General features: G+C 40.5%; 1 protein-coding gene across 1 annotated transcript; it reads left to right on the top strand.

Moving 5' to 3' along the window:
• Positions 1-17,183: 17,183 nt before the first annotated feature.
• Positions 17,184-56,945, top strand: ACSL3 (acyl-CoA synthetase long chain family member 3). Its single transcript, XM_056850142.1, has 14 exons — positions 17,184-17,561; positions 27,639-27,816; positions 37,692-37,801; positions 38,893-39,031; positions 40,118-40,274; positions 41,642-41,765; positions 42,049-42,120; positions 43,175-43,314; positions 43,884-44,056; positions 44,984-45,058; positions 52,750-52,941; positions 53,517-53,631; positions 55,653-55,810; positions 56,347-56,945. Exons 1-14 carry the CDS (start codon positions 17,202-17,204, stop codon positions 56,508-56,510), a joined length of 2,157 nt encoding a protein of 718 aa, XP_056706120.1. The 5' UTR covers positions 17,184-17,201; the 3' UTR covers positions 56,511-56,945.
• The last annotated feature ends 15,144 nt before the right edge of the window (positions 56,946-72,089 follow it).

Raw genomic sequence — 72,089 nt, 5'->3', positions numbered from 1 at the left:
TCTTATTGACCCGCGTATAAGCCGAGGGTCAATAAGAAATTCCCTTTACCGGCAATGCTGCGCTCTAAAATGGCGGCCGCCATTTTAGAGCGCAGGGCCCCTGCCCCAGGTCGCCCTCCCGCTGGCCTCCCGGGCCCTCCCGACCCACCCCGACCCACCCCAACCCACCCCGACCCCAGTCCCATCCAAGGGGGGGAGGGGGAAGAGCCCCTGAACCCCCTACTTACCGGGAGACGCGGCGAATCGGCGGTGGCAGCGGCGGTGCGGCCTTCCTGGGCGGGCAGGAGGCCCCTCCAGGGCCCTGCCGGCAGGAGGAAGGCGCCCGGCCGCCTGAGAGCCGGTGGCGCGGCCGGCAGGGACCTCCTGCTGGCCCAGGAAGGTCCCTGCCGGCTAAAAGAACGCGCCCGGGCGCGTGGGCGGCGATGGCAGTAAGTTCCCCCCCTCCCTCCCTCCTTCCTCCCTCCTCCCCCCTCCCCTACCGTATTGACCCGCGTATAAGCCGAGTTCGGCTTTTTCAGCCCTTTTTTTGGGCTGAAAAACTCGGCTTATACGCGAGTATATACGGTACTTTAAAAGTAGAAATTTACTATTTTAAAATTCAATTTTATTTGAGATTACTTTTCTAAGGATAGGTAGCTTTTTGAATACATTCTTACCCATTCCTAGAAACTCTGTAGAACGCTGTGTACATTGATGGTGCGACATATAAATAACGATAGCTATGAATTTTATGCTAGAATTCCCCAAACTTTTTGAATTTAGTGTAATGGCACATACACGCTCATTATTTCTGTCTCTCCATCCCTGTATAATCTGTAGCTTGGAGCTAGCTGCAGTAAAAGGGTCAGGGATCCATAGAAATGAGATGACATGTGGACTGCAACACCTAACAGCTGCTCATAAGGTCTCGGAGAGGCTCCCCCCTATTTATAGACTTGTAATTATAGATGCAGGAAAGTGCATAGGTGGCTGTTCATATGGCTGTAGACACTCCACAGACAGCTTTTGCTCCAGGAGACACTCACATCAGTCCTGTTCAGATTCAAGATCCATTCTATAAGTAATACAACCACAAATTATGCTAACTGTAAATGAATCTTGTTTCTAAAAAAAATATTAATGTTGGCATTAAATGGGATTGCAGCCCACTAGCCATTTCCTGAAACACAGGGTGCTCTGCAAGGCAACATGGCTTTTTTGTTTTATTTACATTAAGGATTTTAGGGTATAGGCATTTATGGTCTGGATTTAAAATTGGCACCATTACCATGCATAAGATAGGATCTACCTTATCTCAGCTTGTTAACTAGGAAAATAGTTATATCTCACCTTTGGCCACTTCAGAGGCATGCCCTCTGGAGGCAACACTATACACTGGACTTAAACGAGATATACAAGATGATTTCATCTCAACATCAAAGGCACACCTTCTAGGGATCCTTCAGTGACATGATTTTGGCATCAGTCCTCTATTAGTTAAGTAACTTCTAGTGTGCCAAAGTGGAGAAGGGACATGGCTGGAGGTGATCCTTACAGATAGCAAGTACTCCAAGATATGCAGGATTTTATTTATTTTTACAAAAAAAGAAGTCATCCTCCCCCACCCCCCAACTGGCATAAACAGTATCCTCATGGTGCCGGAAGGAAGCAGGGTGCAGACACAAGCTCTCATTCACTGGCATGAGAACTGAGACCGAAGGAGAGCAATCAGCAAAACCTCATTTGTGTGGTCACAAAGCCCAAGTTCCCCACCATGTAAGATTGTTTAAACTGTAAGGGATAAATCAGATGGAGTCTCTGTCTTACATTGGAAGCACACTGGATTTAGTATCTGATCTTGCTAGTGGTGTGTAGCTAGAAAGTTAATTCCGTATGTGGATCTTAGTTGGATTGGACAAAAGTGGGTAAGCAGGAGGATAAAAGGTAGGCATCTTGTTTCACATCTTTGCAGATGGTGTGCAGTAAAAGTTTTCACAATTTACACTTGCAGCTAGTATTACACATAGTAATGTGGACACAGAGACAATGTATATTGGCAGCAAAATGAGTGAGTTGGCCTCCTCTGTGACAGACCATGCTGGCTTTACCACAGCACAGTTACCTCATGTGGACATGATACATTCATCTGAACAGGAAACTGCTTTTCAGATCGTCATCAGAGGAATGAAGCCACAATATAGACATTGGCCTTTAGACAAATGAATACTAATCTACCTCCTCCCAATTGAAAATATTTTTACAATATGTAAATTTTAAAGCAGAACCTTTTCCTCTATGACAGAATCTGAAGAATCTTTCACTATCCAGTTATGTATAGTTAATACTGTGGGATCTTTTTAGATTGCTTAGTAAGAGGATGACAAAATTCAGAATTACTGCTTAATGTTCTCCTCTTCCGTCACTTTGACAGAATCATTATGTATATTCCCCTGGTATTCATTACTAATCCAAAAATTCCAAAGTGTATCCTTATCTTCCTTATAGTCATCTATAATCAATCATTGATTGACAAAAGGTGTAATTACTTAATAATTCATTCAAACATGGTACTTTTTGTCTAGAGCCATTATTTGCTGTGTTCTCCAAGTAAAAAGTATTAACCATGTTAGGGGATATAACTCTCTGAGGGTCAGCAGGGAGGGGATTCCAAGATGAAATGTTAGATAATCTATACCATCAGAATTTCCCCCATTCTGCCCTCCATATCTAATTTTTCTTCAGGATTTAAAAATGATGGCAAAGTTAAAATGTCAAAGTATCAGTCTTCATCAGAGTATACAATACTGAGACTGCAGCTTGCAATCCTGATGCCATTTCTTTAATTTGTTTTAATTCCTTGAAGTAAATGGGCATAGGTAGGAGGTCAGCATGCTTGGTCATGAGCGGGGCTAACACACTAACTTGTGCTCCCCCTCTACAGACACTAACCCTGTGCTTATGTATGTTGTATGTATATTTGGCTACTGCTAGGTTAATGTTATACAGACTAGGTTAAAGAATCCCTTAAATGAGAGAGTTGGTTGTCTTGGGGAAAAGATGAAGATACTCTTTTCTGATTCATTACCTACTTAATATTTTAAGGTAATTGTGGACTATTTCAGACGTTTTTAATGAACTCTTTGTGACTTGGAATTGCCAGGAAAAATAAAAAAGAATACATTACTGAAATGATTGTGTAATCCAAAAATTAGGTAAGACTGTCCCATGATTACCAATTTAGCCAATTCCTTGTCTCATTAGAGCAGCCTATGTCTAGGCTATCCCCCTTCAAATTGCTAGCAGGAATGTTCCACAGCACCCTCTTCCCCCAAAAAAGCAAACATACATTAGGCAAAAAGGCTGTATTAAAATCATTCTCTGCCTTGCTGGTTTTTGTTGTTTAGGAATTGTTTTTTGTTGGAGAGCATTATGTTAGCCCGGTAGAAGTAGTACAACCTTTACTTCCTCATGAGAGTCAGGGTTTTAATCTTTAGTTCTAAAAAGATGATGCTGATTTTCTGTCCCCAATCTCACACAATGTCTGGATATCAAGCTGTGTCTTCTCTTCACCCAAATAACCTTAGAATTGCTACCCAATAAAATGGCACTCATTTTGTAGACAAAGGATATCTGCTGCACCCAGAGTACAGAATGTAATCTTTTGTCTTTGAGGATGCTTGAAAGACTTCTTAACACAGTTTTCATTGCCTTTTACAACATTGTACATGTGATACAAAACCTAAGTAACTATTTGAAAATTATCAATGTGCCTAAAAATGCATTCTGGAAGTATGGGTTAGCTGTGGTTTCCTGATAATTATTCTATTTTCAAGGCACCCAGATGCCCTTCAAATAGTACATAAGATAGTGGTGGCCTATTTATAATCATGTAGGATCAACATCTTTGTTGTGAAGTATGAAGACTTTATCTTTAAGGAGTATGCTAAGGTACTGCAAGGCCAGACCTGAAAACTAACATAAGAACATAGGAAAGGCCATGCTGGATCAAACCAAGGTCCATCAAGTCCAGCAGTCTGTTCACACAGTGGCCAACCAGGTGCCTCTAGGAAGCCCACAGACAAGACAACTTCAACAGCATTGTCCTGTCTGTGTTCCAAAGCACCTAATATAATAGGCACGCTCCTGTGATCCTGAACTAAAAGTGAAGGCACTGACGGTTATGCTACTGTGGTGTCCCACCCTGGTTTGGCTGAGGGGTCCTGCAGGCTCTTTTCCTTCTTCCTCCCACTTATTTCTACGCTTATGCTTGTGGATTCCCTCTTCCACTTCCTCGTTCAGGGTAACCATAGCTTGCCATGACTGAAGCAGGCAAACAAAGGCTACCACAAAGCAGGAAGCGGAGAAAGGAATTTATGCGCAAGGGGAGGAAGGGGTGTATAAGGTTACATCACTTTCCTAGCAGCCACATAATTCATTAGAATTTCATTGCTTTTTAACAATCCAAATCCGTGTTAGAAGTGCATAGCAAGATAAGAAGCAGGTGATCCTACGTAAGTGTAATCCTGTGCAGTTATTCTATTTTTATTTATTTTTTGCTTAGGATTGCACTGTAAAATACTGAGAAAATGATCACTCAGTGATTGAAGGTTCAAACTCACTGCTCAGTACACACACACACACCCTTTGGATGTTACATACCAGGAGCACATGGCATGCATTGGATATATTGGCTTTATCTTGACTTTCCCTTGCTACTTTTCTGGCATGTAGCAGATCCTGTAGTCTGGGCGATTGATGATGCTTCTTCCCTGCCTCATATGTTATTTATCGTTCACCTTTGTCAAGGCAGATTACATTGTGTAAATCAAATACAATCAAACAGAATGGGACATCTAATTTACAGTGCAATAGGATTTGGACTATAGTGCATGGGTATACAACGTATCAAGCGCCACATGTATTTTTATTCACTAGTGTTGTGGGGTTTCTGTCCCTGCCACAGGAGAGTCCTGCAGGAGCTCTTGTGGTCCCTCATCGTACCAAATGAGCACTCAGTGAATCCTGAAACTATACTTTCAAAACTATAAAGAAAGGAGGTAGTTCACACCTCATTTAGGATGCTTATTTCATGTGACCATGATAGCACAGAAACCCTTCCCTGCCAGTCCAGTTAAAAAGCAACTGAGCATTTGCCTTCCCATTCTGTAAAGCAGGGCTCTTCAACCCTGTTGAACTTGTGGACACTTTCTGGAGTTTTGAAAATGGCTATTGGGCACTTTAAGGTTGACAATATTGAAATTATTGTCTAAGGCTTTCACGGTCAGAGTTCATTGGTTCTTGTGGGTTATCCGGGCTGTGTAACCGTGGTCTTGGTATTTTCTTTCCTGACGTTTCGCCAGCAGCTGTGGCCGGCATCTTCAGAGGAGTAACACTGAAGGACAGTGTCACTCAGTGTCAAGTGTGTAGGAAGAGTAATATATAGTCAGAAGGGGGTTGGGTTTGAGCTGAGTCATTGTCCTGCAAAGTATTAAAGGTAATGTGCTAATCATTGTCCTGTAAGTATCAAGATAATGTGCTAATGAGGGTGTGGTATGTTAATAATGTGGAACAATGGTTCCACATTATTCCACAATGGTTCCACAATTTCCGAATATTGAAATTGTTGAAGACTTTCTATTCCTTGGCTCCATCATCAACCAAAAGGGAGACTGCAGCCAAGAAATCAGAAGGAGATTGAGATTGCGAAGGGTACCAATGAAGGAGCTAGAAAAGATTCTTAAGTGTAAGGATGTGTCACTGGCAACCAAGATCAAGTTAATTCATGCCATAGTATTCCCTATTACTATGTATGGGTATGAAAGCTAATAGGAAGAAAGTAGCTTCCTTTTAAATGTGTAGTTGGAGGAGAGCGTTACAGATACAGTGGACTGCCAAAAAACCCAAAAAAACAAATCAGTGGGTTATAGATCAAATCAAGCCTGAACTGAATCTAGAAGCTAAATGACTAAACTGAGGCTATCGTACTTTGGTCACATTATGAGAAGACAAAGTCAATCATGCTAGGAAAAGTTGAAGGCAGCAGGAAAAGAAGACCCAAAATAGATGAATTGACTCTATAAAGGAAGCCACGGCCCATAATTTGCAAGACCTGAGCAAGGCTGTTAAAGATAGGACATTGATTCATAGGGTCGCCATGAGTCGCAAGCTACTTGACAGCACTTAATACACACACAGTGGGCACTGTCAAAAATGGCTGCCATAGGGGCAGTTACAACATGTTTGAAGGTTCCCAGCAAAGCATCCTGTTGTGATGGGGGTAGCTGTTTCTGAATGGGCACTCCCAGCAGCCCCAAAAGGGAAGCCTCTTGAGGACTTCTGAAACACCCCCTGCTCCAGTGAGGTGGAGAAAAGCCAAGATTGGCTCATTGCTCAGAGGAACAGATGCTTTGGGGAAGCAGGAGGTGGGTGCCTTCAGGTTGTTTAAATCCCACAATGTATTTTTTTAAAGATTTTAATTTTTTCTGCAAACCTGGGGCCCTTTTCAGGTTTGTTGAAATATCTGTCTTGCCCATTCACAGCTCCAGTCATCAGATTTAATTATCCAAAGATTTGGCTGATTTCAGTATTAGAATATAAGATAGGATGTTCTAATGGTCCTAGCATAAAATGGCTTTATAAAATAAATATAGGGAGATCTATTTGTGGGTGTTTAATGTTACAGCTATAAATGTAGCTTCTACCTGCAGAGATGGCATGAAACAACAGGGAATTAATATTGCTAGCTTCATCTTTCTTACTTGGACAGTGCTTACTTTCTAAAACAAGCCATGTTGAGACTTAACCCCACCGGTTGCACTCATGTACTTTGGAAGGTTTCATCCCAATCCTACATATATTAGTGATACAGTCTGACACAGCTCAAGAGAGGGCATTCTGCATGTGAAGTAAAGATGCCATTGAGCACATCTTTCAAGGCTGAGTCCCAGCAAAATTGTGCTGGATCAACATTATGTCCTACTTCTGGTGACCGCCGTTGCTGACAGTGCAAACATGGGGATGCCAGGCTACCTCCTGGTGCTCCAGGAGCTTTAAAAATGGGGCAAGGGATGGTGTGACATCACCAGATGTGTTATGGCATCAGCACATCAGCCAACGCTTTGGTATCTGCTAACACATTAACATCACATCTTGGTTTTCATTTAGATGTGATGTCGATGCATAGCACAGAGTAATTTCTTCAACCCCACTGTTCTCTTGCTGGACTAGATGCAAGTGTGGGAGATTGCTTGCCTGAAATGGGCAGATGGTATGCCTGTTCCTGAAGCAGGAGGCTTGCCACCATTTTTCTTGGCACTGTGTCTTTAACAACTGCATAGATGGCAGCAGGTAGAGCTCTTTCCAATATGAGTTACAGCAGTTATTCTCAGACTTGAAGGGAGACCCACTTCTATAGTCACTGTGTTTTCAAGACTGTGTCAACCCTAGGCTGGGAAAGAATTACCAGCTCAAGGTCACCCAATAAATTCATGGCAGTGGTTATTTGAACCTGGGTCTCCCTGCTCCTAGTTCAGCACTATGCCAAATTGGGGCTAGATCCAGTAAGCACTCATATTTAATCTCTGCTGTGATTGCGATGGGAATGTGGAGTGGAATTGTGTAGTATATAGCCTGATCTTGTCAGATCTTGAAACCTAAGCCGGGTCAGTACTTGGAGGGGGAGACTACCAAGGAAGACTTTGCAGAAGAAGTCAATGACAAACCACCTCTGCTTAATCTCTTGCCTTGAAACCCCAATGGGGTCACCATAAATCGGCTGCAACTTGGTGGCACTTTACACACACACACACACACACACACATCCTGATAAAAAGCTTCAAAGTTTAACTGCCTCTGCCAAGTCTAAAACTTAAACTTTAGTTATGATGAAAAGGACCAGCAGGTAGGATAGTCTTTGTGGCGAGGATTTTATTAGCACAATTGTTTTGCAAGGCCATGCGGTTAACATGAAACTTCTCAGATTTTGATTGTATGAATTAGTATACATTTCCTGTTAATCACCGTAATTTTGTTATTTCATTACTGAGACTTTGGACTGAAATAAACATTCAGTTCTGATGACTGCATATCTGTATGGTAGACGTTGCAAAGTACAGGTTGCCGACAACTGTAGCTGGGTAGCTAGAATCCTTCTTGTTGGACGGTTCACAACATTCGCCTGAGGGAACTCCCAATTAAGAGCCTCGATTCTAAATACAGACTCAGGCCATTTATGCATGGGAAGTTTTGCCTTGGATCTGTCACTCTCTAGTTGCACGTTTTCCCCATCTGAATTCTTAAGACTCAACAGTAAGCCTCCATGCAGAGTTTTGAGAATTCGGATGGGGAAAACGTGCATCTAGAGAGCGGCGAAACCTCCCATGCATAAATGGCCTCACAGTCTGGAGAGTTGGATGCTGGCTGGAGAAAACTCCCAAGGTGTGCTGAGAAATCAATGCAGCAGATGTTTGTGGCTTTCTTGAATGAGAAATTCATTATACCCCAAGCCTAGTTGAGACAGTCATGCTAGAAAAAGTTGAGGGCAGCAGGAAAAGAGGAAGACCCAACAAGAGGTGGATTGACTCAATAAAGGAAGCCACAGCCTTCAATTTGCAAGATCTGAGCAAGGCTGTCAAAGTTAGGACATTTTGGAGGACTTTCATTCATAGGGTCGCCATGAGTCGGAAGCGACTTGATGGCACTTAACACAAACACTAGTTGAGAACGAAATTGTCACAGAGCTGAGGGACTCGCCAGGGTCCCCCAGCTGCTTTCCCTGAACACGCGCACACCCACCTTTCCGGAGCAAGAGGCCGGCCCAACCTCCACTGCCAAGCATCGCTTATCGTTGCAATCGAAACCCTATGGAAGGCACTAGAGGCCGGCTGCCGCCACCACCTCCTTTCCGTGCAGCCGTTACTGCAGGCGCCGCTTGAGCTCCCCCGCCTCGACCCAGCCGGGGGGCTGCGCGGCCGGGGCGGGCCGCTGGAGGGCGCCCCGCCGCCTTCGGGGCTCGTGGCAAAAGAGCGCTCGGCTTCGGCTGGGTCGCAGGTGGAGGCGGAGAGAAGCGACCGGCGCGTCACAAAGCGGCTTTTCCGTTTCCACGGAAACGCCGCCTCCTTCGGAGGCTGCTTTTAACCCCCGATCGCGAAGTGCTGAATGGCCGTGGGTGCCGCCCGGGACACCTGGCGGGAGGGCGGGTGGGGGGACAGGACGAAGCCTGGCCGCCCACCCAGGCGGACCGCAGGTAAGCTTTTCTACAAAGCAGGGGGGGCCGGTTTTGAAAAGGCGCCGGCGGCTGCCTCTGTCACCCGGGTAACGGGGCTTCCAGGAACACAGAGTGGAATTGCAGGCTTGCTTTCGTTCAAGTTAACTCGCCCCGTTTCTGAGGCAATGTGTATACTGCAGAATGGGAGCAAATGGACTTTCTCACCAGTTAGAAACGTACGCTAGAGGGTGCATTTTCTCCATTTGAATCGTGTGTGTGTGTGTGTGTTATGCTTATTTCTACTAGTTCCCTCTCCCCCATCCCCCCCCCGCAATGTTTGCAAAGATGCAGTCGTCATATGCAATAGTATTTCAAGCCCTGGGTTAATAAATGAAGATACAAGTTTTAAAAGGCACAAGCAACACATGCCCAGTTTAATACCTCGACTTTCTATCTAATTGGGTTCCAGAGGTTCCGTATTCTGGCACAGTCCCCTTGCACATTTGACAGTGTCCCAGTTTCCCCCCATCCATTTCAGAATGGGGGTGGGGGGAGTCTTTTGTTTAGGTGGAGGTATCATCAGTTCCTTCAATATCTGCTGTTGCTAATAATCTTTGTCTAAAAGTGGGTAAAGGATGCAGCAACCACAGAGTGTATATGGATGTTACAGACCAGGGTGTGTTCAGTCCACCTGGAACAAATGATCTGGTGCACATTCACTGAGAAGCAAATGTGTGTTTCTGATTAGCTCTGGTAACTGATGTCTGTTTTGGCAAAAATATCTGACACCCCCCCCCCTTTTGTTTGCAGTAGTATCCTGAAGTGCATCTGAGTAGTGCTTAATTGTAAAAGTGCAACAGGTAATAAAATTAAGGTTTATGTGACAGGTAAACAGTTGTATGATGCATTAACAGCAGCAAAGAACTGAATAAGTAAACTAGATTTGTTAAAATAAATTTCTGTCCTGCTCTAGCCAAAACGTGATAAATCTCTTTAGCCTTGTGCTTGCACTAACCCTATGAGTTTGGGATGAAGGTGACCATTAAACAGTAGCCGTAATTGTAAAAACAGTTGCCGATCAAGAGAATATTTCGTTCCCATGACCATACATTACTTGTAAACTGCAATCTAAAGTCTTTACTAATCAGTAGTAATTGCACTAAAGAGTATTACTAAAACATAGTTATAGTGCATTTCTTCACTTCAACAAGTAAAACGCATATAAAATGTAGTCCAGTATTCAGACATACGGCCTAAAAATAGGATTGTCAAATGCTTGAAGAAAAAAAAAGTTATTCCATGGGGACGATCAGAGAAGCTTAATGGGATGTGGTTTACCAGGTATCATTATTTACCTCCATGCCATGAAAACCTTAAGCTGTCCATTTCTATTAAAGGGACAGGACATTTGTTGCCAGGCCAGTTGGACACCTACCTGTAAGACTGAAAGAAATGGAGCCTAGTGAATCTAGAGACCTGATCATATGTGTTCAAAGTAAGCGGTCGTAGAATTGCCAGCTGCAATCCTATGCTCACCTACTTGGGAGTAAGACCATTGGACCTCAGATTTTCAGAAAAAAATATTCATAGGATTGGGCTGTAAGACACAGTTGACTGTATGCTTAATACTGCGAGTCTGCATTCCTAAATATTCTACCAGCAAGGAAACTCTAGTGATCTCAGTGTAATTTGCTTTGAGGAGATGTTTAGAGTCAGGCTTCAAATCATGTTAATTTCAGGGGGATTTGTTTGCCATAATCATAAGAAGAAACAAATTACTTTGCTGGATCAGACAGTCTAGTCCAGCATGTTGCTTCCATCACCAGCTAACATGCTGCCCCCAGGAAGTTTATGAGCAGAGATAAATGTAAATCCTATAGCAAGTACAAATACTGAGTTCTTTAACCTGTTAGGTGTGGTCCACCAGTGTCCCATGCCATGCTGTGTTTGAAATGAAGGAGAGAATGGAGACTGGGCAGTCTCTACTGAAGCCACTGTAACTGGTCAGAGCAGTTTAGGGTCAGAAACTATAGTGATGCTTTCTTGGCCTATTAGTCTGTCCCTCCCCAGTTTAAAAAGGGAATTGCAAGTAAGCTGTTTTATTTGAAACTGATGAATATCTTCCAATTTTATCTCAAAGTAAAATAATCTCCAAAGATTCAGAACTGTCTATGTTTTTAATGTTAATTTTCAAAGTAAATAAGCCTCCTCCTTAGGACAATCCTAGTTACTTTGTTTGAGCCAAGAAAGTAAAGCTTGCTTGCTCAAAATGAGAAATCGCAACACTGAGGTTCTCGTTCTGATTACATGTATTCTTTTGCAGTTGTTCTGATACTTGTCTAACTATCTTGTAGATATGTAGGCTTGGGCAATATGTTTGGAGATGTTGGATTTAAAGAGTATCTGAGATTCTTGGCTACTGCTTGGTTTCAGCAAGGTTTCCTTCCAACCATATAGGCTGCTGTGACTTTGAGTTTCTCTCTGTGATTGTTGATGGTGTAGTGGTGTAGGAAAATTACGTGGAAGTCCTGCCAGTGCCCAGCCTGTGGGCAGTTGCGTGTACCCACCACCAGAAAGCAGGATTCAGCTTCTAGCAAGTTAGCTAAACAGCTGTTTGTTATAGCATTCTAAACATAGAATCAGGTCAGCAAGCACAAGTGATTGCTACAATGGTCAGCAGCAGTTGTATGAAGTGGTTGAATGTAGAATTGGTATGTGGTACAGCTTACTTAGTCAGGGAGAAGTTCATGCTTATCTAGTTGTGAGTGTCCCCAAATGTTTGTTGAGCAATAGTATTGGGATACACACCCAAAGAAGTAAAGTAGACTGTCAGATACAATATTTTTGAACTGGCCTGATAAAGACTGTTTCTCTTCTGTATACAAGTGTCAGGTTACTGGATTTGTTTAGGTGAAAGGGAACTCTTAGTTACTGTTTTATAATTATTTAATTCTAAGTTTTTTGTCTTTCAGATTTTGACACTGTACTGTACCCGTGACAAATCCAGCTGTGACTGAAAGATCAGAAAACTGCGGTCTCATCAGTACCAACCACAACAATGAAAAGTCATTTAAGGTTTCTTTGACTTGACACTTTGTGCGTTATTGTTTGTCACAAGATTATCGGATCAGTCGGTAAACACATTTTTGTTGGATTCCCCCTCCCTTTCTCAAATAACAAGTGGACTTCTGAAAGTAATGGGTAAAATCACAGATTATATTGGATAATAGGGATCAGCTTTAGCAATAGTCAGGCAGTTTCTCAGAACTCTTGACTAAATTTCAATTGACTTGATCTGTAAAAGATGACTAAGAACATGAAAAAAATTTTCCTGTCCTCCCCCCTTCTTTTTTCTCAAACCTTGTTTCTACCAGAAACTTCAATGCATTTTCTCTTGCAGTAAATTTTACTGACTTCTATTGAACTAAAGTCTCTTTAGTGCTGGAGATTTCATTACTGTGTTATCAAAGAATATACTGTACTGTACACGGTGATTGGGCAACATGAAATGCCAAGCATACAGTTTTTAATTTCCTTGCTTAGAACAGCAATTCTGTGATATAGCACCAGCCTCCTTAATTATAGGAGGGAAAAAAAGCATACTAAGAGTAGTCATGCAATGGGCAGTGTCTGTGCTGCCCTTAGGGTGATGGTTTCTCTTACCCCCCCCCCCCCGCATGTTCAGACCGCCTGTGACCACTCTTCATGAGCGCCAGTAAGCCTAGTTAGTTTGAGGCGTAAAAAGGTAATCCCAACGATGTTGTTATTTGAACCAGAGCTGAAACAAAGCATAAGCATTTAAATATTACATGTTAAACAAAGCTGAAATTATATAGTAAGAGTGTACTTACAGCAACAGGCAGTAGTATAGTCCACAGTCCCCATGCCTTTATCAAAGCATCTTTCTGAATTATTTCATTAAAGTACATCCCTTTTGTGTGTGTGTAAAGTGCCATCAAGACACAGCTGATTTATGGCAATCTGGTAGGGTTTGCAAGGCAAGAGAGGTGGTTTGCCATTGCCTTCTTTTGCATTGCGACTCTGGTTTTTCTTGGTGGTCTCCCATCCAAGTACTAACCCGGGTTGACCCTGCTTAGCTTCTGAGATCAGGCTTGGGCAAAGCCCTCCTGAATAATTCAGTTTTGCATAATTTGCAGAAAGTCAAGAGAGTGGGAGCCTTCCTAAACTCATCAGGCTTTCCATTTGATAAGAAGGGGGCTACAACAGAGAATGCACTTTTACAGGCACTTGATGATTTTGCCCATTTAGAGGGTGTCACCTGCAGAAGGCCTTGCTCAGATGAGTGAAGCTGTTGTGATGGAGTGTAGGGAGAGAGGCAGTCCTGCAGATATGAGGGGCCAAAGCAAGGGCTTTGTACGGGATAGCCAGTACTTGGCAATGCTCTCAGATCTTGATCTGACCCCTTACCACTATACCATATACCCTTGTGTTTGCCAAATACTGTTGTAGATATTGTATTGTACTGAAATTAACGTGGTGCATCATCTAGGTGTACAGTGTATTCTTGATTATTCATTATATTTATGTTCTGTTTCTTAGACATCTTGCAAAATGTCTCACTTTATTGAAAAGACATAACTCCTTGTCCTCAGGCTTTCAGACTAAATTATATGACATACTATGGAAAATGAGTAGAGGTATGGAAAGGGTAGAAGAGTGGAGATTGGATTGGTAGTGTCAAAATTACGTGGGAAGTTATATCCCATTGGGAGCAAACTGATTTTCCCGTGGTAGGTTGTTCCTGGTAGGGTAGAAGTATAGCCTCTCATGAGCCCTTGGACAGGCTGTTGCCAGAGTTATTTATAAAACTTTTATCCTACCAAATTGCTTCTGGCTGTTTACAATAAAATTTGTTTTTAATATTTTAAAATGACACCTTTTCCTTCCACTGTTTGGGTATTTGCACATTTCGTTACTCTTCTAAAACATGCTGTTTCTTTTTGTTTTTATTACAGCCACTAGAGAAGGTGGCAATGCAAGTTCTGCCAGTGAACAAAACAGACATTAAATAGCTGCATTATATAGCAATATGGCTCGGTAACCAAGGTGAACAAGTAAGATCCTTAAATACTATTCTTTTTGCGGAGTTTGAGTAATTTCTTAGTGTTTTTTTTTTTTTAAAACACCACTTCTTGTCTTAAACCAGGACTATGTAGAAGTATGAAAGTGGAAGCAATTCATACTTTCCTTAGCACACTTTGGAAATATTTCCACCCATAAAATTAATAATTTACAATGAAAAGTATGTATATGATCTTAATATTGGGCACTGCACAGATTTTATTTGTATTTGCCTTTCATTAAACTGTGACCTGAATTGTTAAAACATAAGGGGAAAATTCTGTACATCTACAGTGCATGGCAAGGCTTACATGCACTTCTGTGTCCAGCTGGTGGGTCTGGTGCGGAAGCGAGGTTTGCAGTAGGATATCCCCTTCCATTTCCTGCTGCTCTGGTGCAGAAGGAAGAAGTGGGGGGCTAAAGAATCTTTTAAACTTTTAATCCAAGAAATAGTTATTTGAGTTCTGTATGTTGAACATGTCACTTCTATGAAAAGCCACTGTTATTGGTTATTTTGTGTAGTAGCATAATGTATTGATTCTTGAGAATTGAGATATGATCACTTATGATATTCTTCTGAATCTTAGGCTGGAAAAGTCCAATTTGGGGAGGACAGATGGGTAGAAGAAGAAAAGTTGGTTTTTATATGCCGAGTTTCTCTACCACTTAAGGGAGAAGAATCAAACCAGTTTACAATCACCTTCCCTTCCCCTCCCCACAATAGACACCCTGTGAGGTAGGTTGGGCTTAGAGAGCTCTAAGAGAGCTGTGACTAGCCCAAGGTCACCCAGCTGGCTTCATGTGTATGAGTGGGCAAACCAACCTGGTTCACCAAATTAGTGTCTGCCGCTCATGTGGAGGAGTGGGGAATCAAACCCGGTTCTCCAGATTAGAGTCCACCGCTCCAAATCACCGCTCTTAACCACTACACCATTCTGGGTAACAGGTAGCTGTGCAAACAGAAGTGATTATACCTCAGGACCACCATATCTTTGGCCAAATCACTGATTATACATACTGAGGGCCTCTTTTTATAAATAGTTTTTCAGGTCTGTGCCAAAAGCACAATTCCCTTTACCATAGTGTTTACCAGAGCTGCTGACTCTAATGTGTACAACTGTGTTTGATTCCCTGCTCCTCCACATGAGCGGCGGACTGATCTGGAGAACCAGATTAGATTTCCCACTCCTGCACATGCAGGCTCCTGGGTAACCTTGGGCTTAGTCACAGTTCTCAGAACTGTCTGTTGTGGGGAGAAGGAAGGGAAGGTGATTGTAAGCCACTTAGAGACTCCTTTCGATAGAGAAAAGCAGGGCATAAAAACCAACTCTTCTTTCTCTTCTATTTAAAAATGGTGTAACGTTGTAGTTGTTCAGATGTACAAAACCCATCCCTACCAATGCTCTTAAATGTTGATATTTTGCAGCTTGATTTTGGCAACATTTCGAGGTTGGGATTTAAACCTCGGTGAGTGTCCTGGGCTACCCTTCTGAAATCTCTCTGCATCTTTCTCATACTGCTCCAAAGTCTGGCCTGGATCCACTGGGTCTATCTGTGGATGGTTTCTGTCCATGGTACATGGCTTCCACCCCCCCCCCCACTGCAGCCCAAAATCCCCCCCTCCCAAATGCTGGGGTCCCAGTTGAACCCAGTTGAACTGTGGAAACACTCTGGTGGATCCAAGCCTCTGAAATGACGTCTCTGAGTGTGAGATATTTGGATAGAATCTATGTTTTACAGCTGGGAAACTATTTCAGTGCATGGTTTAAGAAAATAGACTGGAAATGTTATTAAAATAACACATAGGTTTTATATATATCTGCTGCAGCACAGCTTCCACTTAGGAATACAAAGAAGGCCTTTTGTAATTGTCTCAGTATATAAATTACAAACTCAGTCCTCCAAATCAAGTTTTGGGAGTATGCCGCGAGTTCACTGTGGTTCAGTGGGAGAGCATCTGCTTGATATGCAGGAGGTCCCAAGTTCAATCCCTGGCATCTCCAGTTAAAGGAATCAGACAAGTAAGTGATGTGAAAGACCTCTACCTGAGACCCTGGAGAACTGCTGCCTGTCTGAGAAGACAGTACTGACTTTGATAGACCAAGGATCTGATTCAGTACAAGACAGCTTCATGTGTTCATGTGTTCGTATCCTCCCGATACATAAGGGTCTCTTACTCTATCCCTTGTTTTGTTTTTACTAGCACTGAAATCATTCCTAACTATAATTCTCTATAGTGTCTGAATTGGCAAACTGGTTAACATTAATTCAAGCATCAGTTAGAGGAGAGAGACCACCCTGGGGAAAAAAATGAAGGATCAGGTGAGCCCAAGACATGTTCTTCAATTCTGAAAGTGAATCTTAAGCAGGGTTGCCCCCTTCTAAGTCAGTTCACTTCAGTGGAATTACAAGGGTGTAACTCTGTTTAGGATTGCACTGCCAGTCATAGTTTGGAGGACTGGGTTTGTGATGCCTGGGCTGTCTGGTAATGGTTCATCTACCCAGTGCTTACAGTCGTAACTCACAGGTGGTCTTCAACCCTGATCTCAAGGGGATCAAGAGAAGATCTGACCTAGTCCTGTACTTAATATCTCTTTAAGAGGTGGGTCAAGGCCCCAGATTTGAAAAAAATATTGCCTTTCTTGCCCCCTTCGCTGCAGCCCAAAACTCCCCCTCCCAAATGCTGAAATATTTAACAGTAGTCCTCCATTACTGTTTGGCTTCCTATTTATATTTGGTATTTATATTTTCCTTAAAATAAATGTGATTTCAGGTTAAAAAAAACTTTTAAGTATTTTTGTGACCAGGAGTGATCAAACAAGTGCTTTCAGAATATAACAATATATTTTCTTTGTCCCCCTTCTGTTTCAGGACTTTGTTGATCTTGATGTGATATATTTGTCAAGCTGTTCTGCATAGTTTACATTCTTCAAAAATGGACACAATGAAGCTAAAGCATGATGTCAGCCCTTTTCTTCTTCATGCTTTAAAGTTTGTAATCCTGATATATACGATCGTAACCTATATCCCCTGGTATATATTTTCTGGATCAAGATATGCCATCGCCAAATCAAGGCAAATTAAAGCTAAACCAGTGCATAGCAAGCCAGGTAGTGCATACAGATCTGTTAACAGTTTGCATTGTTTAGCTTCTGTGTTATATCCTGGATGTGATACTCTTGACAAAGTTTTCAAGTATGCCACAAGCAAATATAAGGATAAGAATCTGTTGGGAATCCGGGAAATCTTAAAGGAAGAAGATGAAATCCAGCCATCTGGGAAAATTTTTAAAAAGGTACATTTCTCCTCTGTTTATTTTTATTTTACTCTAAAGGGAGGAAAAGCTTAAAGTTTTACATTGTTGGCATTCTCAGTAGTGAGTAAAAAGATCTTAAACAGCATGTACAGTGTAGGTGTAATGAATTTGTACTGTGCTGGAAGAACACAGGCATGTTGGTTTTCCAAGCTGTTTTGTCAATATAAAGCTGTGTTCTTGGGAAAGATCAGTCTGAGGGAAGCCTGCCAGTTGAACTGGAAGTCTCAGAAGGCTTGGCTGTCCATTGCAAATTCTTGCAAGTATGAAAGGATGGAATTTCTCTCAAGCGCTGTTCACAGTTGAATAATTTAGTAGGTTACACTGTATATAAATTAGGTTCATTAATGAAAGGAAATATATATTTTTAGGGTGTTTTCGTATTTACATACTTGGGTCAAGAACAAATGATTTGCAATGCTTGCTCCCTTGCTTGGAAGTGGTAGCTGTCTAAGACTTCCTATTTGGTGTTCCAGTTCCCTGTTGCCCATTTTTACAGGGGTAGATATAATAATGGCTGACCGACTCTTCCCCTTCTCACCTACAAGAGTCTCTCAGGCACTGTAGAGTGCCTTCCCAGTGGCTGTACTGTAAGCAGCCGGGCTCTTACAAAGGGTATCCCTGTCTTTTTCTTGGGATTACAAGAGGTCTGTCAGGCTGGAAGGACAGAAATCACAGAGTACTGGTGGCAGCTGTATCCTGGAGGATTGCTTTGTCCATATATCACATTGCAATTTGTATGAAAAAGAAAAGCATTGTGGGAATGGTTTTTCAGTTGTACTTCAGTTTTGCTTCCAGTTTTTTTTTTAAATTCCACTTTTAGAAGATCTGTGACTGTGAAGAAGGGCTAAACTGGGTTCCACCTTGCTTTCATAGGTGGGAATTCACAAATCCTCTTGCCAGGTTACCTGGGGCAGCTGTCTCTCTTTTGCCAAGGTCCTTGTCCAGTACAAAGACCCCCTCCCCCTAGTTTTTCATGCCTTCAGTTACCTTTAGAGAAGATCTCTCTGATGGGCATGAAAGACAAACCTCCCCTCTCTGAATTCTTCTGGTCTTTCTCTCACAACATTTTAGAGAAGGAAAGAGGTGGCAAGCGTTGCTTGTCCTGCTTCTTTTCTTCTACAAAATATGATATGAAACAGGGTACTCTATTCCTAATTTCTCCCTAGCGGTCTCCACGTACCTTATAGCATCTGTAGATTCTCCCTATGTTTGCAGAAGGGAGGATGGGATGGACAGAGCCATGGAAATGCCTAGGAAAAAAGTTAAAGTGTCAGCAACAGAAGCTTCTCCCCTCCCATTTATTTTAAAGTGCTTTGAAATAACAGTCTCCCTACTGAAAACTTTGTTTTGAGCGAAACAAGGGTGAATTTTCTTTTCTGACAGCCTCCATACCTTTATATGTGGCAGGACTTGTGTTTATAAATCTCACCACAAGCAGAATTTCAATAAACAAAGATGCTGTAACGAAACAGACTGTTTCATTTTGGCCCTTTCTTGATTTTTAAGGGCACAGGAGTAACTAGTAGTTATAATACCTGTACAAGAATAATGACCTCTGCCTATAAAGTAGAAGACAAAGCTCAACATGGTTGAGAATTGAGAGGTGGGGAGGAGAAAACCCCTGTGTGTCTAAAAGTGACAGAAATTCAACATGCACATTCCTTCCCCTGCATGGAGGGACAGAAGCAGGGGGAGGTTTTGCCTGTTGAATTTCTGCTTGTCAGGCAGTCTTAAAGGCACAGAAGCTGAAGCTTAGCACTATGCCTGTAATGTTGTTGATGCATTTTCCAAAACACTCTCATGAACTGTTTGCTGCCTGCTTTAAATTCTTCATTTCAATTCTGACAGTGTGAATGTCCATCATAGACCCTAAAGTTTCTGCTCAACAGTTGTCCAGTTTTCATATTCTGGTCAAATTACCTTTTTCTAACTAACCAGTTACAGTCTTCTCTTTCTGATTCTCTGGCAGATCATAATCTGAGTAGGAAGCAAAATGCTGCTATGCTGACTTTCTACCCAATTAATTGTCCCCAAGGTGGCAAAAATACATTTTTAAAAACATTTAGGACATTAAAAAGTATTTAAAATACAACTTTATATAAAATATGTATTTATTTATTTGATTTGTACCCCACCCTTTCCCGGAAGAGCTGGGCCCAGGGTGACTAACAACATATAGATACAAACATAGATAAAATTTTATTATAATGCACCATGAAGCAATTAAAACCTAATATAAACACATAAAACACCCAAACAGGGAGAAGGGCTAATAAGAGCTAGTGAGGGAACGCCAACTAAACAAAAAAGTCTTCCTTTGCTGGTGGCAAGATCTGTCCTCCTGCCCACGAAGGCCCACAGCTGGCTCACCAGCCAAACCAGGTGAAAGGGGCCCTTAGCTGCCACGGCCGCCTGTTTATCCAGCAGGAAGTCTGGCCCCAACAGCATCCCCAAGCTATGCACCTGCTCCTTTAGGGGAAACGCAACCCTGTCCAGAACAACCACACCCAGAACAGCACCCAGTTCCGGGGTCTGACTTCCACCCCCACCAGCAGCACTTCCATTTTGTTGTTCTGTGGATTGTGGGAAGGCAGGAGCATTCAGTTCCCACAGTGCTTATTGTCAAGAATGATGTCTAGACCAATCAAATTGACCTTCATAGAGTGGAAGCAAACTTTGGACTTCTCGGCTGTCTTCTTCCAAGCAGGCATCTCACAGGTATTGTCCAGTGAGCAAAAGAACTTTTCTGTGTAGAGGGCCTTTCAAAACAGTGCAGCGGAAGCGAGTCTGTAACTGCCCTCTTCTATTAAATTTTTGACACTGTTGATTTTATGCTGAGCTGGTATAGTATAGTGGTTAGAGCAGGATCTGGAAGACCCCCTTCTCGAATCCCCTTTCTTCCATGAAGTTCACTGGGTGACCTTGAACCAGTGAAATTCTCTCAGACTAACCTACCTCAGGGGATTGTTGCAAGGATAAATGGGGAGGAGAAGGGCCGCCCTGCTCTCCTTGAGGAAGCACAGGGTGCAAATGTTCTCGATAGATACTGCAGTTTGCCCCTGCTTGAGCCCTTCACTTGGAGGATCCTGATTGCAAGCGGAAGTGCGGTTGCATGAAGCTCTTGGTACAAAATGAGAAAAAAAGGCTGCTGTGAGTTCTCTTCTGCTGCCAGTGGACCTGTGGGAGTAGAAGGGCCAGTGGTCATGGTGGGCAAGCACAAATAATGGCTCGCTACTGTGCCAAGCCAGTATTTGTGGACCATTATTCTTGAACAGTTAAGGACACATGGTCCATGAATGTACATAGCATTGATCCTGGTTAGTTTGAAGAGTAAATGAAAACAGATTGTTGTGCTTGCAAATTAGGCTTTTGAGGATAGATTAGCATTTTTGCTGCTTAGTAAGTTCCTTTTGTAAGTATAATTAGTGGACTGAATGCTTAGTATTAGGAACCTGTAGGTCATTCTGTTATGCAAGTTGTTAAACTACCAGAGAGCTGAGAAATGCTGAAACAATTTGCTTATTTTCCTTAAGAAAGAGAAAAAAATGGGCTGATTGAAGACTTTAGGCTTATCTAACGAAGGGCTTTGAAGAAAAAAGCCACAGAAACAGTTTGTTTCTTTGGACATAAAGTGCAGTCCAGGCCATTAGAACACCTATGACTGTTTAGTTCTTGTGTATACTTGCCCCTTACAAAACAGTTGTCATTGATTTTTCTACTTTTTTTGGGGGGGGGGGCGCAATATTGTATCAGGAAGAATCTGATTGCATCAGGGCTGTATAGCTCTAGAAGCAGCTGTCTGCTCATGTTGTGATTTCTGTGTGGGTTTCTATGTAGGGGCAGTAGAAGCAGTGAAGGAGAAGGAGAGGTTTCAGGTTCTTTGCTCCTTGTCCTCTGTAGCCATGTGAAGGGGAAGGCCTCACTTTGGCTATCACCCTCACTCCAAAGAAACAGACCCTGTTCTTCCCACGGGGGTGGGTGGGGGGAGATGACTGTTAGAGCTCTTCCACTCATTTTGTTCCACTCCCCCTTCCTCAGTGCTTCCTATCAGCTTTGACTTGGGCTGCATTCAGACATCCAGTCAAGGCCTCATTCTAAGCCTGAATGTAGACGAACCCAGTTTATTTCTGGGCTCATGTGTCTGGCTCTTTGCTCCTCTGGTGGAGCACCATGAAGGAATACTGGAGTAAAGCTAACTCAAGTAACCTGTGCTGTACAAATGGCAAGCACACAGTTTAATCAGATGTCTGTTTAAGTCACAGTTCTTGCATTCATATATCAGTAAAATGAGTTAATTTTAAACCAAGTTTCCTTCATTGAATGAGGAGGGAGGAGCGAGGCATGTGCACAGCTCTGGTAGCAGCACTGGTTGATGCATATTCAGGCTCCATGTTGACCTAAGGACTGCATGTAGCCTTGGAGTTCATAAGGGGAAGCTGCAGTGGGAAGAACGAGTTGGTAGACAGCATTACAGGTCACACACACTTTCCCAAAAGCCTCTCAAGTCTCTTCCCCCCCCTCCCAAAAAAACACCACTATTGAAATTGTAGGCTCTAGTCTAGCAATTTAAACAAAAGAGGGTCAGACTTGCTAAAATGTAATGCAGATAAACCCTAGAGAGAGCCAATGATCTGATTATGTTGCAAACAACTGGCACCTTTGCTACTATTCTGTTCTGTTCCATAGGATGGCACTGTTGGATATGCTTGCTAGTAGAATGGGTATGCTATAGCACTCTGCTCGATTTTAAAGTCTTCTTTGTAATGCCCCTGTGTATATCTATGGTGCAGCCTCATTTGGAGTACCATGTGCAGTTCTGGTCACTGTACCTCAAAGAAGACATTGCAGAACTGCAAAAAGTATAGAAGAGGGGCAGCCAAGATGATTAAGGGGCCTAATAGATTCTGGGACTTTTCAGTTTAGAAAAGGGATGACAAAGGGGACATGATAGAGGTTTATAAAATTATGCACAGAGTAGAGAAAGTGGACAGAGAACTTTTTCTCCCTCTCCCAAAATACTAGAATTCAAGGGCATCCAATGAAGTTAATGGGCAGTTGATTCAGGATGAATAGAAGGAAGCTCTTCTTTACCCAACAGGTGCTTAAAATGTGGAATTTGTTGCCAGAGGGTGTTGTGATGGCCACAGGCATGATGGCTTGAAAAGGGTATTAGATTAATTGAGGATAAATATATCAGTGGCTATTAGCATTGGTGAATAAAGGGAACCTCCACATTCAGAAGCAGTAAGCCAGTACCAGGGGGAACATCAGGGGAAGGTTTTTACTTCTATGTCATATTGTTGGCCCTCCAGAGTAACTGGTTGGGCCATTGTGTGAGACAGGATGCTGGACTCGATGGGCTACTGGTCTGATCTAGCACGGCTTGTCTTATTTCCTTATTCTATTCTCTGCTTAATCAGATTTGTCCTACTTTTTTCTTCCACTATTTAAAATCATTATGAACTTTAAAAATGATTAAAATCTGCAGTAGTTAGGTTTTTTGAATTCTAGGGATGAGAAGTACAGACAGCTCAGCATTTCCAGCCAACAAAGCATATAATTTCATTAAGTTGGCTTCCAAAATACATGTGGTTGCAGTCTTCAGTATACAATAAATTTGTTTGATCTTCCTCACCATTTCAATGATGTTTATGGTTCACGATCTGAGTAAGCATGGAATTTTGAAAAGTATTCATATCCTTACTGAAAGCTATCAGAATGACGTACTACAATTCTGCACATGAGTACTCAGAATTAAGTTTCAGCTGAGTAAAATGGGACCTGTTCCCTAATAAGCATGCTTGGGATTGCAGCTTTACTCCAGTCTAAATCCATTTATATCAGCAGGCTTCGACTGGGTTAGCTTTGTGTAAGATTGCATAGTTAACCACGTAGAAGCCATACAGTAATTAATTTACTGCTACATCATAGTCAGCTTGTATATACACTGAAGCTTAATGAGTGTCGCACACTGTGTATGTTAAAGGCCATCAAGTTGCTTCTGACATATGGCAACATTATAATTTGTTGACCTCCAAAATGTCCTATTGTTAACAGCTTGGCTCAGGTCTTGGAAATGGAGGGCCATGGCTTCCTTGATTGCATCAGTCCATCTCATGTTGGGTTGTCCTCTTTTCCTTCTGCCTTCAAATTTTCCTGGCATTACTGCCTTTCCCAGTAATTCTTGTCGTCTTATAATGTGACCAAAATACAGTAGCCTCAGTTTGGTCATTTTAGCTTCTAGGGAAAGTTCAGGTTGATTTGCACTAGAACCCACTTATTTGTCTTTTTGGAGGTCCACAGTATCCTTAAAACTCTCCTCCAACACCACATTTCAAAGGAATCCACTTTCTTCCTGTCAGCTTTCTTCATTGTTCAACTTTCACACCCATACATAGTAATGGGGAATACTATGATATGAATTATTTTGATCTTGGTCGCCAGCGATGACACATCCTTCACACTTAAAGAGTCTTTTCTGCCTCCTTCATTGCTGCCATTTCTAGTCTCAGTCTCCTTCTGATTTCTTGGCTGCAGTCTCCCTTTTGGTTGATGCTGCTGCCAAGGAATAGAAAGTCTTTAACAGTTTCAATTTCTTCATTGTCAACCTTAAAGTTGTGTAATTCCTCAGTAGTCATTACTTTTGTCTTCTTGATATTTGTCTGTAATCTTGCTTTGGCACTTTCTGCTTAACCCCATCAGTAGTTGTCTCATGTCTTCACTATTTTCTGCCACTAATGTGGTGTTTTCTGTGTGTCTCAAATTGTTCATGTTCCTTCTACCAATTTCCCTCCATCTTCATCTAACTCTAACCCTGCTTTCCTTTCTCGTTTCCCACTAGAGGGCAGTATTTATCTATTAATGCTAACCTTTTGTCAAAAATTTACCAACATTTTTAAGTGGCAATATTTGCGGTTATCTGCTCTTTATACAGTGCAATTTTAGATGCATAAATAGCAAACTTGAATAAATAAGGCTTCCAGATGAGCCACTTGGAACACTTTTCTCTTTAAAGCCACTAGTGATACATGATTAATTGCTGCTTGGCTAAAGAGCACATGGACTAGCTTTAATATTACTGACCATGGTGGCTTGAAATGGAAAAAGAGTTTCCCCATCTCATGGATCTGGCAACTTTACTATACACGCATGTCAGCAGACGTGCCAGTGTGCTTATTCAAGATTCCTTGATCTTATTCAAGATTCCTTGATCTTTGGTTTTCCACAACAAACTGCCTTCATAAAACAAATTGTATTTTAAGTCTTGGTATTTTCTTTCCTGTCGTTTCACCAGCAGCTGTGGCAGGCATCTTCAGAGGAGTAACACTGAAGGACAGTGTCTCTCAGTGTCAAGTGTGTAGGAAGAGTAATATATAGTCAGAAAGGGGTTGGAATCCTTAAGAATTTTAGGTAGTCCATATAATCGTGGTGGTTGTGCTTCTGCCTTGCATAGTTTTCTGTGTGTGTCCGGATGAAGGATTCCGTCCCACTCCGACCCATCGTGAGCGCCATTGGTTCCCCAACATATGAATTAGCTAGATATTTGACCACCTCCTACAGGACCACATTGGAAAAACCACTTCTTACATCAAAGATTCAACTCATTTCATCAACAAAATCAGTCCGTTGAGACTCAATCCACAGGATATATTAGTCAGTTTTGATGCTGTATCCCTCTTTACCAAGGTTCCAGTAAAAGACACAATCTTATTGATTAACCAGATTTTTCCAGAAGATATAACAATCTTATTTCACCATTGTTTGACAACAAGTTATTTCCTATGGGATAAAGAATTTTATGAACAGATTGGTGGAGTAGTTATGGGACGTCCACTCAGTCCAGTAATAGCAAACTTTTACATGGAATATTGTCGAAGGCTTTCACGGCCAGAGTTCATTGGTTCTTGTAGGTTATCCGGGCTGTGTAACCGTGGTCTTGGAATCGGCACCTTACAAACCTACAGTCTGGTTCAGGTTCATGGATGATACATTTACTATTTGGAGCCATGGTGAAGAAAAATTAATGGACTTTCTAAACCATCTTAATAATATCCATCCAAACATTCAGTTTTCCATGGGAAAGGAAATTGAGGGTAAACTCCCATTTCTTGATACCCTTGTCATCCGTAAAACAAACTTTCAGTTAGGTCACAAGGTCTACCAGAAACCAACTCACACAGATCGCTACTTACACAAAAACTCCAACCACCACCCCCGACAGAAAAGAGGAATAATCAAAACATTAATGGACCGTGCAAGACGGATCTGTGAACCACAGTTTCTCAAGGAAGAAACTAATCATCTAAATCACGCACTGCTAGCAAACGGCTATTCCAAGCATGAAATCAGAAGGGCCATTAAACCAAACAAAAATCAGAAAACTCAGGAAAAACAGTCTCCCATAGGAAAGGTATTCTTGCCATTTATTAAAGGAGTCAGTGATAGGATGGAGAAACTTTTGAAAAAACATAACCTACAAACAGTGTTTAAACCCACCAAGAAAATACAACAGATGCTATGATCAGCAAAAGACAAAAGAGACCCCCTCACCTCTGCAGGAGTATATCGGATACCTTGCAGCTGTGGACAAGTTTACATCGGGACCACACAACGCAGCATACAAACAAGGATAAAAGAACAAGAAAGATACTGCAGACTTGGCCAACCTGAGAAATCAGCAGTGGCTGAACATGGACTGACACAAACAGGACACAGGGTCTTATTCCAAGACACTGAAAGACTGGACAATTCTACCAACTATTTTGTCAGATTGCACAGAGAAGCCATTGAAATTCATAAACATCGGCACAACTTTAACAGAAGAGAGTTTAAGAATGAATAACGCTTGGCTTCCTGTCCTGAAAACCTCCAGACTAACAAAGACTACAGTCCACAATAGCCATGCAGATTAGCTTTGGATTTCATACATTAACAGATCCCTTCAGGATACAATGGTTCCATATTAACATACCACACCCTCATTAGCACATTATCTTGATACTCTACAGGACAATGATTAGCACATTACCTTTTGCAGGACAATGATTCAGCTCAAACCCAACCCCTTTCTGACTATATATTACTCTTCCTACACACTTGACACTAAGAGACACTGTCCTTCAGTGTTACTCCTCTGAAGATGCCTGCCACAGCTGCTGGCGAAACGTCAGGAAAGAAAATACCAAGACCACGGTTACACAGCCTGGATAACCTACAAGAACCAATGAACTCTGACCGTGAAAGCCTTCAACAATATTTTGTATTTTAAGTCGCTTTTCAAACCTTAAATTGAAACATATGCATCTTAAGTAGTTGTGACAAAATCCCAGAGAACACCAAATACATTTAAGACACATTTAAATAAGATTTCAGTAGGACATAAGCTCCTGATTTCTGTATATGGCTCAACATACAAAATAATACAAATACTGGTTTCCCCAAAATACAGCAGTTGAGTGGAGAATTGTGGCTCTGTGGCCCTTACACAGCAGAAAGTGAGTGTCTCGGCAGACACTCAGTGAAGTGTCTCCCTTCTATACAGACAGCTGAATTCTTCCATATCTTTACAGGCCGTAAATATCTGCTAGTAAAGTGAATAGGTTTCATGCACACTGAGTTTCTTGAAATAACAGAACAGGCCTCATCCCACTTGATTCCATGGGTGGCAAGACTCTTTGCGTCTTTTGCTTTTTGGGGGGGGGGGTTTTGCACTGTGGCCTCCAGCACTGAGTTATTGAACTTCTTAAGTAGCCTGTATAGACTTTTTTTGTGTGTGTAATCCAGATCCCTTTGACTTGGGGACACAGGAAGGAATACAATATGAACATCTTTGGAAATCCCTGATTGCTCCTCTGCATTTTTTATTGTTTGTGTAGCACCATATCTGCCATAAGGCTTTACAGATTAGCATTATCAGAAAAAGTCTTTGCTTGAAGGGCCTTAAATCTTAATATTGGCCAGTAGGGAAGGAAAGGGTGAAAAGACCAGGATGATGGGACAGTTGTGCTAAATGCTTAGTCCTCATTTCTGAACAAAAGTCTATATTATTTTTATCAGGTCATCCTTGGAAACTATAACTGGCTTTCGTACGAAGATGTTTACAATAAAGCTAATAACTTTGGGAAAGGATTAGCAGTGTTAGGCCAGCAACCAAAGACAACCATCGCCATCTTCTGTGAGACTCGAGCAGAATGGATGATCACTGCACAGGCTTGTTTCATGAACAACTATCAGCGTAGGTATTTTCTTTGGCAGTGTTGTTCATTCATTTGTTCATTATGTTTATATCCCATTTTCAAACAGTGACCTCCCAAATAGTTTTACGTCAGTCAAGAGACACGAGTCCCTGCCCTCAGGTGTATAAGGCCAACTAGGTAAGGAGAGTGAAGAGAGAAAGCAAAAAACCAAATCAGTCTTCTAAGCATTTGTATCCAGTTAAAGTCAAGACGATCTTCCCTTACTAGTGTTCTTTTTGGGGTGGTGGAAGTGTAGCTTCCCAGAGGTCTTTGGGTTGGGGGCGGCTGTCTTGCTTGGTTTTGCAGTCCCTGTGCCTCTGACAGAGAAGAGTCCCTTCCTTGCAGATGTTGGGTGGGAAGCATACTCCCTGCAGTTGTTCCTTCTCTGGTTGCTGACTAGGGCCAATCTGGTCGTCTCTTCTCCAAAGTATTCCTGGGAGGAATATCAGCCTTTGTGTACCAGGGAAGTTTTCAGATCACTTGAATTGGCTATATTCACTAACAAAAGATGCTACTATTACTAAATTAACGAAATGAACTGTTCATTCTGAAGACTCTTCCCATATTCCCTTCCCACTGACGTTTGGTAAGAGGCAGAGAGAAATGGAATTGGTGTGAAACAGAGCAATCCTATTACTTCGAGGTCTTTATGTCCCTGTGTCTTGCATTCTCACCAACAGTAAGATTCATATACAAATGAAAGTATATTGTTCACAGAGCATTTTTTATCTTTTAAAGTTCTGCAAATCACTGATATAAGTCCTAAACAGATTTATGCCCTTCTAATTCCATTGAAGTCAAGAAGTGTGACTTCAATTTAGGATTGCGCTGTTAATTAGTTGGCATAATAGGCCATTTAAAGCAATTGTAGAAAGCATTTTGGATTCAGCAGCTCTTTCCCGGCAGATTGTGTTGTAATCACTGTTAATGGAAGTGTTGCTGCTTCTGCCTCTTGACCCTCTCTCCACAGTCCCTTCTCAGTTTTGCCTTGGGATTATTGCTGTCAGAACAGTAGAACAGATGCACATTTCAAGTAATGGGATATATATTTTTACTAAGAATTGGCCATACCAACTATTTTTGAAGAATCTTCACAATTTTTATCCTTAATGCTTCATCACTTTTTGATGTTTTCAGGGCTCGTGCATATTGACATTAGAAGTGCTAAGCACAGTGGGTCAGTCTCCTCTTCTACCAGCATAATACTAGTAGAGTTGAGCCAGTGGCAGGAACTGACTGCGGCTGGCTATATGAGTTGGTATGGCCGAGTTACTTCTGCCTGAGAGGATCAAAATAAAGCCAGCAACCCTGTTGTGCAAGCTTAGTGGTGGTGGTTCCATCACCTAGAAAGTAAAGTGAGGTGAACAGGCTAGCTGACCAAATTTACTTTTTGGATAAAGGATATGGTTTTTGCCACTGTGCATAGCCACAACTGACCAGGATTTTTACGGTGAACCTAGTTCCCTGTTTCTGGGGAAACAATGAGTGTGTTTGTTACATTTTTTTTTAAAAATTACTGCCTAATTTGCATTTCATTGAAAATTATGGATACAGTCACATGGATGCTATGGTACATATTTGGAGCAATAAAGTAACGGTGTCCTTGCTCCAGAGTCTCGATAAGTATTGCCATGGAATGTACCCATCTCAGTGCTGTGTGTGTGTGTGTGTAAAGTGCCGTCAAGTCACCTCCGACTTATGGCGACCCCTTTTGGGGTTTTCATGGCAAGAGACTTACAGAGGTGGTTTGCCAGTGCCTTCCTCTGTACAGCAACCCTGGACTTCCTTGGTGGTCTCCCATCCAAATACTAACCAGGGCTGACCCTGCTTAGCTTCTGAGATCTGACGAGATCAGGCTAGCCTGGGCCATCTAGGTCAGGGCCTCAGTGCTGTAGCCTCTCTGAATAAATGCAACCTATGATTTAGTCTCATAGGTTCTGTACAAATTGTACCAGCAATCCAGGACTGCTCACATTAGCTTTTTGGAGCTCTTTAATTTGAAACTTTTATTCCTTGTATGTTACTTGACTCTGTGTTGTTGAATTACATTGTGTAATGTCAGTGAGTAAAGTGACCATGTGTGAGTGCATGACTCAGGTCACTCTCAGGGCCATCTTTTGCATCTTTTATGAAGAGGCAGGAAGGGCTGAGTTCCCTCTCTGCTATACACCTCAGAATCCAGGCAGAGGAAGAGCTGTTCAGATTCACTGACGTCTACCTGCCTAGTGACTGTTTTGGTCATTTTGTGGTGTTCTTTTGTAGTGGACTTAATTTTAAACCAGGACCATGTGGACTGATTTGAAATATTATTAAAATATACCTGCGAGGTATATGCTGCCCTTTTCCCCCAGCATGCTGCCTGTGTTCTTTTAACTGTGGGTTACGACTCCTCAGGGAGGGAAAATGTTGCAAGGGAACAGATAGCTATTTTTGCCAGGACTTTAAATGTTCCTCCTTCCTTACTCTGAAGTTGTGTGTGGAAACTCTGTAGGAAGCAACTGGAGTACCGTCTTGGTTCTTGTTCAGGTCAGTGTATAAATCAGGGGTCCCCATCTTGGTGCCTGTGGGTGCCATGGCGCCAACTGACACATTTTCTGGCTCCTGCCAAGTGTCTTTAAGAAGTGGATGGGGCCAGCAAGGTTATTGAAGATTTGATTGGCTCTGCAAATTTTTAAAAATGTTGCTTTGGCAGCAGCTGCCACCACCACTCAAGGGTCTACATTGTGTTACTGAAGTTAAGCTGTGGCAATCATTTTGTGGCTGGCACCATCTCTTTTGGTAGCCATTTTGTTGCAGCTGTTTTGTTGCCATGTTGTGTCCACAGGCTCAAAAAGATTGGGGACCCCTGGTCTAAAACAATTAAATGGACCTTGTTGCTAGGCAAAAGAGTAGAAGTAGCAGGCAAGCATGGGGAGGGAGGAGGTTGTAGCAATCATGCTAAAATATTCAATATCCCTGTTCACAGATTCTCAGATGCAACAGGAGGATGTAAGGTGCTGTTTGTGAGAATCTCCGCACATTCATCTGCCCAACATACAATTAGATAAGGTGGGGTTGGGGGATCTCAGAAGGTACACTAAGTTTTAAAGGATTCCTGAATTCAAAATTTGAGAAACACTGATTAATGTAATCTTTCTCTAGAAATAAGTATGTTACTGTTTTTGTGATACAAAAGGCAGCTCTATTTCTGAGTTCTCAGCATGGTCAACATTATACTTTTCATTTTAGACATGTAATTTTTTTACCATTTATTCCCCTCATAACAAAATATTCTCTACATATCTGAGTAATTTGTGGCCCAGTCTACAATCTGATTAAATAAAAATTCTTGGCCTTAAACTCACTTAGTCCACGGAAAATTGAGGGAGCTAAATTAGCTTAATTTTTTGTCTCCAGCTTGACAGATCTAAACTCTGTGATTGGCAATCCATATATTCCTTATTAATGTATGAATTAAAATAAGGTATTTGATCCCACATTTCCTAAAGAATCCAAGTAAAGTTTTGTGGGCTAACTGAATGATACCTATTTTTTTCCCTTTGGTTATTTAGGCATAAACATTTTTTTACAGATATTTTATTAACATTTTCAAAAGAAAAAATAAACAAACATACATACACTTCCATTCATACATTTTGCGCTTACTTCAGGAACCAATTTACATAAACGTTCTATTGTTATGATCTTTACTTAAACATTATTGAACTTGTCTACGTTTATGCTCTAAATTTATCTTAATCTAGAACTTGTTCAGAATATATGACTATTATTTTCTATCTCTGGTAAATTAAATAAAAATAGGCATAAACATTTTTGTATCTTTAAAAATACCGGAAATCTGATATCTCTACCTTGCTAAGATTTAGTTGAGCTTTGAAGTGATTCCTATAGAGAAAGAGAAACTCCATGGGAATATTTCAGGATAGAACCATAGAATCATAGAGTTGGAAGGGACCATCAGGGCCATCAAGTCCAATCCCCTGCACAATGCAGGAAATTCAAAACTACCTCCCCCCCACATCTAGTGACCAGAAGATGGCCAAGATGCCCTCCCTCTCATCATCTGCCCAAGGTCACAGAATCAGCATTGCTGACAGATGGCCATCTAACCTCTTCTTAAAAACCTCCAGGGAAGGAGAGCTTACCACCTCCCAAGGAAGTCTGTTCCACTGAGGAACCACTCTAACTGTTAGAAAATTCTTCCTAATGTCTAGACGGAAACTCTTTTGATTTAATTTCAACCTGTTGGTTCTGGTCCGACCTTCTTGGGCAACAGAAAACAACTCGGCACCATCCTCAATATGACAGCCCCTCAAGTACTGGAACATGGTTATCATATCCCCGCTCAGTCTTCCCAAAAAAGCAAAAGCGGCTAGAAGGTTCCTGCTTCTTGATCTTTTCTGAAAAATCTCTGTGGATTTTCAGTCTGACATAATGTTTTCCACATGTACTCCACAATGATATTCGCTGCAGAAACACTGCTTTTAAAGGAATAAAATACATTGGGGAATGCCCTATAGGAAGGCAGAATCAATGGACAGTTCTGTTTAAAACTGTCAATTTTTTAAAATTGTAATTAAGAACCTGAAGTGTCAGAACTATTGTATCTCTATAGAATCTTCAGCAATACCAAGAAATCTTTCTTCCTAAGATTATCTGATAAATTTAATTCAGACCTTCAAAAAATCAACTGTTCAGTTTTCAAGAGGAGGCTTGCATTTGTTACATTAAAATGTAGCAAAACATTGAAACATCTGTGGTGGAGAAGTTTGCCTCTGAATCAGGATGTCAGGCAGGTTGGTGGGGATTTAGCTGGACATCTCAAGTTCTTGAGACGTGCCTCAGCTCACAGCATGACACATCACTTCATGATCTCAAATGAGTGAACTTGGCTGACTTATTTTCTGGCAGATGGTAATATGGTCATACACTTTTCACGTAGACATTTCCAAACACTGAATTGCAGTCAAGGAAATAGCATAAAGTGGATTTCTGCAAGAAACAATGTTTGCTGCAATAAAAAAGAAAACCAAACAAAAATGGAGCGGAGTGCTGAATATTGCCCTTCTGAGCCAGGCAGGGCAGCTAAGCTCTACTCAGAAGTAATAATAATTAAGTGAAATGAATGGATGAATAATAAAACACAATATGCAGCTTGCAACTATAAAGCAGAAAAGAAGGCTGTCTCTACCTATACCCTAGCTCTGTCGCTTTTTCTTGTACCATGTACATGCATCAGCATAAAATGAGTACTATATTTTTAACCTTATTTTAATTTTTTAACCTAGTGGTTATAAACAATAATACCCTTTTAAGCAAAAAAATAAAAATAAATCCCTGAATTTCTCTGTTAATGCCTATTAAAGAAACAAGAGCTCTGCTGGATCATACTGAAAGTGCAGCATCCTTTTTCCAGAAGTGGTCAGCCAGATGTTTCAACCCACGAACTGAGTATGAAGGCAACAGCTTCTAGCCACAGTGGCTAAAAGTAACCTCCATATTCAGAGGCAGAAAACCTCTACATACCAGTGCTAGGTGGAACATCAGGAGAAAGCCTTGATTTCTATGCCCTGTTTGTCATCTCTCCATTGCAGCTGAGCAGCCACAGTGTGAAATAGGATACTGGACTATAGGGATTGCTGGTCTGATCCAGCAGGGCTCTTCTTGTGTTATCATAAGAGCCAGCGTGGTGTAGTGGTTAAGGGCGGTGGTTAGGAGCAGTGGACTCTAATCTGGAGAACCAGGTTTGATGCCCCACTCCTCCACACGAGCAGCGGACTCTAACTGGTGAACCGGGTTGGTTTCCCCGCTCCTACACATGAAGCCAGCTGGGTGACTTTGGGCTAGTCACAGCTCCTAGAGCTCTCTCAGCCCCACCTACTTCACAGGGTGTCTGTTGTGGGGAGGGGAAGGTGATTGTAAGCCGGTTTGATTCTTCCTTAAGTGGTAGAGAAAGTCGGCATATAAAAACCAACTCTTCTTCATAATCATGGTTGTTTAAGGTTGAATCCTGTGAAAGAGATCCAAGTGTGCAAGGTGGGCATAAGTTATTTTTACCTGTTCCCCTCTCTGCAGTGGCAGCCCTTCAACACCAGCCTCATGCTGCTCCTGAGAGTCCCCTGTCCCCCAGGAGCTGTATTTGTGTGTGTGGGGGGCACTGCAGGCTGGCAAGGTTGTGCTTCCATACATAGAATTTTCTTGCAATCCAACCCATAGCATTTTTCTAGAATCAACTGGGCTTTTGGTGCTTGCTTTATTATACATTGGACAATTAACAGTGCAATCCTAAGGAGAGTTGCTCCAGTCTAAGCTCATTCATTTCAATCAGCATAGGCTGGAGTAACTCTGCATAGGATTGTGCCGTAAGTAAGCTATTGTAGTTGAAACCCGCTTCATATCAGGAAGAATTGTTTTTGAAGGGTTGGGGTTTTTTTTGTCTTGGATCACTGCAACTGGACATTTTCGACTTCAGCGTTGTTTGTAACATTTAATCATGTTTCATGTATGCATGGGGTTGCGTTACGTCTTTTGGCTGATCAGTAGTAACTCGGCAGATCAGGCTGCATGATAATGGCTTGCAGCTGCTGTAGCTTACTTCATCTCTTTCTCCATGACGTCCGTACAGCACTTTGTAAACGAGATAGACTTCTTGCCTTCTAACTACTGAATGATTTTTCAGTTCGCTTTTTTCACACTCTTTAGATGAATGAACAAATGAATCAGTTATTGTTCAAGAGATTATACTGCCCCCCCCCCCCCACATCTTGCAGAAAGTTGGCCTGGGGAATCTTATGTTTACATAACGAGGGTCACTGCACTAAACAGAAAGAGCTCATGGGAACTAATAAAGGCAATCTTTTGTACTTTGCTCCCACCAAATTAAAGAAAACAATGTGCATGTGTACTTTCTCTGCAACAATTTGGAACTGTGGTCTATTGTTACATAGTCCTTCTTGTTTTGTTTTTAAGTTCAACAGCTCACTCTTGAAGAAAAAAAGGTGTTGAGGCATTAGTTGCAAGACCTGCATTCCCCCTCCTCATATAGCCACCAGACTTCGCATAGGATTGTTAGTCTAATGTCATTGATTTCAGTTCATTGTATTGGGCAATATGGCTTCAGTCCTATGAATGTTTACATGATTCCAGGAAGGCATTGCATTGAACTCAGTTTATGGTAGTTTTGGCTTGTCATGGGATTCGGTTCTGTGAAAATTGCTCCGTGATTATGCTACCAACATTTCCCATCAGTTTTGGTTGTGAGAAATTTTCGGTATGATCCATTTGTAACAGGGAAGTGAGACTGTCTTTAGGAAGGATAACATTCCTTTACCATGTATATTAAGTGCAGCTGATGCATGCAGCAGCATAAACATAGCAACTTAGAAGTGACAGTCAGTGAACTCATTATGAGCTCAAGTGCTGTGGAAAAAGCTGCCTCAGTATGATGAGATTCTCCCATTGTTGCCATTCTGGCCTGAGAATTGCCACACACAGTACTACTGCTTCTGGGAAGCAAGTAAGAATGACATAAAAACATGTTCAGCCGTGCTCACAAACTATTCAGAAAATGTTGTACATTTTGATTTCAGTAGCATTTGTTTCCAAGTTAGCAGTTTAGCCTCATAGCCCTAGTGTCCATAAAATGGCCTTAATCCTACTTGAGCAAAGGTATGCCAATAGCCTTCAAGAATTCCCAAATTAGTGAGTGAAAGATTCTCCAGCTTTTACCCAGAAGTCTTTCTGTTCAGTGATGAGTTGTGTTGTATGTTGTTGTGTATGAGGATATCCATTTCCAAGCAGACAGCAGCACATTGCCCATTGAAAGGAAGAAGGTATCTGAAATCAGCATTCTCCTCTATACCCCACCCCACTCATTTTTTTCTTTCTCTTCCCCTGGGTAATCCTGTTTCCCTGTTTTCTTCTCTCTTTCCCACCCCACCAACCAATCTACCTTATATCTGCCACCATCTTCAGCTACGTTTGCTATCTGCTTAATTTATACCCCACTTCTCAATGGGGAGCCAAAGCAAATTATGCTATTTTCCTCTCCATTTTATCTTCACAACAACCCTGTGGGGTAGCTCAGGCTGAGTGTATGTGACTGGCCCAAGGTTACCTAGTGAGCTTCCATGGCACAAGTGGGGATTTGAACTTGGGTCCCTCTGACCCTAATCTGAAACTCTAACCACTGCCACACACTGATTTTCATATGATGGCTGCTGTTGAACAGTACCAAGCAACTGGGTCTGAGTGAGTCATGAAACTCACATGGTATCAAGTTGCCTGGTGGTTGCTACCAGGTCTGGCCCCAATAAGTCCTCCCCTCAAAGGCCAAAACAGCCTTGGAAAAGGCCCTGCCCTCTCACCCCGCCTTTTACTAACAGAAACCAAGAATGCAACTGGGAATACTGTCATGGTTGGATAGCAATAGCCACAAAGGGCATTTTGTTTCTTAAAGCTACAGGTACCAGTTCTATTATTTGGAGTGGTTATCTCCCCAGTGTATTTTTTAAATTTAGATTTTTATGCAAAACTGCAGCTTTTCTCAGGTTTGTAGCAATATCTGTCTTACCTGTTTGTGGTTCCATTCTTCGGAATCAAGCATTCACAGATTTAGCCACATTGAGAATTGATAATAATAAATTGTAACTAACAAGAGGGGGGAATTAGGGACAAACTACTTTCCCCTAATACACAAAGACACTAAATAATATTGACAGTCACTAAATTTAAAGAGAGGCTATGATCTAGGAAAAGTGATTCTTTATGTGCAAAAGAAAGTATCCAGCAATTGGGGAAATGCTGCATGTTCATTATTTGCTGGGGAAAGCGAGGTCCCCCCTGCAAGTCCTTGTGGGTTCCACATAGCGTGGCCTTGCCTGGCAGGGGGAGATGCACTACTGTGCCATAGTTTTCCTGGGTAGAGGCTGCCAGGGAGGAGTAAAGGAGGAAAAGCTGAAGACAGGGACAAATAAAGGTGGGCTGGCTGGTGGGAAGAAAGGAGAGAAGGGGGGGTGAGATTCTCCCTTACAAGTCCCCATGGGTTCCCAACCGTTCTCTGCTTGTTTTTTCTAATGCTATGGTGTGGCAGATATGCAAAGTGTAGGGTGGAAGTCTGTTCATACTATTTGTCCGTGTAGTATGTTTCCCGTTCTACCTTGTTCCACCTTTCGTCTTCTTTATATGCCTGCTACTCTCCCATCTGACTCAATAAAGGAAGCCACAGCTTTCAATTTGCAAGATCTGAACAAGGCTGTCAAAGATAGGACATTTTGGAGGACTTTCATTCATAGGGTCGCCATGAGTCGGAAGCGACTTGACAGCACTTAACACACACACTCTCTCCCATCTGAATGTTCCAACCACTATTGACATGGAAGCGTCATTGATGTTGTTGGATTTGTAATTTTGTGATTTTAATTAACGATCAGATAATGTTATAGTTTTAATTATTGTTATATTATATAATATTGATTTTATGACTAATTGCCTCTATGTTGGATGTGAGCTGCCCTGAGCCCTGCTTTGGCAGAGAAAGGGTAGGATATAAATTTAATAAAATAACTAGTGCTTTAACATTCCTACTATACAATTAATATGAATGATTCAAAATTCAGAGTACTTTTCTCTGTGTATTTGGTTACAAGAATAAAAGATTCTACTATAGCCTTAAGAAACAGAATCACACTTCTTTTGAGGAAATGCAGCTAAATATGCATGGAATAACCAAAATAGTTTCTGTATCTTCTGTTTCTCAGAAAGTTCCAAATACCATATTTGAAACAACTATGCTGAGGCAGTGTTTTCAGCATGCAATGTATGTGCTGAGGTCAGGGACATCTCTAATATGAAATTCATTATTCATTTTTTCCAGTTGTTACACTATATGCCACTCTGGGCGGCCCTGCAATAGTACATGGATTAAATGAAACTGAAGTGACAACCATTATTACTAGCAGGGAATTGATGCAAACAAAATTGAAGGTAAGGAATAATCTTGTATGGATTAATTAGATGCCCATATGCATAGGTTTTGTTTGCTTAATATTGTGAAGGGAAATGCCATATGAATACTGTAGGACTTAATATCTCCCCCTGTCTACAGATTTGTTTATACTATAATATAAGACCGTAGAAATATAAACTCTGCTTATATCTTGTTAGGTTGCTTATAAACCTCAGGATGGGTCTGCAGTTTTAGTATAGTCCTTTCTGCTCATTTCATGGGTACTGCATGTAACTTTAGCTTGTATGCTTCAGCTAGGGTTGCCAACTGCCAGGTAGTAGCAGGAGATCTCCTGCTAATTCAACTGATCTCCAGCCGATAGAGCTCAGATCACCTGGAGAAAAATGGCCACTTTGGTAATTGAACTCTATGGCATTAAAGTCCCTCCCCTCCCCAAACCCTGCCCTCTTCAGACTCCTCCCCCAAAATCTCCCGCCGGTTGATAAGAGGGACCTGACAACCCTCGCTTCAGCTGATATCAGTTTTACAATATGTTGCATACATCAATTAGCTATTTATACAAGTACTTTTAACAGGAGTTGAGTAAAAGGCCAATAATTTTTTTTTAAAGTATGAAAGTTACATATTTTCATAAAGAAATTATGCCCAGTCTGAGTAGTCCCCCATAAGAGAGCCATTAAATGCCTTTTAAAAATATGAACTTCATAAGCTAAAGCCATGGCGCAGCACATTTATGAAGCACACTCATGGCATATTAAAGTATACTTCACAGACCACAGTCCAATCTTTATTAAGAAGCATGTCATTTACTAAAGGATTTTGTAGTGGTAGTGAGACCTCTGGCACCTAATGGGAGATGAGATGTGATATTATAGAATGCTTATGGATATTCTTTCTGACGAGAAGCTGTACAGCAATAATTTTGAAATGCTTGATTTCTGTGAATTTAAGTAAATGAGTAGGTTGGTTGAGAACTCCAAGGAGCAATAGTCTCGCCAGATCCATACCTTGAGAAGGTTGCCAAGTATTGTGTTAGATCAATGTTTGAAAAGTTTTTAAAAAATACTGTGAACAGTTTAAAAATGTGTGAATGTATCCTTTTCCACAGAGTATTGCATCTCAGATTCCGCGGCTGCGCCACATTATTACTGTGGATGGCAAACCAACAACATGGGCAGAATTCCCCAAAGGTGTAATTGTTCACACTATGACATCTGTTCAAGCTATGGGAGAGAAAGCAGAAAATAGTATGTACAGTTATTTACTTGCTTGATCATCTTTTTGCTCTTCCTGTAATGGTAATGGGTTTTTTTTTTGGTGGGGGGAGTAGAATGTGGAGGTGATCAAAGATATGGCAATTCTGGAAGGCTGCTGTATCTCCTGGTATACTCGAACATTTTCAGCTTAGAGGGTAGGTGCTGAATATCAGCTGTTCTTGGTGTATGCGTGGTTCCTTATTGCTGCTGATGGTTATTGTATCTGAAGCTTCAATGTGCACATAAGCTCTCTTACCAAACAGAATGGAAGTTCACACTTGCATATATTTCTCCTATGTGAAGCTTTTTGGCTAAAATATGAGAGAGTAAGGTAGGAAAACGGTCAGTTTTATGGATGTGTTGACTAATACTGTGTGAAACTACTTCCCTTTACATGCACACACACAGTCCAGGATCTCCAGAATACATTCTCTTTTTGTTTGCATAATTTGACTCTTTTGCTATGGATAAGATGAGCAAAAATGTTTAAACTAACTGAAAAGATTGGACTCAACAGGGAAATAACTTTCTGCAATAAGCTGCAGAGTAACACTGCAATAAATCACAGATTGTTGTGGTGTCTTGGTGTCACTTAGGCAGTTGTTTAGGTTAGGTGAATTCAGTTCTTGAGGCAGGAAGGTTATTGGGGAACCTCTCGAGGTTGCAGCCAGCCATATATTTGAGCTTGCTTATATTGAAGGAAGCATAATTCTTTCATGATGGACATTTTGGTTAGGATTCCTATATCTGGCAGGTCATGGGACTTGATCCATAAGAGCTTTTCTGGCAGAATTCCCATGGTTGGCATATAGAAAGGTTAGAATAAATTTGGTATAATTCAAAATGAGGATTATTAGAAAGTACTTAGGTCTTTCCCTCTCTTTAAGAATTCAGAGTTCTAATTTCCCCCCAAAATGCTTTGAACATCAGACAATTCAATAGTTGAGATACAGATTTTTTTATAATAGAACAGTCACTGTTGTAACTTCTTTATTCATCATTATACTAACATAATCACTCTTGAAATTTCACTTTATATCCAGCTGCTGTAACATTTCTCCTGATTATTTTTTAAAGTGTCACTCAACAAACAGAAAATGAGACCAGTACCATCAGACACTGCAGTCATTATGTACACAAGTGGTTCTACAGGAATTCCCAAAGGAGTTATGATTTCACATTGTAACCTTATTTCTGGTATAACTGGAATGGCTGAAAGGATTCCTCATCTGGGGTAAGTATGAAATCTTGCCATGAATGCATGACCGCTTGTTTTGTTTTTTACATTCCTAGAATAATTAAAACAATTCCTATATTAGCGCATGAGCAGATATATTTATAATATACTTGGAGAATATATGATCTATTTACTTAAAAGTATTGCTTAGCCCACCTTTCTCCTAGGCAATTGTGTCCCATGTTCAGTTTAACCAAGCTTTTAGTCTAGAACTGAAAAATAAGCTAACACACACTTACATTTATGGAGACTTACAATGTTTGTATGTGGTTAGAATTCTGATGATCTCCTCTTTAGTTTTGATTATTCAGTAAAGATCAGCACGCTTAATAGTTTGCAAGCCAGATAAAAGAACAATTACTTTTCAGGCAGATCTTCAGAAATGGTTCATCATTGAAAGGTGAACCCTAGTGTAAAACTATTTTGTCTAGAGCTGGGGCGTCAAACATAAGGCCTGCAGTCCGAATCCGGCCCCTTGAGAGATCTGGCCCATAAGTCAGCTGAGGCAGCCACCCCCCTCCACTCTCAATCTAGGCTGGCGAGGCATGGCCCGGCCCAAGCAAGTGACATTCATGGCGTATCCAGCCCTCGTAACAACTACGGGTAACTTCTTGATGATGATGAGTAACTTGAAAATCTGGTTGAAAACCTCAGCCACATGGGGTAAAGGTCTTTCTTAAGCTTTTCATTACCTTGGCCAACATTCTCTGATGTGACACGAACTTGGTTCATGTTTCAAATAAAACTGTATTCTCCAAGGGAAGAAAATGTCTGAGTAGTTTGAATCTTGGTTCAAGGAAAACTGTACATCACCTTAAAATTAGTGCAGTCAAGCTACTGTACAAGACTGCAGATTGGATGCTCTCTTCCCACAGGCCCTCTCTTCCTTGGAACAAAGGAAGAGAGGGCCTGTGGGAAGAGAGCATCCAATCTGATGGTTAACAGGAGCCACTTAGTTGTCGTTAATGGGAGCCAGCATTATTCATCATCACCAGCCTCCTGTTGCTACGTAAGACAATATGTCTACATTTCAAAGGCGCTTTAGAAAGGTATGTTTTGGTTCATGATGCCGCAGTCTTGGCAGTGGGGTGGCAATCCTTGGTCAATGGAGGTATAGTATTTAGAGTTCCAGTCGTGGACTGTGGAAACCTGGGTTCAAGTGTGCACTCATTCATAAAGTACACTGGCCCAGTCACTCTCTTTCAGCCTTACCTACCTTGCCGGTTTGTTGTGAGGATAAAATGGAGGAAGGAAGGACTGTGTATGCCATTTGAACTCCTTGGAGGGAGGGTTTTTTTTATTTTTATATTTAAAAAATGGGGGGATGCAATAATTAACATGGCACATGCTTTAATATTTTTCAGAGAAAAAGATGTTTACATTGGATACCTGCCTCTTGCTCATGTTCTGGAGTTGAGTGCTGAGCTTGTTTGCCTGGCCCATGGATGCTGTATCGGCTACTCGTCACCTCAGACTCTAAGTGATCAGGTAAGCTGGTTGCATAAATCAGAGCATGCCGGTGAAGGGTGCATACTATTCCCCCCCCCCCAATATATCTAAATATGAACTTGAACATTTGTATTTAAAACTGTATTTGTTTTTATGTAAAGTGATATCAGTGTTTTGATATTTATGACACATTATACCTTAGATATTTACTTTCTGATTAGATGTTGTGAAGCATGATTTTTTGAAAATGCATCTTTTGTATCAAGCAAATTATAGAGTTTGTGATGTGGGCTGAATTAAAAGTTACTTTACTTTCTTTTAGTCCTCTAAAATAAAGAAAGGAAGTAAAGGTGATGTTTCTTCACTGAAGCCAACTCTAATGGCTGCTGTGCCGGTAAGCTTCATTTTTAAACACACATCTTTAAAAAATAAAAGGACAACCTTTTGAGAGCAGTTCCCTTGTATTGCTCACTTCCTCTGTTGGCTGATACATATAGAAACATGCCAGAGGTCAGCCATGGAGTTTTTTGTTTTCCATGAAGAATTGTGTTAAATTCTTTCGAGAACTTTCCTGATAAATCAATGTGGTTGACTGATTTCCCTGACCTTTTAATAATAAAAATATTCATTGCATTATAATATGTTGCCTAAAATGTGGTGCCTAAATATATTATGCATTTTCTACAGGGATATTGTCACAGAAATAGGTGTGGGCAAATAGTAAATCAGAAGCAGTTCTCAATTGTTGACATAACCTGAGCCAACAAATGCCTCTTTGGGAAATTATATTGAAAATTTGAGGCATTAATATTAACTATAACTGTAATGAAATTTTGCAGATACTAATGGCATTTATTACATTTCATCCCACATATTAATTTAGCATTCATGTAATAAAATTGCTAATGAGACTTAAGGAAGGATTTTTTTCATCTTGTGATGTATGGAACACTATCATTTTGATGTTTTGCCCAAAAGAATGAATAGGGCAAATACTTCCGATTTTCTTCCCTTCTCCCTCTTAACTTCACTCTGTGCCTCCTTAAGGGAACTGAGCATGCTCAATCCTTATGAAGCCATGGAGGGGGGAGAGAGATTTTCTTTTCTTTTTTTATGATGATGAAGCAGCATTTTTTTCTGCCTTTTGGGATGGCATTTGGTGGAGAGGCAGGAATGGCTTTGTGAGTTTAGATCATTTCAGTGTTTCTCTCCAGCCTTTCAAAGTTTGGCACAAATCTGGATTTAGGGTTAAGGGGAATAATATTTTAGTTTTGAGGAGGTTTATTTCTTGTAATTAATTTTTTTTTAAAAGTTATCAGTACTCTAATTGACCTTGGGCTTTTTAGAAACATGCAATCTGATATAACAATATCAGTCTAACCCAGTAAATTAATTTTATTGTACAGTTATCTCACTTAGTTGATGGGGTAATCCATTTCTTTAACCAGGAAATCATGGATCGAATCTACAAAAACGTAATGAATAGAGTTAATGAAATGTCCAATTTCCAGCGTAATCTGTTTATATTGGCTTACAATTACAAGATGGAACAGATTTCAAAAGGCTACACGACTCCACTCTGTGACAGGTAGGTAAATGAATTTTCTTAAGAGGCAAAGAATTTAGAAGATTGGCCGACTGGGGAGCGGCTATCACAGTGGCAGATATTGGTCCCAGGGTCAGAGTGGGAGGCGTATGATACAGTACCCTTGTGGAATCAAAGCTGGTATGGGTCTAGTCGTTGCCTGGATGGAGACTTCCCGGGACTCATGTCTACTTCCCAATAGTGGAAGGAAAATGTAACATAAATATACCAACCAAATAAATGTTGGGAAAGAAGCTTGTGATAGCCAGCAGGGGCATAGCAACTGAGAGCTAGGCAGCCTGTGATTCGTATGGAGAGAGGATTATGCCTTCATCCCAAATTTGCTAAATGAAAAGTGTCTATTAAAAGTTACTAACTAGCTGGAATGCTGAGCAAGAGGAACCACTCTATGAACCACTCCTTATTTCTTCTTGCCCACCCCCATTAGTGATAAGAAGCCGTTTGATAAAGAAACAGGAAGAGGTTTTGCAATTGGATGGTGCAGGCTATGCAAGGTCTTTGTTTTCCCTTGTTAAGTAATAAAAACATAATGTGCCTTTTTATCTTGTTAGCCTTGTTTTCCGGAAAGTCCGAATGCTGCTAGGTGGGAAGATTCGGGTCTTGTTGTGTGGAGGAGCTCCACTTTCTGCAACAACGCAAAGATTTATGAACATCTGTTTCTGCTGCCCTGTGGGACAGGGATATGGCCTAACAGAATCCTCTGGGGCTGGAACAATAACTGAAAGTTAGTGGAATGTGATGACTGGAATGCCAATTAGTGAGCAGTGGGTTGAGGCCTATAGGAATCATAACCAGCATAGTTCTGTATCTCTGAAAATGTGGGATGGTTGTATTTTTAAATACTGAGAAGGTACTTGTTGTTCTAAAGAAAGTATTTTGCATTACTGTTTAATCTGAAACTTTCCTTTTTTTGATTCTCTGCAAAGGAACCTCTTGGAGGAAACATAAATTACCTTGTACCTTTTCTGTAGATTACTACAAATTGACCTTTTATGTGATGGTAATGGCAAGTGATTGTATGAGTCCAATTTTTGAACAAGGTCAAGTGTGAAATAGGGGAAGGAAGTACTCAGAAATCATAGCTTCTCTTTTTATTCATACGTGGGTTAAGTAATTTCAACTGAGATGGCAATTTTGAATAAAAATGTATTTTTAAATCACCCATGTAGCATACTGGTTAGAATTGTAAGAACAGTGAAGCTTCATTCTGTCTCAGGCTTAGTTTTTCCTCAAACAGCAGGCCCAGTTACTGAATGACAAACTGCTTTTGAAACTACTAGGGATGTTAGTAACAGTTTGTGACATTTTTATGGTTGATATTAGCATTTGTTTCCCACAGTGCTCACCCCCTTCTGCTATGGCTTACAAGATTAAAGAAATTAATACTTTAAGAACATTAAGACTGCATTTAAAATGTCCTACTGGTACAATTCTTTAAGCTACTACAGGGTAGTATTTGCTCTTAAGATTGTAAGAACCCAAGATTTTAAAAACCTAAGATTTGCAAGTCTGTGGAAGATAGTCAGGTATCGGCCTTGGAGAAAGAGTTTGAGAGAGCCAAGTGCCACTTACTCTGTGCCCCTATGTGTGAGAAAACTACTACAAGCGTCCTCTGAAGATTTCCCTTAACTTCATTTTCTTTAAATTTCAGTTTGGGACTATACAACAGGCAGAGTGGGCGCTCCCTTGGTGTGCTGTGAAATCAAACTGTTGAACTGGGAAGAAGGTAGGAATGTTTTCTTTTTCCATAAAAACCATAATAAATGTGAGATGATCGTTCTCTTCCATTCAGGACAAACTTTAAAAGATATGTGTAGTTGTTGTTGTTGTTTGTTTTAATTATGAGTGTGGCTCTGATTCCAAGACACTTTTTTCTGTGTCATCAGAGGCTTGCTTGTGTTATTTATTATTATTTAATTCACTTACATCTTGTCTTTCTCTCCAGTGGGGACCCAAAGTGGCTTACATCATTCTCCTCTCCTCCATTGTCTCCACACAACAACCCTGTAGTGTAGGTTAGGCTGAGAGTGTGTGACTGGGCCCAGGGTCACCCAGCGAGCTTCCATGGCACAAGTTGGAATTTGAACCTGGGTCTTCCAGATACTACTCCGACTCTCTTAACCACTACACCACACTGGCTGTCTCTCACACTGGCTTTCTGTGTTCAGATGTATTTTTTAGACAGAGCTTCTCCTGCTATTGCTTCAGATACTTCTTCTAAATTTTAAAATACATTTGCTATGTAAAAAACAAAGTAGAAATGTGAATTTGAGGTGGGTAGCAGGGAGAAGAGTGCTGTGTAATCTGCTGACCCCAATCTCTGAAGAGTGGCTCTCTTTTCTTTGCCAAGGCACAGTGAGGGAATAATATATTCAAAGAACTTCCACTCTCAATTATGCAATAGCTTCCTGTGGCAATAGCTTCCTGTAGCACTTCTGAAGACTTGAAATGTGCTATGTAAATGCTAAGTCTTATTACAGAAATTTTCAGAGAAATCATACTGGAGTTTTTCCCCCCAAGTGAAATTATTAGAAAAATGTTGGATCCCCTTCTACTGTATTTTAACACTCCAAATTTTACAGAACATTTACTGATGGTAGTTGTCAGCACATACTTAATTTTATTCCTCTTCAAAAAGCTCGAAGAGCTTGTGGGTGTTGTAAGAATATGTAGTTCTAGGTACTCTGCTGGCATTTTAAGGAGAGACTATTTTACTCTCTTTCTAAGGAGGCTTAGGCCTGATTTATACATGAAGCAGAATGAAGTGGCAGACTGCAGATAAGGGATTACACTTTTTAAAGTTTGCCTATGTTAATAATTCCCAATAAGCAGAGAACTAGCAAAGCGTGTGAAGGACTTGGTGATGTGCTTTTTTTTATTTGCAGGGAATTTTTTTGTGAGGTAAAGATTGAGTATCCTTTATCCGAAATGCTTGGGACAAGAAGTGTTTTGGATTCTTTTGCATATACATAATGAGGTATCTTGGGGATGGTACCCAAGTCTAAACACAAACTTCATTTATGTTTTATATACACCTTATACACATAGCCTGAAGATAATTTTATACAATATTTTATACAATATTTTTAATAATTTTGTGCATGAAACAAAGTTTGTGTACATTGAACCATCTGATAGCAAAGGTGTCACTATCTCACCAGAAGTTTTGGATTTTGGATATCGTATTTTCAGATAGGGGATACTCAACCTGTATAGCCCATTTTGCCACCTCAGAATTCCACTTCATTCTTCTATGTGTGCAGACAAACCTTCAAAGGCTTCTAGTGTGTGTAGGGTAATTACAAGGAGTAATACCTTAGAATAAAAGTGAAAAATGCGTGGACTCACAGAACAAAAAGGAAGATTTTGTTCCCTTAACCTCACTCCATTCAGCATTAAACCTTGTGTTGCTTTCTCAGCCATCCCATGACTTGACCTAGGAAGCACCACAGGGATTTTAGGGACCGAACGATATGCTTCTTACTCACTCTGACACAAAAACATGCAAGTTGTCTGATGTCAGTCCTGCTCATTCCACAGCCCTTTAAACCTTCACAGTTTAAAGGAGTCCTCCTTCACAGTTTAAAGGACTCTTAAGGAGACTGGATTTATTATCCTCACTGAAGCAGTTACCTCATTTATCTTGTTACGTTATATGGTTTGGATCACTCCCCTGAGCCTCTAAGAGCCATAGCTGGCCAGACTTTGGTGCCCCGTATGTGCTACTCCATCATAACCGGATTTTCCCCCTAGAGGCAAAAATGCAGGATTTGCTTTACAGAAATGATACAGGTAGATTACAAATACTTTGAAAACAAAAACGTGTAGGAGAACCCAGTCACAGATTCACTGCTGTCTCCTCTAGTTTGGCCCGTAATTGGGAGTGAATTGTAGTTTCACATTCAACTGACATTACATGAGTTGAAAAGAGGCAGGAAATTACTCTTCATAGGCTAAATGCCAGTTTTTGACTTCTCGACTGTCTTCTTATTTCTCCGTCACCAATAGTCCAATGAGGCAAAGGGCTTTTTTGCGTAGAAGGAATTTTGATTTCAAAGCACTGCAATGGGAAGAAGTGGCTAACTGTTTTATTTACTGTTCTGTATGAATTCTTTGCCCCATATATGGTGGGCTCTGATCATAGCTGGAAGTGAAAACTCCATGAAGCCCTTGATTTTTTAATATCAGAAAAGTTCATTCCTCTCCCCTGTGTTCTCTCCCTCTGCTAGAAAACCTGGAGAAGTATCAGTAGCTAGAGTGGATGATACAAAGAAGTGGTTATTGGACCAAGCCCAAATTTTGTGAACTGTTCATTGTCATTAACAGAGTCCATTGAAACAAGCACCACTTCAAGCTCCAAGTTCAGTCCAGTTCAAATAAATCATTAACATCCCAATGTTATCAAGAGCTAATTAGGCTGGAGAGCTGGCCTCTCATTAGGCCATATTAGTCTGGCCTGTTGAGATCTTTGCTCTCTGATGGGCATTCAGCTGGATGTAGGAAGCCTGTGCTGTAGAAAGTGAGTTGCAAGTGAGTAACTGAGTTGGCTGCTTTGACTCTTTTTAGCTCCTCTTAAAGCTCCTATTTATTTAATTTATTCTCAGAGTTGAAAGGCACCACCAGGGTCATCTAGTCCAATCCCTTGTCAATGCAGAAACTACAGCTATAATATTCCTGACAAGTAGATATCTAGTCAATACTTAAAAACCTCCAATGGTGAAGAATCTACCACCTCACAAAGGAGACAGCTCCAGTGTCAAATATATCTCACCATCAGGAAGTTCTTCCTCAAACTTAGATGAAACCTCCTTTGCTGTAGTTTATATCATTCTGAGTCCTGTCATCCAACACAACTGAGCACATTCATCCCAACCTTTAGGTACTGGAAGATGGTAATCGTATCACCTCACAAATGTCTTTTCTCCATCCTAGAGACTCCCGACTCCTTCATCCTCTTTTCATAGGACATGGTCTCCAAACCCCTCCCCAGTTTCGTCACCCTATGCCAGACTACTTCTAGCTTACTGACATCCTTCCTAAACTGGTGCCCAAAACTGAACACAGTACACCAGGGAAGGTCTAACCAAAGCAGTCTACAGTGGCATCAATACCTTGCGTGACCTCAACCCTACACTTCTGCTAATATAGCCTAAAATTGCATTAGCCTTTTTAACCACCATATCACATTGCTGGCTTATATTAACTTTATGGTCCACTAGAACACCCAAGTCCTTTCCATAGGTGGTACTACCCAATCAGGTTTCGCCATCCAGCATTTATACGAGTGATTTTTACTACCCAAGTGCAACAGTTGTACACTTGTTCCTATTAAACTTCATTTTACTTGCCTGGGCTCAACACTCCATCCTGTCCAAATCCAGCTGCATCCTATTTCTGTCCTCCAAGGTATTAATGACACCATATGCATAGTTGATAAGCACATACTTGTTTCATCTGCATACTTGATAAGCAGATTCTGAACTTCCTCATCTAAGTCACTTATAAAGATGTTAAACAACACTGGGCCCAAAAGAGAACCCTGAGGCAAACCACTTGTCACCTGCCTGCAGTTTGATGGGAACCATGAACTTTCACCCTTTGAATACAATCTGCCAACCAGGCCTTAATCCACCTAACAGTAATGGAGTCCAGTCCATATCTCACCAACTTCTCAAAAAGAGCATCATGGGGCACCATATCAAAAGGTTTACTAAAATCCAAATAGTCCACATCCATAGCATTCCCATGATCGACCAAACTAGTAACTCTTATTCCTAAGAAAGCTGTGCTGAGATTTAGCAATCACACCATATCTCTCCAAATGTACACAAACTTAATTTGTTCTACAAACTAATTGGTCGATAAATTCCTGGATCATCTTTTTTCCCTTTCTTAAAAATGGGTGGAACATTAGCATTTTTCCAATCCCCTGACACCTCATCCTCGAAGACTTTTCAAAAATTAGAAGTTCCGACTATTCTGACTGGACTTATTCTGTAGTCTGTGCTGGTCCTACCCACCCCAGGACTTTCCAGATTGGTCTGCAATTTATTTTTTGGTGTTCTACGGCTACTCCCCTGCGACAAAAAAGACTTTTCATTCATTTCCTGAGCATAAATTTGCAACAACGCTATTGCGTATTTGTCAATACTTGGAGTTTGACTGTACTGTGGCTGATGGCTAAATCTGAACCAGGTGATAAAGCCCAGCAAGCAAATTTAGAACTTTGGGGTAGAATTCAAACTTTCAGGTTTGAGATTTTGTTGAATTTGGGCTTTGATTTTGGTTGTTGGGTTTTTTTGTTTTGAAAATTTGTTTCCAGCTTTTTCAGCACTGTTTCTTTTTCTCTAATTTATTTTGGTAATAGGGCACAATAGAGCACAATCTTTTCTAGTCACTGTCAATGCTCAAACCACTACTGAGGAAATGCTTTTTCCAAAGTATATGTAGAGGTTTATGTCATACAACGAGTAAATGTCCAGATAATGTAATACCTGACTACATATATTAGTCTACAAACATTTTTGCTGGAATACAATGTTAATGCCACAAAATTCCTTTTTACTTTTTTCTGCAGCAGCCAAATACAGCTTGTACATATTAATTACACAGAGTATAAGTTTCCCAATGAAATCTGGAGATCTTTAAGAAAAAAAATACATTATTTTGTTCTTTCCCTGGACTGTTTTGTTAATTGCTTTGCAGTATTTTAAATAAATCCTTTTTCTGTTGTGTTGTGTATAGAAGCTTTGATTAAAAACTCTGTTCCAAGAAACTGAAAGATGATTTATTATATTTAGATACTCATACTTGTACTATGTAAAGCAGTTTGGATTATTTCTTCACTCACTATAATTGTTTTGCTCTTAAAGTATGATAAGCAGTTTAGATTTTCTAGGTAAACAAATATTAATAAGGGAACATGCAAGAAGGCTTGCAGTGTTTGATGAATATAGCATTCTGGAAGTGAATTCTTAAAGTCCAGAACTAAATAGTACATACTGTTTTGTCTTATTGATGTAAATTAATTTAATTATTATAGAAAACAAGATTAATAGAACGAAAAACCTGAGAGCTGTATAACACGGTGGGTAATGCCAGTGTGGGGGACCTGAATTCAAATGTTGTTCAGACTAGGATTCTCAGGTTCACAGCATGCCCCAGTCTCTTTGCTGGGAAAAAGTTATCTCCCTATCAAGAAATGCCACATTTTGTGTAACAATTTATTAATTCTAATATGTATATTTTGTAGTGTTAGTATATATGTGGGAGATGACCACATGTGATGAAGTAGGCTACTGTCTACAGATGTTCCTTTCAAAATGAACCACTTGCTCTTGAAGGCTGCAATCCTATAAACTCTTTCCTAAGAACAAGCCCCATTAAATAAAATGGGACGTACATTTGAGTAGCCCTGCTTACGATGGCTCCTTGATGCAGTTGTGCTTTGTCTTTTAACAGCTTTTACAGAGTGGTTAGAAGTATAAAATGAGAAGCTTCTATTGTAAATCATCTAAGCCATTGAGGTTAGGTGGGGGGAAAATGTGGATTTTTTTTTTCCAGTCCTAAAAGGCATATGCATGCCAATTGGTACATTTTGAATTTTCCGTCAGTTTTAGGGTTGGTGTGTTAGATGGGCTTAGAAAGGTGTAACTTTGTTTAGGATTATATTTTGACAGTGCAGTCCTAAGCAGAATTGTGTGTGTTAATGCCGTCAAGTCGCTTCCGACTCATGGTGACCCTATGAATCAAATTCCTCCAAAATGTCCTATCTTTGACAGCCTTGCTCAGGTCTTGCAAATTGAGGGCTGTGCCTTCCTTTATAGAGTCAATCCATCTCTTGTTGGGTCTTCCTCTTTTCCTGCTGCCCTCACCTTTTCCTAGCATGACTGTCTTTTCTAGTGACTCTTGCCTTCTCATAATATGACCAAAATACGATAGCCTCAGTTTAGTCATTTTAGCTTCTAGGGTCAGTTGATATATTACCCTTCCTACACACTTGACACTGAGAGACACTGTCCTTCAGTGTTACTCCTCTGAAGATGCCTGCCATAGTGGCTGGCGAAACGTCAGGAAAGAAAATACCAAGACCACGGTCACACAGCCCGGATAACCTACAAGAGCCGAACTATTGGACTAGGATCTGGGAAACCCAGGTCAAACTCCCACTCTGCCATGGAAACTGCCTTCTAACCCCCACTGACTTTAATGGATTTAAAAGGGTATAATTCTGCTGGAGGGAGGTACATTAACAATTTGAGATATGCCGATGATACTACATTACTGGCAGAAAATAGCGAAGACTTGAAACGACTACTGCTAAAAGTTAAAAAAGAAAGTGCCAAAGCAGGACTACAGCTGAACATCAGGAAGACAAAAGTAATGACTACAGGAGAATTACACAACTTTAAGGTTGACAATAAGGAAATTGAAATTGTTGAAGATTTTCTATTCCTTGGCTCCATCATCAACCAAAAGGGAGACTGCAGCCAAGAAATCAAAAGGAGATTGAGACTTGGAAAGGCATCCATGAAGGAGGTAGAAAAGATTCTGAAGTGTAAGGATGTGTCACTGGCCACCAAGATTAAGTTAATTCATGCCATCGTATTCCCTATTACTATGTATGGGTGTGAAAGCTGGACATTGAAGAAAGCTGACAGGAAGAAAGTAGACTCCTTTGAAATGTGGTGTTGGAGGAAAGTGTTACAGATACCATGGACTGCCAAAAAAACCCAAAAAAACAAATCAGTGGGTTATAGATCAAATCAAGCCTACTTGGACAATGGCCCTGTCAGTCTGCTGCCATACTAAACAGAATCAGCCACTTGTGGTTGCTGCATATACAGTTCCCAATCATATATCAGGACCTGTGCACATAGCTTCAACTGCTGGATACAAAGCTGTAGCATTAGGAACACTTGTATCGCATCTTCTTATGTTTGTAGAGTTCCATCAGAGAATGCATGCGCAGAAGAAGGCTGTAACGGATGTTCATCGAGTGTCTTTTGTGCAGGCACACATTCCCTCCCACCTGCCCCACTACAAGCTCTCAGATGGTTTAATAGACTGTGCTTGTGGCAGCTCAGGTGAAACTGAGGGAGGGGGCGCTGTGCCGTTGGACCATGTGACCGTTGAGACGCGAACAGTCACAACGACTCCAGCGGCGGGTAGTCCTAGTGTTTTTAAGCTAGAAGAAGATCATTCTGTGGCAGGCCTGCACATGCGCAGCCCCAATATGTGCCTGCACAGAAGACATTTGGTGAACATCAGTTTCAGATAAGTGCAACCCTGTTTTACTGTATGGACAGATCTTGCATTTTCCCATAGGGGGGGAAAATGCGTACTGTATTTTGGAACATCCTTTTTCTGTACTTTAACATGTGCTAACATTTTCACTTTATAAAATGTCTGTTGTAGGTGGATACTTCAACACCGATAAACCATATCCCAGAGGCGAGATTCTTATTGGAGGCCAAAATGTGACAATGGGCTACTACAAAAATGAAGAACGAACCAAAGCTGATTTTATGGTAGATGAGAATGGACAGAGGTGGCTCTACACTGGAGATATTGGGGAATTTCATGCAGATGGGTGTCTAAAAATTATTGGTGAGTTAGCCATGTGGCCCTTGGATTAAACATATTCCGTTGGCTTAATATCCTTTTTACTGCTATAGATGTGGTGGTGTTCTATAACTTGAAAGTGTTTTATATTTCAGATACATAGTTTCTTCTGGTAAATGTTAATTTATCAGTACACTTCATTTCTTTCAAAATGTACTTTCAGAGAAGGAAACCATTTGCTAGCCTATTACTGTAATCTTAAGAGTAGGAGTAAGAAAGGGAGGTGAAGGAGTAAGCATTTTTATGTTCAGTAGTTGATTAAATTATGTTTGTGTGTATATATAAATGCAATTGATATTTAACACAAGACCTTGAATTCACTAAACAGAAGATTTAATACAAAGTAAATACATTATTTATTTGTGCAATGTTGTGAAAGCCAGCAGTATTGTTTAAAAAGGATTAAGCAAATAGTAAGACTTCTTACAGTGTTACACTTCTGATGACCTTCGTGTGGCGGTAAACAATAGGACTATACTGAGTCTCACCTAGTAGGTCTTTATAGAGAGTAATGCCAAATCTTGTTATGAATAACTTTAATTTTATTTTGCTTTCTCTAGATCGTAAAAAAGATCTTGTAAAGCTTCAAGCAGGAGAATATGTGTCTCTTGGTAAAGTTGAAGCCGCTTTGAAGAATTTTCCACTAGTAGATAATATTTGTGTATATGCAAGCAGGTAAGATAGCTGGAGTACCTGTTAGTTGTGCTAAAATGGCAAAGGATTCAAGATCTTTTTTTCTGTACTTGTGACACCTTCTTTTAATATGTATAGGCTTTCTGCAAGATTTGAAAGGAGAATAAATTCCTTCTAACTCAATCAATAAAAGACTTTGAACAAGCATTGGGTTAAAAAAAGATGAGATCTCTGTGCCACATGTAGTACAGAAGACTATTGAACCTTTTTATTGTTATTTGTTTGAATATTGGATCTGATTTATTAGCTGCATTGAAACTCTCATTAGGGATACCAGAAATTGTTTATCTTCCTTCCCCTCCAGGGTGGGTGGGAACAGAAACAATGCTTTAAGCTCTGTATTGCAAAAGGGAGTGGGGAAAGCACTCATTCCCCTCCCAAGTTGGCAGGGACAGAAGCAACGCATCGGAGTAAAAGGGAGAGGAGACAGAGGTCATTTCTCTTTTCTTTGCAGCCCAAGCTGACAGCTTGGGGTGGGGAGAAGAGAAGGAAAATCAGATGGACTTCTGATCACCCCCCCCACACACACACACACAGTATATTTTCTGCATTTCAGCAAGTCTAAGAGGCAAAGTTTTCAGGATGGGGAGATTAGAAGAACCTGATTGGCTGGGAGTGGGCTCCTGGTTTTCCCCACAAAAACTTTTTTTGGGTTCAGTGCAAAATTTCTAGACTTAGGAGATCAAAAGTTGACTTATCCCTTATCAGCTGCGAGTTGGCTTCTGGTGTGTCTTCTGTTCCTGCAAATACACATGAACAGCTCACCAATTAATTGGCTGTCTGATTACCACTGGGAAAAGGGAAGTGAGCAGAACTGGCAGTTGTTAAAGCATCCCTACCTTCATGAAAGGAAAAGTGCAGAATATCGATGTTTAAACAAATACTAGTGCCATGCTAAGCAGAGTTCAGCCTTATAAGCCTATGGACTTAGAATCATTTATCTCTGTTTAGGATGGCACTGTAAATCTTTCAACACATTTCTGAAGAGGAAAGGCTTATGGGTTTTATTCCAAAACCACTCAGTCAATTCTCAGAACTCTTATAAGAATCCTCAGTTTACAGCCTGACTGCTTATATGGGAAGCTGACTGCTGAATACCCCAAAGTCTTCCCTCCTACAGCTAGCTTTAATGGGCAGGGGATTCTGGAATGGTTTGATGCTTTGCTTCAGCCATCACGTTTCCCTGTCCTATCAGGAGTAGGGAACTGTTCCTTGCCTAAATAAAGGAGTCGTGTTTAACCTACAGATGGTTATTGGGGGAAGGAGCTGTTAACTCTCACATTATAAATCTTACCCACTCCCCCTGATAAATCTCAGAAGAGACCAAAAATCTGAGCCAGGCAGAATTGAACAAATCCGGCATCTGCTGGCTGTTGAGCTGGTTATGAGAGGAGGCTTTCAGGGTTTCACAAAAGCAGCTGTCACATATAGGCAGACTCTTAGTTCTTCCCCATGCACAATATGCAAGATTGTGAATGGTTTGATGCATGCCCCTTATCCCAGTTCTCTCCATCCTGTAAAGCAGAAATGTATCATGTCTGTGTGCATAACTGCTATGAACAACTGGGGAATTTTTCATGTAACACCACATCTGAGAATTTTAGTCCTAGCTGCCACTTCTGTAGAAGTCCTATGAGCATCTGATATTTGCATGGCCTTTTAAAACTGAGAATGCCACATGTCCTCCTCTTCCCCATGATAAACTGTATTGTGTGGATATCATGGAATGTGAATCTCAAGACTAGAGGTGGATTTGGGATTACTAGTTGCATGATGGCCGTGTGGGCCTGTGGTAAGAGCTTGCAAAAAAGAGGGGTGTGTGAGTGTGGCGAACTTGTCTCCATGCCCCTGTGTCAGGATTACTGTTTGCTAAGTTCTAAGATTTGTATTTTATATTCTAGAAGAAAAAATGTGACAAAAGTGTTATAGAACTTCATAGTTTCATGAAGCAAAGAGCAAAAATATATCCTTGATTTCATGCTGATGTATGTTTATCAATTTAGTTTCCAGTCTTACATCATTGGGTTTATTGTGCCAAACCATAAAGAACTTACAGAACTAGCAAGAAAGAAAGGATTTAAAGGAACTTGGGAAGAGATATGTCACTCTGCCGAAATGGAGAAAGAAGTACAAAAGGTTTTAGCAGGTGCTGCGCACACAGGTAAGCAAAGAACATTAAAACTTAGTATTGTCGAAGGCTTTCACGGTCAGAGTTCATTGGTTCTTGTGGGTTATCCGGGCTGTGTAACAGTTTGTATTTAAGTTTCATTTTAAGTAATACTCCCCTATCTTTCACATAGTATTGCTTTTAAATCTTTAAAAAGGAGTTGATTGGCAAAAAAATGTTAGTGCTTACAGACAATCAGCATACTGTATAAAGATGTTGATAAAAAGGGCCAAAATATTATAGCTTACTAATTACAATGACTCATTTCCTTGTACTGTTCAGTTTTTCCTATTTCCTGGAATTATTTGCGCTTTCAAGCATGCAGGCCCTGATCCAGAGGCCCACACCGACTGTCAGCATTGATATCACCGGCCATTTATTGGAGGAGACTGAGAGAGCCAGAATTCCTTCTAATGCGTCCCTAAGAGGCCCTGACTGCCGTCAGCACCAGCCAAGCTGTTAGGAATATAATATAATGAGGACATTAAATTGTCAGCGTCTGTTAAGTTGACCTTTTTCTGTCATTGCAGCAAATCTGGAGAAATTTGAAATTCCACTGAAAATTCGTTTGTGCCCTGACCCATGGACCCCAGAGACTGGTTTGGTGACAGATGCCTTCAAATTAAAACGTAAAGAGCTTACTGCGCACTACGAGGCAGATATTAATCGAATGTATGGAACAAAAGTAAAATAATTCATCCTTTCTTGCACCTGTTTGCTATGGTGAGCTCAGATCAAATAGGAAATACTTGAATCACATGTCTCATCACTTGGGACCAACACAAAAACATCTTTCATCACTTTCAGCATATGCTGTTACTTCTGATAATATCAACATCTTTAAACTGGCAGGATTAGTAAAATTTTAAGGCAGCAAACTTGTGTCTGTCTCCTTTTTTCCCCAGTTTCCTTTGCTACCTTGTCAGTGTGTGACTTTTCCTAAAAGTCCTTTTGGACTAACATGATTTTGAAGCCTCAAGTTTTTAAATCTGATTTATAAATCCTGTACAATGTTTTGTTTGTAACTTTTTGAAGTTTGGATATATAGAGGGATAACTTGGCGATATGATTAGTTTGGGGGCCTTTTTTACATAAGTATTTAAATATTAAAGAGAGATCAATGTGAAATTATGTACAATTAAATGACTTATAGTTAAAAAAATCATTGTTGGCCAGAAGACCAGATTATTTGTTGCTGTGCAATTGTTTTGTATAAAATTGCAAGAGGTAATAGTCTGACATTCTGACATTATAGAACAACAGCTGAAGTATGTGCCTGACAGTTTCCTCCTACATATATATTTTATTTTTATCTGAAATAAGGAAAAATGGTCATGGCGAAACACTGTACATAAGCCGGTGTACCTGCAGAACAAGCTGTTTTGAGACGTTATTCATGCCGAGTTTTCTCTTTAACAGAGCAAATGTTATATCTAAGATCAATCTGTCTTACAGAAGTAGTCACTTTTCAAAATGTATCGAGGCCATTTTATAAACAAATTGAATTATTAAATATAGTGAGAACTCAGTTTAAAAAAGAAGTGCATCCTGATGTTTGACAATGTCTTTTTCAAATGGTGAGACTTTTATTTGTGTTTTGCCAGCTTTACAGTTCAGCCTTGCTGTCTTGTTTTGCACAAATCAACAGTTATGATCCAGTTCAAGGCTAGATGAAGCCCCTAAGAACACAGTCCATTATAAAGAAAATTCTGCAAATTCCCAGCTGCAATGGGTTGAAGTTGTGCTCCTGAAAATCTGTCATGTTGGTGGGATTTGCAGAAGAAAAACTGATGGTGGATTGTGCTCATTGTGGATGGAACTTTTCAGATATACTGTTAGTGGTTCATGAATGGTGATGGAAATGTCCATTTTAATTTCATGATTGGTGGAATCTTGTTCTAAGGAAATTAAGTTGGACATAAGTTTTGCTCATTTAAAACTTGCATGGGATCATAACCTTAGTCTCATTTATTTGGCTGTTTTATTGTTGTGCCCAAAATATTTAGTTTGAAAGTAAGTTTCATTATAAATTCTATAATGAAGGCACGCTGGTCTCCATAAAAGTAGAAACTAACTGCAGAAAGCTTTGCACAGGCAATTGGGGATGAATATAAAAGTGATTTTCTTGACATTCAAGAGAAAGGTGCAGTCCCTGTTCTTCCAGAGTTCTGTATGTGCAGCTGAGCCTCATGGATCTCCAGATTTGTATGTTGAGTTGAAAATGGTGGTTACCACTTTGGTCTATATTTGGACAGCTTTTCAACAGCATATTTTTTTCATTCTGATATTAAAAATATGTCCATATTGGCAACTTGATGTTATGAACAGCAACCATTAGTTAACTTTTATCTGTGCAAGTATGGGAAGGCTTTAATTTGTAAGAGTCCTTCCTTTCCTCAAAAAGTATAAGAACTATGGTCTTGGATCTTCATATTGGTAATGGGGCATTAGCTATTTAAAAGACTTTTGATACAATTCAGCCAGAGTTAATCACTTTTAGATCCCTGTTGCCTGCAATGGGAGAGATACAGTGCCACCCCGTGCAGTATGTAGAACCTACAATGCTGTAACTCTGTTTTGGATGGCACCATGAAGCAGTTACATTTCTCCCATTGAAGTCAATGTGATTGAAAAGTGGTTATTCAGGGCTGGATTATGCCCATCCTGTACTTGAAACAATCCATGACTGCTGTTTAGTACTTTTGGAAAGTTTTAACTTGAGTCGGGAAACAAATGTACAGTTGCGGTTTCATTGAAAAATAAATTTTGAAACATCAAGGATGTGGATTTCTCCTGTGGAGCTTTATTTCAGATTGACAAGTAGATGTTCTGTAATAGCTAAAATAAATTTTGAGTCACAGTTAAGCAAATTGAGATAGCTTGCATTGATATTGCATCTCAAGGATTTTATTCATTTGGCATCATGGAATGAAGTTCCAGTGGGTTTATTAAAATCTTTTAAAAGATATGAGCATCCACAGCCACACATCTGTAACTGAAGCGTTTTTAATTGAAATCTACGGCTCTTGCATGGCTTCTGCGGGTAGAATGCAGTTGAAAAAATGACAAATGTGGCCTTTGCAAATATTTTATGTTTTTGTTTAATGTCTTGGTTTCCAATATATCTGGTTCCTTTTATGTTAAGATGATATGAAGATCTATTTTAATAATATAGGGGTGACATTTGTGAGGGTTTTTGTATTGCAGCATAAAATGAAACAATCTATTCTTTGTGAATGTTAAATTCTATGTTTACTGGTTCCATGGGACCAAACCCTGCCAATTGTTAGAGTTTTTGAACTAGATACTAACATTATGTCTTTAGGAATGAGAAACCAATTTAGCTTATGTGTACATGACTATGTGCTCTCTTTTGAGGGAGTTTTATAAATGACTATTCATATGGAAGCTATTCCATGTTCACAGGGAAGGAACCAAATAGCCTAATGTTTGGTTACTTGTAGTATCTCATGACTTCCATTGAACCATTTTAATATGTGTGGGTTCTTTTCTGCTTTTAAGATTCAGGTAGTAAGACCAAACCAACCAATGTGAAATGATCACTCCCCCTTCTGATCACTAATATTATAATGCAGATGTTCCTTGCAGTCGTTTTTGAGTTTTCCCTAATTGTCCAACTGTATTCAGTTTGTTAAACCCTCTAGGTATAAACCATGATGGCTGCTTTGCCAAGAGACAACAGGTAGAGAATGCAATAATCTTTTAGAAACTAAACCTGGAAGAATGTTCTGAAACTTTAAAAATGTAAAACACTTGCTACTAGAAGCGAGCATCTGATAAACTTAAAATTTCTAGTATTTTAGGGCCGAACTAGAAAATACGTAACAGATATATGCAACAGCCCCACCCTACAAGCTGGCGTGTGTGCTTTTAATGAAAAGCATACCTGAGAGGCTGAAATCTTGAACAAATGGCAAGGGGGTAGAACTGCTTATCCCCCCTTTTCCAACTGCTCAAAATCTATACCCCCATAGGAAGAGATGGTAAGAAAAGATACCATTTGCAAAGCTACTATGATGTCAGTCTTGATCAGAAAAAAAAACAGATGGAGAAGGAAGGGTTATGTGGTCTTTCCCTTTCTGTTCCTCCAAAGAACCTGGCAAACATTTGCCATAAAATGTTTCAGTTAGCCTGACTCATTTGGCGTCATAGAAGTTATGAAAGATAGATCTCAGCATTGAAGATTAAAGCCTCTTCACAACTTGGGAACCATCTCTCCAAGGTGTGAATCCAGGTGACTGTGGTATGTGGGCAGGGCTGACCATGTGAGTTTTCCCCACCTAATAATTGCCTCATTGGGATCACTGTTCATAGCTTTATGGGCTCCTGCCACAAGAAAGTAACTCCCATGTCACTGGACAAGTGTAGGAGTTTTTAGGAGTGAAATAGAATGTGCACAGAAACGAACTCACAAGACTGACAATGACTCTATTATTTTAAGCATTTTTAAATTCTGCAGGGTTTAAATATAAGCCATTTTGGCCCAGTTCTTGCATGTATCTTCTAATAAGGATAAGCAAAGCTTTTAATGGAGTTGGGCAGGAGAAGATGTTGACTAGGCACTGCTTCTGCCCAAAACTCATCCATTTCACCAAGATTTGTGACAGAGACCCGTGCAAGTTTCACTGAAAGGAATACTGCAGCAGTGATGGATTGTACCTGTGTATGTCAGAAAAACCTTGGACGGTTGTACTGATGCTGCTGCTATTGTAGTTTACAGAAATCACATCTATTTACCTCAAGGGGAAGCTGTCTTTTTAGCAGTACAATGTTTTGCTAAAGTTAAAGCTAAAAGTGTGCAATCAAAATTCATGATGAAGCCTGTAAATATACTATAGGCTATTGCTTTCAATAAAGATGAGGAAAAACTTTGGAGTTGAGATATTAATGTGATTCATCTGTGAGAATTTATACAGCAAATTCAACATAACAGAAACCCATAGAAAATAACTGTTGGTGGCCAACATGTGAAAGGTTTCCCTTTTCCCTCCTTTGGACTTCCTCATTGAACTCATTTGTTAATTTTTAGGTATGTGATATGTGTGTTCTTCTGGGCTTGTAAGAAAACTGTATACATCTGTTGTCTCCTAAACTGGCAAAAGGAAAGAATTTATATACATTAGGCCAAGCTGAAAATGTAACTGGATGACCAGTTGTTTTGTTATAGTAATTGATTATTTAATGTAAATTCATTAATCTTGGTTGTTATTCTGAACTGCCTGAATACGTGTCTATCATAACTCAGTTATATTGTATGAATTATTTATTTGTAATTGGACATTTACACTTCAAAAATAAAATTGAGTTTCACGAGTTCATCTGTTTCCAGCTTTTCACTGAAGGGATCTTAGCCCCAATCTTTACCTCACAGAAGATTAATTAGCAAAGTGAATCATTGTGACAGAAATGGGAAGGTGATCTGTAGCTTGAGGGAAGGGGAGGGTCTAAACATAGAAACACATCCTTTCAAAAGGGTGGTTTCTCTGAACTACCCTATCTTGAGTAAGCGCCTGACTTTTTACCAGAAGATGAGCAGGTAAAAATGTTCCTGGACAGCATCTTTTCAGACTACAGGTGAAGGAATCACATAACTGAATGTTTATTTGTGAAAAATCCCCCCCAAATCAGCTGGTCTTGAATATCCAAACAAAAGCTGGCCCAGACTACCCAGTTGTTTGGCAAAGGTTTTTTTTTTACTACAGTTGCAGAGGGAAGCCACGTTGGTCTGCGGTAGGTTTGAGCCCAACAAGATTTTGAGGATATGAGCTTCCAAGAGTCAAAGCTAATTTTGTCAGATACGAGTAGGAATGGAGATTCCTGACCCGTTATATCGCAGTCAGAAGATGGGAGGGATGTTGCAAAGAAGCGAGTCTGGAAGCAAAGGTACAATGTAAAATGTAAGCAGCTTGATAAGAGCAGGACAGAAAATTAGCATCCTACATCCATTGACTCTAGCTCTTAAAGAAGCAGCTTCCCTTTCCACTTGGTTAATAAAAATCCTTCACACAATTTAGTGGCTGGCACTGTCAGTTGTAAGAACTTGCCTGCTATGCCTTTTTAATAAAACTCCTCCTCCTGCTGCCATTCTGTCTTTAAATTTTAGCACATGTGCAAATCTCCTCAAATGACCCTGACCTTATCTGACACTGTTACTCCCACGCTGTCAATAGTTATAGGGATTTAAATGTTTTCATCTGTTTCTTCTTTTTAAATTCTTTCCAAATATTTCCACAACAGTGAGCACAGTATTTTTTTTTTTTCTGAAATAACATATGAGCAAGTATGTTAAGTTTGTTCTGGGGAGCCTTATTTTTCTGGCAGGAATGCTCATCTCATATGAACGATTGAGTCATTCCTAAACTACAATACTCGCTATACTTGAAGGCATTTAAGGTTTAGAATGAGTTGACTGATGTGGGGAAATGAACAGCCAAAGCACGCCCTCCTAAACCCCAATGATGATGTACCAGAGGTCAGACTACAAGGTCTCTTATTCCTAAAAGGACCATAGAGAAAGGGGACAGTAGTAGAAGACAAGACAATGAACAAAACACAGACCAGGGTCCACGTTTTGATCGGATTGTCTGAACCCTGGCTGTTCAGCTTCCAAATAACCTAGTGTTAGTCCTTTCCTTTTCCCTTTCTACAAGTAATTTATTAAAACTTTACAACAGTTAAAGTAAACAAGATGTTTGCTGGTGCACACTATCTTTCAATCATTGCATCATCTCATAATTTGTGTTTGTTAAACAGCCATAGAGAGCCAGCATAGTGTAGTGATTAAAGTATTGGACTAGGATCTGGGAAACCCAGGTCGAACTCCCACTCTGCCATGGAAACTCGCTGGGTGATCTTAGGCCAGTCACACACACTCAGCCTCAACCCTGGCAAGTATTGCAATCAGAAACCTCCAAAGACTAATGGGCGTGACACGGAGGCAGGCAAAGGCAAACCAGCTCAGAACGTCTCTTGCCTTGAAAACCCTGTGGGATCACCATAAGTCAGCTGTGACTTGACAGCAAAAAATAAAAAAATCCATAACAGGAAATTTTTGCCTCTATGAAGTTTGCTCTGTCATTTTTTTTTAAAAAAAATAATGGTTTTGGTTACTATGTTCAGACAAGAGTTATTGAGCAAGGAGAAATTGAGAGTGAGCATATATATGGGAATCAGATCTAAAGCAATTCACTTGAGATGATTTGGGGATGGGGGCTTGTGCTAATGTTTCCCTCAGTGTATGATATGGGGAGAAGTTGCCTTCATAGGCATACTGCAAATATCTTTCTTAGGTGATGAGTGAATAAGGTTGGGGGTAAAAAAATCCGTGATGGTATACGCAAGCATTACTTACACCGGCTTTTGTATTTCCAGTGACTATAAAATCTACACCAGTTTAAAAGGCTGCTCTCTACTTTTTATACTTCAGGAAACTACATTCTAGGATGTTCTTATACATGCTTGTTAAAAGCCCAGCATTTGTGTGCATATATTCAACAAGGACCAATATTTGAAATGTGTAACTAGTAGATATAACCAGGAAACTGAAAAGTTTTACACATGTATTTCATACTTAAATTCCATCTCTCAGAAGCATGTGCTTTCCAGATGAGTTCTCCAGAACTCCCTGGTTCCACCAGCTGACTGGGCCTTCCTGGTGTCCCTGAGGGAGGAGGCTTGCCAAAAGAGTTTTCCATGATGATATCAAATGTCAGTGTCGGAGCCTAGGACACTTTGTGTCTCCGAGAATCAATACCAGCTGTTTGCTAACAACAGAGAGCATTTGCCACAGTAAAGATCCTTCTCAATAACTAGATGATGTCTAGTAGATCAAAGTACAAAAGATGGCCATATCTAAAGTAAAATCTGATTTCCCAGTGAGAGAAGTAATGTTTTATTAGAGGAAGCTATCAATAAAGAATTCATCTGGAGGTTAAAATGATTGTTGATAAAGATTTCCCATGGTAATAAACAAAATCTTAATGGTTTCAACAGATCCTTTGGGCTGATTTCCTGTAGTGCTTCCATCATCTCAAAGGAACATATTTAAATGATCCCGATCTCAGTTTTTGCAAACCGTATGGCTTTTAACTAGATGGAAAACAAAAGGGAAAGAAAAAAATCTTTAAACCAGTGGAGAGTGAAGATGACAAAATATACTTGCTTCCTTGGCCTCCAACTGCTTATAATGTGCCTGTATTTGTGTATGCAAAGATGCTTGGATCTGATTTGCTGATGAGGGTATCAAAATGCTTGACATGCATGCCCAATAAGCTAAAATTTGGAATTCACATAATGCAACACACTGAGCAGTGTGACCTTTGATAGATTGTTGGGAGAATTCTCTCTGAGGGCCAAACTACATATGATTTTGAGGGGGTCTGTCATTGGGTCCCTAATGTGTCGGCCTCAAAAAACTGATGAGGATTGATATGGATTGGGACTGCAGCACCAGCGCAGAATTGCATATCTCTACCTCCCTGTACCATTTCTTCAAGTGAAACTGGGCAGCTAGTAGCCCTGGTAGGGAAAAAACACAAGCACAATATGGGGAAAGGGTACAGGGTGGGAGCTCCCCACCTCATTGCCTAATACCACATCCTCAGTATACACACCCTCACAGCTGCTTTTGAAAGCATATCGCACTTTGGAGAATCCAATCACAGATGTTCAACACCATGTCTTGTCTGGCCCTGAGGGAGATTGTGTAAGGCAATGTCTTTCAAACTGTTCCAAGCAACCCTGACATCCCTTAGAAGCTTGCCAGCCTAGTGCCTAGTTGCGTCGGGAGCTCCCTGGGCCAGACCTGGCCCCGTTGCCCAGCGGCACCTCCAGCTCCCAACAACCCATGCAAAGAAGACACAGACAACCCAAGTTTGGATGGAAATGACCACAACTTTGACACCCCTCAGAAGCTTTTCAGGGGTTCTTCAATGAAAAGATCAATATTGCTACATAATTTTCTGAGCAGATAACCTTCCCTCACAATGTGTAGCCTCAGGAGAAGACTGATTGTGTTCTAACTAGGTCATACTCCGGGCAGTTCTGTTGGAATATAGCAATGTCTTGTGCACTAAGAAGGAAGAAGATCCTGAGGGGGGCTGCAAGCTCTAGGTAGACAGGACGGTAGCTTTTTCTAAAAGAGGCTTCTTCTTGTCTGTCTGCAAAATACTACTCTTATGCTTTTCTTCTAGAACAGCCTAGAACTCTCCACCTCTCCTCTCCTCTCTCTCTCAGCTACCAAGGCAACTAGGTTACTGTCTTCTATTTCCTATCCAGTTGGTTAGTTCTCCAAATAAAGCCTTTGTTACTCTTAATCAGATCAGTATCCTGACTGCGGCATAAGCATTCTGCCAACAAATTCAGGTGGTGTTCATGAGTGTGGGCAATATAGTGAAGACCACAGAGCCTGTTAAAAGCCAACACACTGCCACAAACAGGAAAAAGTGCAGCAGTGCAAGCAGGTAATATCATGCACAGTTAGGGTTGGCAGGTCCCTCTTCCCCACCGGAGGGAGGTTTTTGGGGCAGAGCCTGAGGAGGGTGGGGTTTGGGGAGGGGAGGGACTTCAATACCATAGCGTCCAATTGCCAAAGCGGCCATTTTCTCCAGGTGTACTGATCTCTATCGGCTGGAGATCAGTTGTAATAGCAGGAGATTGCCAGCTAGTACCTAGGGGCTGGCAACCCTATGCACAATGAAAACAGTCAACTGATAATATTAAAATTTATTTACTTTTGCCATTTTATGTTTTGTTCTTAATGTTGTGGGGAGTGGTAAAAGCCTTCATGAGGTACCCATAGGATAGGTAGAGAACCATGCCCCCCCATTTATTTATTTTTTTAAGCACTGGAGGGCAAACATGCTTTACCAGTGCACTGTGTGAACTGAGCATTTGACTCAAATCCCAGAATCTAAATCAGACTGTGACTCCCCAGCAGATGAGTTCGACTTCTTCAGTGTATGAGTCAGTGCAGAAAGTGTTCCCTGGCTGAATATTTCAAAAGTACTGGTGCAAGGATTTGATTAAAAGCTAGGGTGGGTGTGGATTTTGTACAGTTTGAAGAAAGACTATCACCTTCAAAGGAGTTTGGACAATCGTTTGTGCTGGAAAATAGCCTTGTATGAGCTTCTCTCTCCACAAAGCTCTGGGGAAACAGCACTTCAAAGAGAAAAATGAATGCTGCCATAGAAAGTTAAACATGGGGAAGTTTTCTTTTTATAGAGAAATAAATTAATTGTACCTTTGTAATGCAATGCAGACATTGACTCATTCAAATGCGTGTGCCTGCAAGACGTAAGGGGAGCCAGCTGAGGGCATGGCTTCCCAATTCTAAACATTTGTGCTGACTTCTCTTCCTGCAATGCCAGCGTAACATTGTGGGCAGTGACGTGACAACAGTACAGCAGTTGGCATGTCAAATGTAAGCTGTTATTTGCTGGCACACACGGTGGCCAACCTCTAGGTGGGGCCTGGAATTACAGCTCACCTCCAAACAAACCGAGATCACTTGCCCTGGAAGAAATGACTGCTTTGGAGAGTGGATTCTATGGCATTACACCTTGCTTAGGTCCCTCCCATCTGCAAACCCTGCCCTCCCCAGGCTTCATCCAAATTCTTTTTTGGACACAACTTTGCTACTGCTGATGCATGTTCTCAACATTCCATTTCTTTACGTATATATTACTTTGAATAAAGTAAAAATCCCATGTAGGCATTGCATTTTTGCAGCAGCTGCTCAGCTGGCTTTTCAGCTGGCTTCACCAGCCAGCATAGTGTAGTGATTAAGAGCGGTGGTTTGGAGTGGTGGACTCTGATCTGGAGAACTGGGTTTGATTCCCCACTCCTCCACATGAGGGACGGAGGCTAATCTGGTGAACTGGATTTGTTTCCCCACTTTTACACATGAAGCCGGCTGGGTGACCTTGGGCAAGTTACAGCTCTGTTAGAGCTCTTTCAGCCCCACCTACCTCCCAGGGTATCTGTTGTGGGGAGTGGAAGGGAAGGTGATTGTAAGCCGGTTTGAGTCTCCATTAAGTGGTAGAGAAAGTCGGCATATAAAAACCAACTCTTCTTCTGCTGCTGCTTCTGCTTCCAGCCAGTGGGTAGATCAGAAAATGGCTCACAAGTCACTGCAGTTTTGCATTTTTCTCTACTGTATCTTCTGATTAATTTAATTACATGGGAAAACTCAGGTTGGCAAACCCATCTCGGCTCATTCTACTGAAGTAATACAAAGAGTATTAGGTTAGGCCTGGGCAAAGCCTGGCTCACATCCTCCACTTGCCATAAGCCTCACTGAACAATCTCGGGTCAGTCAGTCTAAGCTACCTTACAGGTAGGGTTGCCAGGGTCCCTCTTTGCAACCGGCGGGAGATTTTTGGGGTGGAGCCTGAGGAGGGCAGGGTTTGGGGAGGGACTTCAATGCCATAGAGTTCCAAATGCCAAAGCTGCCATTTTTCTCTAGGTGATCTGATCGCTATCGGCTGGAGATCAGTTGAATTAGCAGGAGATCTCCTGCTACTACCTGGCAGTTGGCAACCCTACTTACAGGGTTGTTGTAAGAATGAAATGTAGGAGGGGAGAACCATGACTGCTGCCTGGAGCCGCAGGTGGTGGTGGAGGAATAAAATGTATTAAATAGTTTTAAAGCTCTTAGGAACAAATACGGATTGTGCCTTTTGTTTATTTGTAGAAAGCAGAGATGTAATTTGGTTATGTTTAAATAAGCAGATTGTTGGCTTATTTCTTTGTGATTTCATTCATTTTAGCTGGCGCAAACTACATCTTGTTCTATATGAATTCTATCAAGGGCATGCATGAACTGACTGGGGTGGAGGGTGGGAATAGCCATATATATCAATTATTAAATTAATTAGAATGTTATGCAGCACACAAAATATAATATCCATGCAATATCCAGATGTCTGATGTTTCTCAGCAATTTAATTTCCATAGCAGTCTGTTGTGTATGTGTTTTTTTTTGCTTCTAGGTAGCTATGGCAACAAGCATTCCACCAGTGAGGTCTAACCAGGCCATTGGATAATGCAATGACTTATTTACGAAAATTATGGCTACTTTTTAAAGGACTCCAGCATGTTCTGCAAATGGTATTGTATTTCTAAACTGCGTAAATAGAGGCACCAAGTTGTGAGAACAGGGAAGAAAAGACCAGTAACTGGAAACTCAGTCATGCTGGTCTCTGATTCCAAAATTTAAGCAAACTTGGTGGGGGTAGAATACATAGGTAATCCCCAGGTAATAGCTGGATCAAAAGGGAGAAAGGAACACAACACATTACTTGGGGGCGGGGAACATAGTGAAGTAAAAGATTCTGAATTTTACTTAGTATTCATTTTTCCCAATCTTAAATTTGCTTCCCCAAAAAAGATCCTTTGGACCTGCTGAGGGATTGTTCTTCCAAAAGGGGCTGGAAGCAGCATTGTAATACCTGCCCCACTCAGGAACACTCTAAGTTACGTTTACTCAGGAGTAAGTAGGGTTGCCAACTCTGGGTTAGGACATTCTGGAGACTAGTGGGCAAAACCTGGGGAGGGTGCAGTTTTTGGAAGGCATGTGATGCCATAGAGTCCACTCCTGGAAGATGCCATTTTCTTTAGGGCAACTGATCTCTGAAGTCTGCAGATCAGCTGTAATTCCAGTAGATCTCCAGGCCCCATTTGGAGGCTGGCAACTGTAGAAATAAGTTCCACTAGAAGCAAGAGTACTGAAATGTTTTCCTCTTGGCCACTGGCAATATATTGACCTTGGTTCATTCATTAATAATTGTCTGATCTCAGTTTCTCATTCTGACCCCACCATTTACTCTTTGAAAAAAATATTCTGTCAGTCATGATATTTCACTAGTGTCCACCAAAGATTTTGTTTTAATGCAGGCATTCTCTCTTTCCCCACACACATAAGAACATAAGAAAAGTCATGCTAGATCAGACCAAGGCCCATCAAGTCCAGCAGTATGTTCACATAGTGGCCAACCAGGTGCCTCTAGGAAGCCCACATACAAGATGACTGCAGCAGCATCCTGCCTGTGTTCCACAGCACCTAATATAATAGGCATGTTCCTCTGATACTGTACAGAATAGGTATGCATCATGATTAGTATTCATTTTGACTAATAGCCATGGATAACCCTATCCTCCATGAACATGTCCACTCCCCTCTTAACATAAACTGGGTCTGAAATAAGATGGGAGGACAATATGGAAAAAGATAGATCTAATAGTTTGGCAGCATCATCTGAATTCTTTGTAAAAACTGCATGAACAAATAATGGCTATTCCAAACAAAACATATTTTAGAAGGTGCCAAGAGACCAAAGAAATAATTCAAGCAATGAATCGATATTTTATTTGTGAACACTGTCACAGTTCTTCAGGTGGCAACCTAGGCAACAAAAAGATAGTATGAGCAGATTTGTAACACATCTTGCTGGATTTTACAGTCTCAGGCACTAAGTCCTGAATTCTTATGAACAGTAATGATTATACAATATTGAAGTGGATAATGTGGAATAAATAATTAGTAGACATATAAATGCTCTGACCTGGATGGCCCAGGCTAGCCTGATCTTGTCAGATCTCAGAAGCTAAGCAGGGTTGGCCCTGGTTAGTATTTGGATGGGAGACCACCAAGGAATACCAGGGTTGCAGAGGAAGGTACTGGCAAACCACCTCTGTTAGTCTCTTGCCGTGAAAACCCCCAAAAGGGGTCACCATAAGTCTGCTGCAACTTGACAGCACTTTACACACAGAGAGACATATAAATATCAACACTGCATATTTTATTAATAGCCAGATAAAATTGAAGGACATTATCCAGCCAACATTAAATACTTCTAACTCCTTTTGATTTAAATTAAGCACATGCTTACATTACTCTCATTGAAATCAAGGGTATTGAAAAAGGTGTAATGACTGGATTGTGTCCAGGGATAAACCTGAAAACAGAAAGTAAAATATATAAAGCCCCCCACCCCCAAAAAGGAGTTAATTTTCATATCACTTTGGCCAGAGTATATTTGTCCACATTAGCATTATGTTGATACCTTCAGTATTATGATACCTCATTTGCGCTCACAAGTTGTTCAGGGGAAACCAAGGCCAAAAAATGTTAAACTCATGCCATCACAAGTGCTATAATCATGTAAAACAGTTATGTGGTGGGAGCCACCATACAACTTTGTAGCAGCTCTCAGTGGGCTGACTAGAAAACGACGTCTAGCACTCCTCCTATCGGATACAATAGTTAATTTATCTGTTAGCATTGCCAGATTAACTTGGCTTGCAATTAAAATAAGGCAGAGATCGCTTAAGACTCTACAATAGTAAAGGAAATAGTGAATGTGTACTGTATATACTGTATGTATTTATATACTTAAGTATGTTTATTTTGACACATTTATCCTTTTTAATCTTTTGCTATTAATAAACATTACAATTTTAACTATATTTAGTATTCGCTCTATTTGATATTAATTAGCTATGTACCTCTGTAACCTTTGCCATTTTTAAGTATTTTCATTTCAAGTGTCTTTTGTACTTGTTTTACCCCATAATATTTAGTTATGTAAATTTGCTCTATTTGATGGTCTATGACTGCAAATAAACTGAGCAGTGTGCTGACTAATTTAGGACTATATCAATAAGACTATGGAGGGCTGCATTTCCTGCAGTGGAGAACTGAGGTGAGGGCAGACCATTTACTTCCATGAGCATCTGGTGCACCTGCCTAACCTCCAAGCTCCTAGCTGTTTGTGCAGGGTCCTAATGTTCAAACAGGGCTTACAAATGTACAATGAGAAGGATTGAGGTCAACTTCATATGGCCAGTTCTCAGATTTTAGTGCCAGTTTAAGCAGAGAAGTAGGGTGTACTTTTGCTAGCACTCTTGTTCCCCTACATAGGGCAACTACCAATGCATATATGTGACCCCCAATGACATGAACATATTGCCTGATCTGACCCAGTAAGCTTATTTGTTTCAATAAATTTCACATAAAGATCTCAAACCAGTTCAGATGGGAAACAGAGCTATGCACCAGGACAAGGACTATCATACAAATACATTACCCTTCTGAGCCAGTGGAGAGTTGCCTTATTTTGGTTTTCCTCTCCCAAGTCACAAGGAATGAAACATTCTCCATGTGTGGGAGATTTAGTATACTTTAAAATTTTATTGGTTTTTTTTTTTTTTTTGATATTTTAAAAATCTATTTTTTCAGCTTGTTCTGCTCTTCTCCATCTCAATCTCTCTTTATGGGTCTATTTGTTTTATTGCTTTCATTTTGAAATACTGAGGTTTTTAATTCATCCGTTGTATTTTATGAACGTTGCAAGCTGGTTGAGGGACCGCTCAAAAAGTAGGAGACAAATCAAATCAGTAAATAAATCAGTGCTTAGTTTTATTGTGTTGTTTTTTAGCATTAAACAAATGTGTGATTAGCAATTAGTACAAATTTTAATCTGTGGCGTGAACTCCCTAAAATATAGTGATGCTTTAATGAAGGAAATGTGCTTTCTTGCACATACCATGTAACAAAGATAAAGTTGTTATATCTGGAATAGAAACAACTATTCAGTTTCTACAGCCGTTTCCAAACTAAACATTATTTTCAGATGTTCATAATTTTCTTGACATGGTCTATGGCTGCCAACCTCTGAATAGCCAAAGGAGCCATATTTAATTTCCTCCCACTGAGCATAAAGTCTCCGCTGATGTTCGTAGTATTTGACTCATATCTGGGATAATAAAAATACTGACTTACATATTATTATCACTTCATTTGTCTTAGAAATTCTAATTGGGACATATCTAGCATAGTGACAAAAAGCTTAGATCTTCTAAAGAGGTCCTTTTAGAAAATTTAGCAATGTTTATTTGCATTTATTTGCAAAGAAACTGTGGTCTTGTGATCAAATCTACTCTGACCTAGCAGGTCAAATCAAGTTTTAATTTAGTAGCAGTGTGGGTGTGGGCCATCTTGCAACCTTTGCTCTTACTTTAATGACCAGTAATAGTGTTTAAAGAAATCTCAGTGAAGATATGTGGTGGAGTTGTGCCAAAGTAAAACATTTTTGGGGAATGGCTATGTTGATGTTATCCAGTGGCATCTGTTATAAAGTGAAATGTACTCCAGCATTAGTTTTACTCAGTGATGCTGTATCCATCCCTAAAAAGTATAGAGAAACAGTTTTTTGTATATAGTGACAGCAGCTAGGCTAACATTAGCAAAAAT

The sequence above is a fragment of the Euleptes europaea genome, chromosome 5 (assembly GCF_029931775.1).
Source record: "Euleptes europaea isolate rEulEur1 chromosome 5, rEulEur1.hap1, whole genome shotgun sequence".
NCBI lineage: Eukaryota > Metazoa > Chordata > Lepidosauria > Squamata > Sphaerodactylidae > Euleptes > Euleptes europaea.
The sequence above is the reverse complement of the archived record's forward strand: the minus strand, read 5'-3'. Positions and strand labels throughout refer to the sequence as shown.

Excerpts from the sequence above, each read along its gene's own strand:
- ACSL3 (XM_056850142.1), top strand. The coding sequence starts at position 17,202 with ATGGACACAATGAAGCTAAAGCATGATGTCAGCCCTTTTCTTCTTCAT. Across the intron at positions 27,817-37,691 it reads TTTCATGAACAACTATCAGC|TTGTTACACTATATGCCACT; the intron begins GTAGGTATTTTC and ends CATTTTTTCCAG. Across the intron at positions 55,811-56,346 it reads AGCAGGTGCTGCGCACACAG|CAAATCTGGAGAAATTTGAA; the intron begins GTAAGCAAAGAA and ends CTGTCATTGCAG.